This window comes from Oncorhynchus mykiss, chromosome 17 (genome assembly GCF_057628025.1).
Source record: "Oncorhynchus mykiss isolate SJ-2025 chromosome 17, ASM5762802v1, whole genome shotgun sequence".
NCBI classification, from domain to species: Eukaryota; Metazoa; Chordata; class Actinopteri; order Salmoniformes; family Salmonidae; genus Oncorhynchus; species Oncorhynchus mykiss.
Window position 1 is genome coordinate 29,145,397 of NC_143038.1, and position 72,089 is coordinate 29,217,485.

The 72,089-nt window shown below is 41.5% G+C and overlaps 2 protein-coding genes and 1 long non-coding RNA gene across 3 annotated transcripts; 1 reads left to right on the forward strand and 2 right to left on the reverse strand.

The window, feature by feature from the left end:
* Window positions 1-20,820: 20,820 nt before the first annotated feature.
* e3 (type II keratin E3) lies at window positions 20,821-26,295 on the forward strand (the record flags this gene model as incomplete). The annotated part of the gene is given in 9 exon segments (NM_001129986.1): window positions 20,821-21,355; window positions 23,169-23,377; window positions 23,513-23,573; window positions 23,704-23,799; window positions 23,973-24,137; window positions 24,272-24,397; window positions 24,597-24,817; window positions 24,940-24,995; window positions 25,158-26,295. Coding segments are annotated over 9 exon segments (1,548 nt in total). The 5' UTR covers window positions 20,821-20,935.
* A 1,910-nt stretch (window positions 26,296-28,205) lies between these two features.
* Window positions 28,206-42,835, reverse strand: si:dkey-195m11.11 (uncharacterized). The gene is made up of 8 exons (XM_021568583.3): window positions 41,584-42,835; window positions 40,096-40,146; window positions 37,618-37,920; window positions 34,279-34,599; window positions 33,473-33,793; window positions 32,901-33,025; window positions 29,741-29,921; window positions 28,206-29,532 (listed from the first exon to the last, which is right to left on the reverse strand). Exons 1-8 carry the CDS (start codon window positions 41,636-41,638, stop codon window positions 29,297-29,299), a joined length of 1,593 nt encoding a protein of 530 aa, XP_021424258.3. The 5' UTR covers window positions 41,639-42,835; the 3' UTR covers window positions 28,206-29,296.
* A 7,902-nt stretch (window positions 42,836-50,737) lies between these two features.
* LOC149975894 (uncharacterized) lies at window positions 50,738-51,178 on the reverse strand. Its single transcript, XR_016488139.1, has 2 exons — window positions 51,008-51,178; window positions 50,738-50,905 (listed from the first exon to the last, which is right to left on the reverse strand). It is a non-coding gene; the product is annotated as an uncharacterized LOC149975894 (long non-coding RNA).
* Between the last annotated feature and the right edge of the window lie 20,911 nt (window positions 51,179-72,089).

Genomic DNA, 72,089 nt, shown 5'->3' on the forward strand with positions numbered 1-72,089 from the left:
GAGCACCTTCTTCCACATGTTTGGTGTGTCTCCCAGGTGGCTTGTGGCAAACTTTAAACAACACTTTTTATGGATATCTTTAAGAAATGGCTTTCTTCTTGCCACTCTTCCATAAAGGCCAGATTTGTGCAATATACGGACTGATTGTTGTCCTATGGACAGAGTCTCCCACCTCAGCTGTAGATCTCTGCAGTTCATCCAGAGTGATCATGGGCCTCTTGGCTGCATCTCTGATCAGTCTTCTCCTTGTATGAGCTGAAAGTTTAGAGGGACGGCCAGGTCTTGGTAGATTTGCAGTGGTCTGATACTCCTTCCATTTCAATATTATCGCTTGCACAGTGCTCCTTGGGATGTTTAAAGCTTGGGAAATCTTTTTGTATCCAAATCCGGCTTTAAACTTCTTCACAACAGTATCTCGGACCTGCCTGGTGTGTTCCTTGTTCTTCATGATGCTCTCTGCGCTTTTAACGGACCTCTGAGACTATCACAGTGCAGGTGCATTTATACGGAGACTTGATTACACACAGGTGGATTGTATTTATCATCATTAGTCATTTAGGTCAACATTGGATCATTCAGAGATCCTCACTGAACTTCTGGAGAGAGTTTGCTGCCATGAAAGTAAAGGGGCTGAATAATTTTGCACGCCCAATTTTTCAGTTTTTGATTTGTTAAAAAAGTTTGAAATATCCAATAAATGTCGTTCCACTTCATGATTGTGTCCCACTTGTTGTTGATTCTTCACAAAAAAATACAGTTTTATATCTTTATGTTTGAAGCCTGAAATGTGGCAAAAGGTCGCAAAGTTCAAGGGGGCCGAATACTTTCGCAAGGCACTGTAACACCAAGTAAAGTTTAAAACTTAGGGAATGATTGTACCAAATACAATTACTGCCCAACCATTTCAAAACAGACTGCAACTCTTTGTTAAGGTTTTCAGTGAATTCATTAGCTGTGGTTGCTGATGCATATATGATGGAATCATCAGCATACATGGACACACATGCTTTGTTTAATGCCAGTAGCAGGTCATTGGTAAAAATATAAAAGAGTAGAGGGCCTAGAGAGCTGCCCTGTGGTACACCATACATGTTTGCCATTGGAGAAGCTTCCATTAAATAAAACCCTCTGATTTCTATTAGATAGATAGTTCTGAATCCACAATATGACAGATGTTGTTATAGTCAATGATTTCAAAGGCTGCACTGAAATCTAACAGTACAGCTCCCAAAATCTTATTATCAATTTCAGTCATTTGTGTCAGTGCAGTAGATGTTGAGTGCCCTTCTCTATAAGCATGCTAAAAATGTTTTGTTAATCTGTTTACAGAGAAATAGCTTTTTTTTTTTTATCAGGCACCATTTTTTCCAACAATTTGCTAAGAGCTGAAAGCTAGCTGATAGGTCTGCTGTTAGAACCAGTAAAGGCCGCTTTATCAATCTTGGGTAGCAGAATGACTTTGGTTTCCCTCCAGGCCTGAGGACAAAAACTTTCCTCTAGCCTCAGATAAAAGATGTGAGGGATAGTAATGGCTATAGAGTCAGCTACCATCCTAAGTAGCTTTCCATCTAAGTTATCAATGCCAGGAGGTTTGTCATTATTGATCGATATCAATTTTTTTCCACCTCTCCCACACCAACTTTACAAAATTTAAACTTACAATGCTTTTCTTTCATTATTTGTTTTTTATGCATGAGTACAATGGCTCACTGTTCAATGTTGGCATTTCCTGCATAAGTTTTCCCACTTAGTCAATTAAATAATCATTAAAATAATTGGCAACATCAAATGGTTTTCTGATGAATAAGCAATCTAATTCGATGAAAGATGGAGTTGAATTTGTTTTTCTTCCCATAATTTATTTTAAAGTACACACATTTTTTTATTTATCATTCTTTATATAATTGATCTTGGCTTCATAATACAGTTTCTTCTTATTTTTGTTGAGTTTAGTCACATAATTTCTCAATTTGCAGTAAGTCAGCCAGTCAGATGTGAAGCCAGACTTATTAGCCACTCCTTTTGCCCCATCTCTTTCAGCCATACAGATGTTAAATTCCTCATCAATCCATAAAGCCTTAACAGTTCTAATAGTCTGTTTCTTCACAGGTGCATGTTTATCAATAATTTCATAAATTCCTCAAGTGCAGTGTCTGGATGTTCCTTACTAATCACATCAGACGAACAAATATGTGTAACATCATCCACATAAGAGTCCCAGCTAAATCTTTTTTATGATCTATTATTTTATTTTATGCCCAGTTTTTTTGGAACTTTAGCTTTCCTGGATATAGCCACTATATTGTGATCACTGCATCCAATGGGTACAGATACAGCTTAGAACAAAGTTATATTATTTTTGTAAAAATGTGATCAATACATGTGGTGTTTGTAAACACCCTGGTAGGTTGATTAATAACCTGAATCAGACTACAGGCTCTGGTTGCAGTGAGAAGCTTCCTCTTGAGTGGACAGCTTGAGAAAAACCAGTCAATATGCAGGTCCCCAAGAAAGTAGACGTCTCTGGTTACATCATATACACTATCAAGCATTTCACACATATTATTTTGATACTGACTGTTAGCACACCCCAAAAGAAAAGGCTTTAAATGTGCCAAGTGAACTTGTAACCAAAACACTTCCATAACACTTGACATAAAATATTCTCTAGGGATTACAGGGATATGGCTCTGAATATATACAGCAACCCCTGCCCATAAGCATGTGTATCTTCTATAGATGTTATGTCCTTGTAATGCAACTGCTGTATCATCAAATTATTTACCAAAACAAGGCACAGCAATGGCTACTATATGAATGTTATCTGATGTTAGCAAGTTTTATTCTTTATTTATTCTTTATCCTGGGTAGTTTATTAGCCTATAGACATAATATGGAATAGAGCAAACAAAGCAAGAGAAAAAATATGCATCCAGCAGTCCATTTATCAGTTTATCAGGTGTGTGTAAGTGTGTGTGTGGGTGTGTCCTCCGAGTTTGAAGTTACAAACCCATAGGCTTGGCTCTCTCTTCCCTTCCAGGTTTCTGGGAGGGAGAGTGGTCAATGAGCCTGTCATAGCAGATGTAAGCAATGTCCCCACGCGCTTTGGCAGCTTTCATGGCTGGGATAAGTTCCTCTTCTGGCGCACAGGTTCAGGATAGTTCTCGTTGAGGAAGATATACGTTCCTCGCAAGTTCTTGGCTCTTCCCAGAACTATTACCTCTGCAATTCCGTCCACAACAATGTTGTTCTGCCTTGATTGTTCCACGAGACTTACAGATTGCTGTCATCTTCCCGTTATCATGTATAAATTCATCGAGCTGACCCAGGAAGAACTACAAACTGTTCTTCAGGTCCTGGACCTCTCTGGTCAGGTCGTCTATTCTTTTATTAGTTGACTCCACAGAACACTTGAAGCTGTTTTCTTGTTGTTGTTACAACTATTTGTAGAACTATTTTTGTTTGTTTAAAAGGTCCTTCACTTGTGATCGAGAGACCCAACTGTCCTCAACGGTAATTCCATCCATCCTTTTGGGTGCCCAGGGCCAGGATTGGGAAACACTGCACTAAATCTATATATAAATAACAGGGATGTAAGGAAGACGAGACTACTTTGCCTCACCTTTTACAATTTGATTGAGGATTCCAGTCGATAATATAGCCTTTAGCTGCACTATAGCTATACATTCCATGTAATTCCCTAGTTAACTGTTGTAGCATCTGCAGCTGTGGGTGGATTATATACATATTTATGTTAATCTTGACATTAATATAATCAAAATCAGGGTATTTGACAGAGAACCTTTTATGGAAAAAGTGTGAGAAAGATGCACTCATCAAGATGGCTGGTTTCAGTAATGGTTAGGTCATGTGAGGGATCTCTGAGAAGGGCTGAAATGAGAGAAGGTTCCAGGAGATGACTGGACTGAGGTTGGACTCGTTCAACCAAGCTGTCAAGGACTGAACTTGTTTTTCAAAAGACCCATTTAGCAACAACAACAAAAATATCCAGGATATGAAACAACACACACCAACACACTTCTCCGCTTGTGTAAATCAGTGCACTGCCATTCCATACACATGTTCCAAAATACTGAAAAATCTGTCCGAATGATTATTGATGTTTAGCTACATTTACAATGGTCTAACCATTTGTCCCTTTCAACTTGCATTGAGAGTACCTTGCAATATCTAAATAAAAATCATTGCTTGAACAATGGGAACACCAGCCTGCTACACCTGCAAAGACATTTGTAGACAATGACACAAACACATAGCCATACATATGCAGGTGTAAAAACACACTTCCAGAAGGCACTTGTGTATATGTATGCACCGCAACTACACACCTCGCCTGACCTTCTCACAGTGTCACATTAGGGATGAGTCACACGATAATACCACAGCGATAAGGTGTGTGAGCACACAAAGCATGCCTAATTTATTCCAACCACAAAGATAGCAGACATGATACCAGCATGGCATTGGTGGGCACTAATGTTCACATATGCACGAACACACACACACACACACACACACACACACACAGTTGTTTTTACATATTGTCACACCAAACCCTTCCATGGAACTGCACTTGCAATGGAATTTGTAGATCGCTTGCCAGAACCATTTTCAAGTTTCCACCTTCTGCTGCATATTGCCAAGCTTATACTCAGGATAGCCATAGATTGGAGTGTAGTTCAACAGCATTCCCTCTGTCTATCATAGCTTGTGCTATCATGGTGCTGAGTGAAACATTTGACTTGCAACGGGTGAAGTGCGAGGGTGTGTACCTTTACAGGTGGTGTCAGTATGACTCCCACAGTGCAGCCAGTTCACAAAACGCCCCCGCAGATACACACCCACAAACATAAGGGAAATGCCAAAGCAAACTCAGAGGGGTGTGTTGAAAGTGCGAGGGTTCAAACACTCTTTGTTGGCTTTGTTGGCTTTTAATACCCATTGTCAATGAATGGTGTGATTTATTTTCATTCAGATCAAGTACTTTGGTTGGAAGTTGACTTTATTGTACTATATTGTTGGTTAAGTTGAGGTTTGCAGGCTGAGGACAACCCACTGTACTCACAATGGGTCTGGCACTACCCCAAGATGTAGCCATTGTAATTAGTTTTTTCTAAATCAGTTTTGCTAAACAGGAAAGCAGTCTTATTTGGTAATACAAACAGGTGTGGCCTTTCCCTGTAATCCAGAGAACTCTAAATCGATGTGGCAATCTTGCCTTCTGATGATGCTGCTGATTATTATCATTTTTCTGATCCAATTGCCAATGAGTTAGGGGTTTGTTTCTGCACAGTGCAAGAGTAATTGGAGTGTTTTGGGCCACTGTATTTGTTCATCTTGGTCTTGGGGACACACAGGGTGTGTTCCAGTGAGGAACTAACACATTTGATTCCACTAATCAAACCCTTAATCAGTGATCATTATTGGATGTTGACAATGGTAATTGTAAAACGTGTGTAAGTTACACTGAGAATGAAAAGCTGCTAGCTACAGCATATTTGGTAACTTGCCCTGGCTCTTGGAAAGAATGAGCGGTTTTGTTATTAGCTTGGCCCTCCCAGACTGTCTCAGGGCAACTTAAGTGAAACACCTAATACATGTATGGCCTCACGCCTAAAGTAACAAACGGTATTAACACCTCCAAAGTGGCAAATGTGTTCTACTCTATCTAATGAATTTTGACTGAAGGCAGTACAGTAGGAATGCCAAATACTACGGTACTTCCACAAGTACCTTTTATGGTACAATTTGAAATTTACACTATATATACAAAAGTATGTGGACACCCCTTGCTGACAGGTATATAAAATCGACCACACAGCCATGCAATCTCCATAGACAAACATTGTAAGTAGAATGGACCATACTGAAGAACTCAGTGACATTCAACGTGGCACCGTCATAAGATGCCAACTTTCCAACAAGTCGGTTTGTCAAATTTCTGCCCTACTAAAGCTGCCCCGGTCAACTGTAAGTGGTGTTACTGTGAAGTGGAAACATCTAGCAGCAAAATCGGCTCAGCTGCGAAGTGATAGGCCACACAAACTCACAGAACGGGACCACCGAGTGTTGAAGCGTCCTTCAAATCTGTCCTTTTCTAGGGGGTTGCAACACTCACTACCGAGTTCCAAACTGCCTCTGGAAGCAACGTCAGCACAATAACTGTTCGTCGGGAGATTCGTGAAATGGGTTTCCATGGCTGAGCAGCCGCACACAAGCCTAAGATCATCATGTGCAAAGCCAAGCATCGGCTGGAGTGGTGTAAATCTCACCCCCAATGGACACTGGAGCTCTTGAACAACTTTCCGTTACAAATATTTATGGAAAAAGCAACCAATTATTCTGTAAGTTCCACCAGTTTAACCACTTCAGAACAAATACAATGCATGGTCAGTTCATTATACAATATGCCCATTCATTTGGGCATTGACCAACTTAAGTAGTATTTAAAAGGCACAATAACTGTACTTTACAATATTTTCTGGAGCCTAAATGATGTAGAGGTAATGTCCCGTGAGCATGGTGTTTGCAATGCCAGGGATGTAGGTCCAAGTCACACAACAAATACACGCACTCACTGCTGTAAGTCACTCTTAATAAGAGCCTATGCTAAATTACTAAAATGTGATGTTTGAACATTACTTAAAGTGAATGCTATCATCCCAGGGCTGTGCAACATTTGGAGTATGCATAGGCCTGCTTGTGTGCAACTTGTTACTGGTGAGAAGGGTGGGGTATGGGAGAAGGGGTGGGGCTCCCTAGTGGCGCAGTGGTCTAAGGCACTGCATCTCAGTGCTATAGGCATCACTATAGAACCTGGTTCAATTCTAGGCTGTATCACAATCAGGTGTGATAGGGTGGTGCAAAATTTGGACAGTGTTGTTAGGGTTTGGCCAGGGTATGCTGTCATTATAAATAAGAATTTGTTCTTAAACTGACTTGCCTAGTTAAATAAACAAATACCAGTAAGGATGTGCAATATTGGTGTTGCTACACATGTCAATGTTACAACATACCCGACCAGACTGATAGGAATGTCCACACTCAGCATTGGGCATTAAAGATGATCCCACCAAACTTAATTACAGTCAGGTACCTTCTTGACCATTTAAGAAATGGCTCTTGACTGTCACCATCTCGCTTCGAAACTTTCATTACGCACACCTGTCCCCTATTCCCACTGATTAGTATTTGTATATTCTGTATGTGCCCTTTGATTTCTATTGGGCTGTCGACTATTGTTTTAATGTCCGTTGGTGCCTGTGAGTACCTGTGCTGTGTGTTTTGGCTTTCGTGCAATTGTGGATTGCGCAGATGATTACGGGCATCGTCCCGTGTGTTAATCATTGTGTGTGTGTGTGTGTGTGTGTGTGTGTGTATTTATTCGAGGTCCTTTGTCTTTTGGTTGGGTTTCAACCCTGTGTTTTTGTTATGTGTTTGTTTGGTCTTCGTCCCTGTGCCTTTACGTGGCATGCCGTAAATTGGCCTGAATAAAAAACCCTATTACGCTTTCCTGCGTCTGTCTCCGGAATCATTTATGCCAACGTGAGAATACTGTCAATTATGTATTAGTGTGGTATCTCTTGTTTTGCATTGTATTACAGTACAGGTCAAAAGTTTGGACACACCTACTCGTTCAAGGGTTTTTCTTTAGATTTACTATTTTCTACATTGTAGAATAATAGTAAAGACGTCACAACTATGAAATAACACATATGGAATTATGTATTAACCAAAAAAGGGTTAAACAAATCAACATGTATTTGATATTTGAGATTCTCCAAGTAGCCACCCTTTTCCTTCTCCAAGTAGCCACAGCTTTGCACACTCTCGGCATTCTCTCAACCAGCTTCATGAGGTAGTCACCTGGAATGAATTTCAATTAACAGCTAATTTGTGGAATTTCTTTCCTTCTTAATGCGTTTGAGCCAATCAGTTGTGTTGTGACAAGGTAGGGGTGGCATACAGAAGATAGCCCTATTTGATAAGAGACCATGCCCATATAATGGCAAGAACAGCTCAAATAAGCAAAGAGAAACAACAGTCCATCATTACTTTAAGACATGACGGTCAGCCAATCCGGGAAAATTTCAAGTTCAAGTTTCTTCAAGTGCAGTTGCAAATATCAAATAAAATCAAAGTTTATTTGTCACATGCGCCGAATACAACAGGTGTAGACCATACAGTGAAATGCTTATTTACAGGCCCTAAGCATCTATGCAATTTTGAAGTAAAAAAATAAATATCAGGCACTATGATGAAACTAGCTCTCATGAGGACTGCCACAGGAAAGGAAGACCCAGAGTTACCTCTGCTGCAGAGGATAAGTTCAACAGAGTCACAAGCCTCAGAAATTGCAGCCCAAATAAATGCTTCACAGAGCACAAGTAACAAGACACATCTCAACTGTGTAAATCAGGCCGTCATGGTCGAATTGCTGCAAAGAAACCACTGCTAAAGGACACCAATAAGAAGAGACTTGCTTGGGCCAAGAAACATAAGCAATGGACATTAGACCGGTGGAAATCTGTCCTTTGGTCTGATGAGTCTAGATTTTAGATTTTTGGTTTCAACCGCCATGTCTTTGTGAGATGCAGAGTAGGTGAACGGATGATCTCTGCATGTGTGATTCCCACAGTGAAGCATGGAGGAGGTTGTTTGATGGTGTAGGGGTGCTTTGCTGGTGAGACGGTCTGTGAATTATTTAGAATTTAAGGCACACTTAACTAGCATGGCTACCACAGCATTCTGCAGCGATAAACCATCCCATCTGGTTTGCGCTTAGTGGGACTACCATTTGTTTTTCCAACAGGACAATGAACCAAAACACACCTCCAGCCTGTGTAAGGGCTATTTGACCAAGAGGGCTTCTAACCAACTGTGCTATTTTGTTTGTTTTTCACATTGTTTGTAACTTATTTTGTACATAATGTTGCTGCTATTGTCTCTTATGACCGAAAAGAGCTACTGGACATCAGAACAGTGACTACCCCTCCTTGAACTGGACAAAGAATTTTTATTTTACGAGTCGGACCAGAGGGATTTACTCCAGACACCAGAGAAGGCCCTCATCCCAGTCATTCGCAGGAGAAAGAAATGCAGGTATGGCGGAAGGAGGTCAGGGTGCCTTTTGAGGATACTGCGGCGAGCGGCTAATCTGCCTTTACCATCGGTATTATTGGACAAACATACAATCGTTGGATAATAAAGTGGACAAACTACAAGCACGTATATCCTAGCAACGGGACATATTTTATGTTTCACCGAGTCGGGGCTGAACGACGACCTGAATACCATACAGCCGGTGCGTGATACAGGATAGAACAGCAGCCTCTGGTAAGACAAGGGGTGGTGGTCTGTGTATATTTGTAAACAACAGCTGGTGCACGATATCTAAGAAAGTCTTCCTCAGGCGAGCAAAACCTTGAGACTATCTCATGACATGCTGTAGACCACACTATCTACCAAGAGAGTTTTCATCTATTATCTTCGTAGCCACCTATTTATCACCACAAACCGATGCTGTCACTAAGACCGCACTCAATGAGCTGTATACGGCCATAAGCAAACAGGAAAACGCTCATCCAGAAGGGGAGCTCCTAGTGGCCGGGGCCTTTAATGCAGGGAAACTTGAATCTGTTTTACCTCATTTCTACCATCGAGTTAGATGTGCAACCAGAGAAAAAAAACTTGTTCAAAGCTCGCCCTCCTTTTGGCAAATCTGATCATAATTATATCCTTTATTCCAGCTTACAAGCAAAAACTAAAGCAGGAAGCACCAGTGACTCGGTCAATAAAAAAGTGGTCAGATGAAGCAGCTACAGGACTGTTTTGCTAGCACAGAATGGAATATGTTCAGGGATTTTTCTGATGGCATTGAGGAGTACATCACATCAGTCACTGGCTTCATCAATAAGTACATCAATGACGTTGTTCCCACAGTGATAGTACATACATACCATAACCAGAAGCCATGGCAACTTCCGCACTGAGCTAAAGGGCAGAGCTGCCGCATTCAAGGAGCAGGACTCTAACCCGGAAGCTTATAAGAAATCCCTCTATGCCCTCTGACGAACCATCAAACAGGCAAAGCATCAATACAGGACTAAGATTGAATCGTACTACACCAGCTCCGACGCTCGTTGGATGTGGCAGGGCTTGCAATCTATTTCAGACTATAAAGGGAAGCAGATGAGCTAAATAACTTCTATGCTCGCTTCGTGGAAAGTAACACTGAAGCATGCATGAGAGCAATCGCTGTTCCGGATGACTGTGTGATCACACTCTCCGGAGCCGATGTGAGTAAGACCTTTAAACAGGTCAACATTCACAAGGCCACAGGGCCAGACGGATTACCAGGACTTGAGCTCCGGGCATGCGCTGACCAACTATCAAATGTCTTCACTGACATTTTCAACATCACCCTGTCTGAGTCTGTAATACCAACATGTTTCAAGCAGACCACCATAGTCCCTGTGCTCAAGAACACTAAGGTAAACTGCCTAAATGAGTACCGATCTGTAGTACTCATGTCTGTAGCCATGAAATGCTTTGAAAGGCTGGTCATAGCTCACATCAACACCATTATCCCAGAAACCCCAGACCCACTCCAGTTTGCATACCTCCCATACCTCTCTCTATTGCACTCCACACTTCTCTTTCACACCTGTACAAAAGGAACACCTATGTGAGAATGCTATTCATTGACTACAGCTCAGCGTTCAACACCATAGTGCCCTCTAAGCTCACCACTAAGCTAAGGACCCTAGGACTAAACACCTCCCTCTGCAACTGGATCCTGGACTTCCTGAAGGGCCGCCCCCAGGTGGTAAGGGTAGGTAACAACACATCTACCACACTGATCCTCAACACGGGGGACCTCAGGGATGTGTGATCAGTCCCCTTCTGTACTCCCTGTTCACTCATGACTGCATTACCAGCATGACTTCAACACCATCATTAAGTTTGCCGATGACAACAGAGGTAGGCCTGCTCACCGACAACGACGAGACAGTCTATAGGGAGGAGGTGAGAGACCTGGCTGTGTGGTGCCAGGCCAACAACCTCACCCTCAACGTGACCAAGAAATAGGAGATGATTGTGGACTACAGGAAAAGGAGGACCGAGCACGCCCCCATTCTCATCGACGGGGCTGTAGTGGAGCAGGTTGAGAGCTTCAAGTTCCTTGGTGTCCAGATCACCAACAAACTAACATGGTCCAAATACACCAAGACAGACGTGAGGAGGGCACGACAAAACCTATTCCCCATCAGGAGACTGAAAAGACTCGCAATGGGTCCTCAGCTCCTCAGAAAGTTATACTGCTGCAACATTGAGAGCATCCTGACTTGTTGCATCACTGCATTACTGCCAGATGCTGGAGGAAACAGGTAAAAAATGATCTACATCCACAGTAAAACGAGTCCTATATCGACATAACCTGAAAGGCCGCTCAGCAAGGAAGAAGCCACGGCTCCAAAATCGCCATAAGAAATGTCCTCTGGTCTAATGAAACATAATTAGAACTGTTTGGCCACAATGACCATCGTTATGTTTGGAGAAAAAGGGGTACGCTTGCAAGCCGAAGAACACCAACCCAACCGTGAGGCACGGGGGTGGCTGCATCATGTTGTGGGGGTGCTTTGCTACACAAGGGACTGTTGCACTACACAAAATAGATGGCATCATGAGACAGGGAAATTATGTGGATATATAGAAGCAACATCTCAAGACATCAGTCAGGAAGTTAAAGCTTGGTTGCAAATGGGTCTTCCAAATGGACAATGACCCCAAGCATACTTCCAAAGTTGTGGCAAAATGGCTTAAGGACAACAAAGTCAAGGTATTGGAGTGGCCATCACAAAGCCCTGACCTCAGTCCCATAAAACATTTGTGGGCAGAACAGAAAAAGCGTGTGCGAGCAAGGAGGCCTTACAAACCTGACACAGTTACACCAGCTCTGTCAGGAGGAATGGGCCAAAATTCACCCAACTTATTGTGGGAAGCATGTGGAAGGCTACCTGAAATGTTTGACCCAAGTTAAACAATTTAAAGGCAATGCTACCAAATTCTAATTGAGTGTATGTAAACTTCTGACCCACTGGAAATGTGATGAAATAAATAAATCATTCTCTCTACTATTATTCTGAAATGTCACATTCTTAAAATAAAGTGGTGATCCTAACTGACCTAAAACAGGGCATTTTTACTGGGATTAAATGTCAGGAATTGTGAAAAACTGAGTTTAAATGTATTTGACAAAGGTGTATGTAAACTTCAACTGTATAGCGTTTCGCAACAAAAACCCAATTTAATACACATCTAAAATCTATGAATAAAACATTTGAGAACAGTAATGTTTTTCACACGCAAGAAGGTACTCATGAGCAATAATTTCTGATGAAAAGAAATTGGTGTAAAACTTTTCACATACTTTATCAGTCCCACTGTTACGGTATTATTGCACCTAAAAACACAATAAGTTCACAGTAATGTTTTAACGTCCCAAAATATTCAATGAGTGATTCAAAATGATAAATTATTTAAAAAATGATAAATCATTCATATTAAGCCAGTCTGACAGTCTTGTCATGCAAATACGTTGTTTGTGATGTTTTGTGCATACTGTTTCAGGATTTGGTTACTGTTGTTTTACGTTGCAATCTATGACATCTCTTAAGTCTCTTTTACACCTCATCTGGGAACACCTCAACAGTGGCACTACCAAAAGCAAAATGAGTCTCTCACTGCTAGCCTTTTCCACACTCTGCTATGTAAAAACTGGCTGGGGGAAGCTGATCATGTTTGATATGCACCTTGTGATCTAGCTATTGGCACATATGCCAGGAGTGAACACATTCTGGTGTGAATGGAACAGGTATAGTACAAGTTTCTGCCTGTCTGTTTTTCTGAATGTCAGTAACCCCGCAATCATTTCCTGACCTTTTCTGAATGATGGTGTTTAGCCTCAATTATGGTGCCTAAGTACCTTTCTTGAGCAGATTTAAATGTCAATACTGTAGGTCAAAAATGGGGTGCAGTCCATTGACCAAATGGTACATTCCATGACATCTACTGTTTTGATGACAGTGTACAATGGATAATCTACCTATTTATTGTTATGTGTCCATTGTTTTTACTATGTGCTAAAAATGAATTGCCACTCGAGGATAATAAATAACCCACTCCACGTTGGCACATGGGCTACCCGATATGCTTGCTTGACAGTAACCTCTCTTACTGGTGGCTACACACCAGAGTGAGTGACGGGGAGAGAACAGTCTTCAAATCAGCTACCATCATTCCTCACCTCCGCAACACCCTGACCACACTTGTCTACAGACAGTATACTCATGCACGCCAGCCAAGGCATGTTCATTATATGAGTGAGTGAAAGGGAAAGTTACAGCAGGCAAATCGGCGTCTTGGAAGAGTTCAAAGTAATGTGATAGTAATACAGCAAATTCGGAAATGATTCAGACCCCTTTACTTTTTATACATTTTGATACGTTACAGCCTTATTCCAAACTGAATGAGGTAAAACATGTTACTCATCAATCTACACATAATACCACAAAAAAACAGGTTTTTAGCCATTTCTGCAAATGTCTTAAAATAAAAAACAAGAATACCTAATTTACACAAGTATTCAGACCCGTTGCTATGATACTCAAAATTGAGCTCAGATGCATCCTGTTTTCGTTGAACATCTTTGAGATGTTTCTACAACTTCATTGGATTCCACCTGTGGTTAATTCAAATGATTGGACATGATTTGGAAAGGCACACACATGTCTATATAAGGTCCCACAGTTGACAGTGCATGTCAGAGCAAAAACAAAGCAATGAGGTCGAAGGATTTGTACGCAGAGCTCCAAAGTTCCAGAGTTCCTCTGTGGAGATGGGAGAACCTTCCAGAAGGACAACCATATCTGTAGCACTCCACCAATCAGGTCTTTATGATAGGGTGGCTAGATGAAAGTCACTCCTCAGTAAAAGGCAGATTACAGCCCGATTGGTGTTTGCCAAAAGGAACTTAAAGGACTCAGACCATGAGGAACAAGATTCTCTGGTCTGATGAAACCAAGATTGAACTCTTTGGCCTGAATCCCAAGTGTCACGTCTGGAGGAAACCGGGCACCATCTCAACGGTAAAGCACAGTGGTGGCAGCATCATGCTGTGGATATGTTTTTCAGCGTCAGGGACTTGGAGACTAGTCAGGATCGAGGGAAAGATGAACAGAGAAAAGTATAGAGAGATTCTTGATGAAAACCTGCTCCAGAGCTCTCAGACTGCAGCGAAGGTTCACTTTCCAACAGGACAATGACCATAAGCACACAGCCAAGACAACGCAGGAATGGCTTCGGGACAAGTCTCTGAATGTCCTTGAGTGGCCCAGCCAGAGCCCGGACTTAGATTTTAGATTCTTCAAAGTAGCCACCTTGATGACAGCTTTGCATACTCTTGGCATTCTCTGAACTAGCTTAATGAGGAATGCTTTTCCAACAGTCTTGAAGGAGTTCCCACATTTTTTGAGCACTTGTTGGCTGCTTTCCCTCTGGGGACCAACTAATCCCAATACATCTCAATTGGGTTGTGTTGAGTGAGGTTGAGGGTTGAGGTCGGGTGATTGTGTCATCTGATGCAGCACCATCAAAATCAAATAAACCTATATTTGTCACATGCGCCGAAAAGCTTACAGTGAAATGTGTACTTACAACTCCTATATCAAGAAAAATACCCCAAAATAATAAATACAAGTAACAAATAATTAAAGAGCAGCAGTAAAATAAAAATGACGAGGCTGTATGCAGGGAGTACCGGTACAGAGCCAATGTGCGGTGGCACCAGTTAGTTGAGGTAATTCAGTTAATATGTACATTTGCACTTTTCGCACCAAAGTATGTTTATCTCTAGGAGACAGAACGCGTCTCCTTCCTGAGCGGTATGACAGCTGTGTGGTCCCATGGCGTTTATACTTGTGTACTATTGTTTGTGCAGATGAACGTGGTACCTTCAGACGTTTGGAAAGCTTCTAAAGCCATGACATAATTTTATGGAATTTTCCAAGCTGTTTAAAGGCACAGTCAACTTAGTTTATGTAAACTTCTGACCCACTGGAATTGTGATACAGTGAATTATAAGTTAAGTAATCTAAAATGTATTGTGTCATGCACAAAGTAGATGTCCTAACCGACTTTCCAAAACTATAGTTTGTTAACAATACATTTGTGGAGTGGTTGAAAGAGTTTTAATGACTCTAACCTAAGTGTATGTAAACTTCTGACTTCAACTGTATATCCATTTTTTAGCTTGATTGGAATATTTGTTTCCTGTATATTTGACTGTGATATGTAGTTGTCTCACCTAGCTATCTTAAGATGAACGCACTACCTGTAAGTCGCTGGATAAGAGCATCTGATAAATGACTAAAATGTCAAATGTAAGTATTTTACAAACAGATGTCAAATTACTGTAATTATTCATTTTAAAACATTTTATTTTTATCTTGATGTCACAAATGTGTCATTTGACTGGGTAAAATCTAGCAGTACTACTTATTTCTCTGAGAGTGAGGGGGATATAGAGCGTTTTTCAACAAAACATGATTATTTGTCTCTCTGAAATGAAACCATCAAGTGATAGATTTTAAACAAATACATTGTCTGTCATTGAACAACTCCATGCACCAATGCATTGTTGTTACATTGTCTAGATTGAAGGAACCTGCAAGCAAGCATTTCGTTGGATGGTATATACCATGCGTATTCCGTACATGGCTTTCCTAAGTTCTTTAAACAATAAAAGCTAAAATAGATATATAGCGTTTTGGATTTAAACCCTTCATGCTCTATTTATTATCTATCCTGATTGCCTAGTCATATTTACCCTGACCAACATGTGACTGGAGGTTGGTGGCACATTAATTGGGGAGAACAGGGTTGTGGTAATGACTGGGGCGGCATCAGTGGAATGGTATCAAACATATCAAACACATGGTGTCCAGGTGTTTGATGCCATTCCATTTGCTCCATTCTGGCCATTATCAGCAACTTTCGGTATATGTACATATTACCTCAATTACCTCGTACCCCTGCACATTGACTCAGTACTCAATACTCCTTGTATGTAGTCCCGTTATTGTTATTTTATTGTGCTACTATTTCCTTTGACATTTTTTGCTAATCTTTCGTATTTTTTTTACTCCGCATTGTTGGGAAAGGGCTCGTAAATAAACATTTCACATTAAAGTCTACACTTGTTGTATTTGGCGCATGTGACAAACATTTCATTTATTTATTTGATTTGACATAGCTTTTAGTTTGCCATTTAGCATTAGCATTTAAACAAAGAGTGCCGCTGGCAATCAATCATTCAGTACTGTCACACCAAAGAGCGACACCTGCAAAGGCAATAGTCATCGCAAAGATTGATAGTTGAAACTAGGATTTGTCATTTCTTAATTAGTGCCAAAGAATGAGCAAGCTAGTGAGAAGTGCAGAGTGAAGATGAGGTCAGTTGAGGAGGATAACATTTCAAAACGAAGGAGGGTAGAGAAAAGGAGATTATTGTAAAAATGAATGGATAAAAGAGTGCTTTTCTCCCTTAAGGGACTCAATCACTCATTCACTCTCACTGTTCCAAAGGGAGGTTTGTGTGTGCTCGTGTTTTTGGCAAGCATCCCTGTTTTCATTCCATCTTCTTTTTTGGCAGGCATCTTTTCTCTTTATTAAGCTCTCATGGTTTTCATAATAGATATTGTTTTCTTGTTGAATTTGACTTCTGTTTGGGAAGAGCCGAGAGCCGAGATTCACTACTGATAGGTCTATGTATCCAACACACCAAAGCAAACTAAAGCAAGTCAGGACACGGACACTACTTTTCTTTTCTCTTCCTATTGGTGCATGATGGCCTAAGACGCTTTGGTCTCCACAATAATTCATACACAATTCACACATATCTATTATAGGCCTACATGCAGGCACACATAGGGTATACCCATACAAACAGTAGACACACCCACCCATTGTAAAACACACACACAGACATTTACTCTTGTATATGGCTTTATTACAGTATAACACACTGCCCTTAGGCACAACACTTGAATTCCATTCTTAGATTTCCTGAAAGGCCAAGTCCATCTCTGTCTTGACCTGCCGAAACTCACCCTCACACCCTCTCCCCAATCCCAGACTCCAGAGCATAGCTCTGACTGACTGCAATTACAGGATCAACACAACAGACAGAAACCACACATAGATTTATGAGCATGACTTAATCTTTTTCTCTTTATTTTGCTCTTACCTCCCATATCTCTTACTCTCTTTCCTTTGTTCTTTCCACATCTTACTGTCTTTCTCGCTCTCTTGACCTCCTTTTTGCTTACTTTCTACACTTATTATCTCTGTGTCACTCAGGCTTTTATTATTTCCCTTTCTTTTTCTATTGCGCTCTCTTTTTACGAGCATTTCCCTCCTCTTACTGTATGTAGCCCTGGAGGTGAATACTTCTACCCGCGAGGCTTGTCAGACCGTTACGATATATATACATTGTGATATACAGTACATCCATTACAACACTCCTTCTTTTGTTTTCTCTATAGTATAGCTCTGATTCCTTCATACATTGAGAAATAAATGAGCGCGTGTGTGTGTGTGTGTGTGTGTGTGTGTAATGTACATTTATGTTTATACCATTGCATTGTTGAATAGTTGTTTCGGATTGTCTTGAAGGGCATTTGAGAGCATGCATTATTTAATTGATAATGCCAGAGAAACCCGTGTTTGGAGGATATCTTGGCAAGGTGTAGTTAGGGCGTTATATTTGCAAGGTCGAATTCAATGGCTATAGTTCATTCTTCCATGTTCTATGTTTGAGCTGCTTCTCAAATCAAATCAAATGTATTTATAAAGCCCTTCTTACATCAGCTGATATCTCAAAGTGCTGTACAGATCCCCAGCCTAAAACCCCAAACAGCAGCAATGCAGGTGTAGAAGCATGGTGGCTAGGACAAACTCCCTAGAAAGGCTAGAACCTAGGAAGAAACCTAGAGAGGAACCAGGCTATGAGGGGTGGCAGTTCTCTTCTGGCTGTACCGGGTAGAAATTATAACAGAACATGACCAAGATGTTCAAATGTTCATAGATGACCAGCAGTGTCAAATAATAATAATCACAGTGGTTGTCGAGGGGGCAACAGGTCAGCACCTCAGGAGTAATTGTCAGTTGGCTTTTCATAGCCGATCATTTCAGAGTATCTCTACCGCTCCTGCTGTCTCTAGAGAGTTGAAATCAGCAGGTCTGGGACAGGTAGCACGTCCGGTGAACAGGTCAGGGTTCCTTAGCCGCAGGCAGAACAGTTGAAACTGGAGCAGCAGCATGGCCAGGTGGACTGGGGACAGCAAGGAGTCATCAGGCCAGGTAGTCCCGAGGCATGGTCCTAGGGCTCAGGTCCTCCGAGAGAGAGAAAGAAAGAAAGAAAAAGAGAGAATTAGAGAGAGCATACTGAAATTCACACAGGACAAATCAAATCAAATTTATTTATATAGCCCTTCGTACATCAGCTGATATCTCAAAGTGCTGTACAGAAACCCAGCCAACCCAGACACCAGGGGGCGCCAACCCAGACACCAGATAAGATAGGAGAAATACTCCAGATATAACAGACTGACCCTAGCCCCTCGACACATAAACTACTGCAGCATAAATTGAAAACATTATTGGCATTGTTAAATTAGATTTTCATAATGGCAAGCTAGGGCTGATGGCTTGTTTAGTTACCACAGCAATGACTGTAGCTATCTTGTAAAATTGCTCATTACTTCACTGGATGTTGAACACATTTCAACCGGCAAATGAGCGCATTGCTAGTGACAAATGTGTTAAATTATAGCCATGGTATGAAAGGGATAATCAACTAGGGCCTCTATGCGTTCTCTAGAAAATAATGCAACTCCATGGAAGGTCAATTCCAATCCGCTAGCACATCATGGAACACATCTTCCACTTCCTACGTCATTCATTATTTTCCATGGAATGCATAGGCCCTCGTTGACTATCCCTTACGTAATGCATGAATGCATTTTGAATGGTGAAGTTGTATGAGATATGTACTGTACTGTATCGTTGTGATTCATTCATGCATACACTAGTTTGAATATTTCTATAAACCTATGTCATGCTGTCAGAGAGGCATGAATACATATGTGTTTAGGTGTGTGAAAGAGAGATTTACAACTCGAAATGGCGCGAGTCAGCGAGAGAAAGTGGAGGAGAGATTGATAGACAGATAAAGTGCGAGACCGCATACAACCGTGTTGGGACAGGTTGATGAGTCAGAGCTCACTCACACATTCACTCACGGTTAGTAAATGATGTCACTTTTACTATAAGAGGTCCTACAGGCCGTAAAGAGTCAGGAACGTGGCATACATCACTGGCCCTGTTGTACTGTTTCTATCATATGTCTACAATGCACTTGAAATGCAGTTTGGTTTGATTGAATATGTCTTGATTTCAAATTCAATCAATCAATCAACCTAAGGAACGGGTCAGGAGTCGCACAACACACCTTCTATGAGATATTACCCATGCATCAACATCTGTTGCCAAGAAGAGCCCTGCGCATATCTGGCCAACATTGCTATGAGACAAGGTTTGCAGACAGTTTCTCACACACATTCACGAGAATTCAAGAGGCAGAGCTAAAAATTCCTCTCCCTGAAAGTAGGTGTACAACATTACTGTATGTTGAAAATAAAGTGTACCGTTTCCAATTGCCATAGGAGTACAGTATACTGGAAATCACATCACTGGCATCAACTGTCATTAAAATCATCCACTGGGTGTTGTGCCAGTTGGCATAATCGAAGCGAGTAAGTGATTATACTACTGGAAGAGGTTGTAATATACGTAATTCATTCATGTGCAAGACTGTACTCCCCGGAGTGTGAACTTGGCTACGCTGTAGACATGTAGAAACTATAATATATGCATATGCCCTAAGCAAATCCTTCTGTGCCGCCCTTCACAAGCCTATTTTACTCCCCCTAAGGCTCTACATCAGTATACTCATAGTATAACAGTTTGTGTCAGAGACTAGGGCAGTTTTGTAAAGTGACTGAAAATAACAAGAACATGCACATAGGCTTTACATGTGGTTTGGGTCAATCAAATGAGCCACTCTGCTGCAGGTCCGATGAACACTGGATATGTGTGTCTGTGTGTGTGTATGCATATGGGTGTGTTTGTGGCTGTACAGTAGGTTTGCCTTTTCCGATAGGCTATTTTTATTTACGTTTTGTAGACACATAAACATGTCTGCCATACATATTAAAGGCAAACGGTAGTGACACGACAGTAAATTATCTCCAAGTAGCCACATTTTAGTGCATTTCTCCTCATTCACTTTCTCGGAGCTCTGTAAGATAGTGCACTTGTCTTCTCTTGAAGAGACCTCTCGTAACATGCAATTAATCCCAAAGGTTAAAAGACTCACCCTCCGTGTATACTCACCCCCCCCCCCCCCCCCCCCCACAACTCCCTCTCTCAACCCTTTCGCCAGAAACAGGGTGTGTCAGGGCTGATCTCCTCTCAATCCTTTTCTACCAGTCTGACAGGACAGGCCACTCCTGCCAGCCACAGCCTCAAGGGAACCAAGGGAGAGGAAGGAGGAGGGAAAGGGAGAGAAGTGCAGGTAAAAGTGGGTATGTTCCAGGTGAATGCTCCTCCCCTCGGCTCTAGAGTAGGATAAAACCGCTGTGGTGCCAGACAGATCATCACTTGAGGGACTTGACTCTCCTTTTGAAGCCTCCTTGTCCTCTGTCCTACTTCTTTCGCTCTCTACCCCTCTCAATTTTTAGAGAATTCCAGGCTTGTAAAGAAGAGTCAACACTCCCCTAAAGTTTCAACGATGAGCTTCAGCAGGACAAGCTACACCAGCGGCGGCGGCGGCGGCATGGGCGGCGGCACCACCAGCATTCGCAGGAGCTTCACCAGCCAGTCTATGATTGCCCCCGGCTCCACCAGGATGAGCAGCGGATCCGTCCGTCGTTCCGGCGCCGGATTCGGCGGTGGCATGGGCATGGGCGGGGGCAGCGGCGGTGGCTTCAGCTACATCAGCAGCAGCAGCGCAGGTGGCTACGGTGGCGGTCTCGGCGCTGGATTCGGTGGTGGTATGGGTGGCGGATACCCCATCACAGCTGTCACAACCAACCAGAGCCTGCTGGCCCCCCTGAACCTGGAGATCGACCCCAACATCCAGGTGGTCCGCACCCACGAGAAGGAGCAGATCAAGACCCTCAACAACCGCTTCGCGTCCTTCATCGATAAGGTCAGTTCCTGTTAACTCTATATGACTCCACCACGCCTGCACTTCAAACACTGAGCATTCACAACGACATTGATGGCATGCTATTTTGCTATATATTATGTAATGAGCCAGATAAGTACCAGTACACATTTCCATTGACTTTCTCATGCACTGAATTTATTCTTAAAGAAAGTGAGCTTCAAGCCTGTATTAAAGCAGAATTATATTATACTGCTTTGCTTGTGTAGACTGCTTTGCTTGTGTGTACTATTTGCGGGCATACATGTCAAACTCTAACCAAATAGATATTTGACATTGACTACAGGGACACTGTGCAATGATCAGAATCAATGGAGTAAACCAGAAAGGCAACAAATACAAGCCTTTGTTCTCACCTCACATATTAGCATCCTAATATAACAGGATTTCCTGGCTGTATATAGCTAAGAAAAGACGATCTCAATATGCAGGAATGTTTATTTTTCTGTAGACTAAGCCCTTATGTCACAACTCCCCTTGTGAGCTCAATAATCTTACACTCTGGTTCAAAGAAAGAGAGAGGTAGGACACCAGGGCAGCTATGAATCTTATCTCTAATGCTGAATCCGTCAATGAATTTCGACCTTTGGGATTCTCTTATAATCTGTGCAAAAGCTGTTTCTGACTGCCCCTGTGTTTAACTTTCACAAAAGTTATTAAAGGTCTCTACCCAGGAGTTGATAGCCCGTCCTGTGACTGTAGCGGTCTCTTTGGCTGCTATCTAAACAAGGGTGGAGACCCGTCTCTTACCCCATGACTCACCCGATCTCATACCTGTGGGGTGTGGTCGTGTGGACCTTTCTACAGAGTGCCCACAGTCCAAAGTCTATGCCTGTCACCGTTGTCATGGGAGATGAGCATGTCCAGTGCAGTTGCAGTACAGTAAATCAACTTTCCCTTTTGTCTTTTCCAATGAAAGATGAACTCCATGTTTCCACCAGTCTCTAGGTATTTCCACCTGCACACCCCCCTATATGCCTTACTTGAGGTAGAGAATAAAATACACCCCCTTAATGGGCAGAGTCAACTCTCACAAGCAAGGCAAAGAACAATGTAAACACCTCTGTAAAGCCTTCAAAGCTGCTTTTGTCTTCTGTGGTTTATTTGCCACACCTAGTTTTTTTTTATGGTTGGAATGAATGCGTGGCCTTCACAGTGAAACAGAGCGAAAAGGAGATGACTCATAACTATGAGAGATAGGTAAAACATTTTAAAGCCATACACACACTGTGAGTCTGTCCTAGGCAGAGAAAGTTTGGATATGCTTTGGCATGCCGATAAACTCTCTTTTACTTGCCTATCTTTTGTTCTGAGAGTGAACAATGAGAGCTACACATCTCAGGGCAGTTTATCGATGGGATCAGGTTTCGTCTTGCCTCCCAGGATGTAGGCTTCTCAGCCTGGGTGTATACATGTAGATTGCCATATGTCATCATCGGTTAAATTAACAAGGTCTTGGACACTGACCGGCTGTTCAAGCCCAACCCTGTGATGCTATTTACACAGCTATGCAGGTACTGGTGTGGCTTTTACTGCAAGTCTGCTACAAGGTTGACTTCAGCTAAGTTATGTTTTTGCCACACCATTGGAGCCCAATTCGTTCTACTCCCTTTTAAAAATTGACAGAACTGATTCATTATTTTCATCACCAAGTCTACTCAGGCTGACAATTGAATTTGAATTTAGAGGCTATAAAGCCTTATTCATGGGCCATCCATCACCCATCCTCATTCATTAATGAACACGCATCCATTTATTCACTCACTCACTGACCATGTCCCTTTTGTCCCTGCAGGTGCGTTTCCTGGAGCAGCAGAACAAGATGCTGGAGACCAAGTGGAGCCTCCTGCAGGACCAGACCACCACCCGCTCCAACATCGACGCCATGTTTGAGGCCTACATCTCCAACCTGCGCAGACAGCTTGATGGTCTGGGCAACGAGAAGATGAAGCTGGAGGGGGAGCTGAAGAACATGCAGGGCCTGGTTGAGGACTTCAAGAACAAGTAGGTGTCGATATGTCGGCGGTGCTTCAAAAGTAGCCGTATTAGTATAAGCAATAACTTATGTTTAACCTCAGTGTAAGAAGCCACCCAGAGTGATGACTTTGCATGAAATATTGCCCTTTGCTTTGTCATCAGGTATGAAGATGAAATCAACAAACGTGCCTCAGTGGAGAACGAGTTTGTCCTGCTGAAGAAGGTGTGCAGGATATAACATGATGTCTTGTCATAACTCATATCAGAGTTAGAACCCATTTCAATTCCATTCCATTAACTACTCTCTCTCTCTCTCTCTCTCTCTCACACACACATTCTCTCGCTCTCGCTAGGATGTTGATGGTGCCTACATGAACAAGGTGGAGCTGGAGGCCAAGGTTGACGCGCTTCAGGATGAGATCAACTTCCTCAGGGCCATCTACGAGGCGGTACGAACCATTCATTAACATTTTCAACATTCATTAACATTTTCAACAATCATTAACTTTTTCACATTTACCATGCAACACATAAGTCTTCCATATCTGAATCTTGGAGAGCTTCAACACTACATGATAGTCAGTGAATCAGATGTTGTCTCTATCCTCTCTTGGTTCTTCAGGAGCTAAATGAGCTGCAGGGCCAGATCAAGGACACCTCTGTTGTGGTGGAGATGGACAACAGCCGTAACCTGGACATGGACTCCATCGTGGCTGAAGTGCGCGCCCAGTACGAGGACATCGCCAACCGCAGCAGAGCTGAGGCCGAGACCTGGTACAAGCAGAAGGTAAGCAGAGTTTGAACATGAACAGAGTTTACCAGGACACTTTTGGCCAAAATAAGCTAAATTACTGTGAGCGCTTCCGCAATCTTCACCTCCCTCATTTACATTTTCTTACATTTCTTCCTCACTTTTCTCAGTATGAGGAGATGCAGAGCTCTGCTGGACAGTATGGTGAGGACCTCCGCTCAACCAAGGCTGAGATTGCTGAGATAAACCGCATGATTTCTCGTCTCCAGAATGAGATTGAGTCTGTCAAGGGACAGGTGAGGGTGCCAGCTAATTTCAGAACCTCTTTTATGAGGATTGTCCATAAATAGCTGATGTCCAAGCAAGATGGTTCATAGCACTAGCGTATTACCATTAGCTGCTAATCCATGCTTCTACAGTGGATACAGGCTAATGCTAATGAGCATTGCTAATAGCTCGAGGTTAATGCTAATGCACCATTCTCTTTTACCACAGCGGGCCAACCTTGAGGCTCAGATCGCTGAGGCAGAGGAGCGCGGTGAGATGGCGGTGAAGGACGCCAAGCTCCGCATCAAGGACCTGGAGGATGCCCTCCAGAGAGCCAAGCAGGACATGGCCCGCCAGGTGCGTGAGTACCAGGAGCTGATGAACGTCAAGCTGGCCCTGGACATTGAAATTGCCACCTACAGGAAGCTGCTGGAAGGAGAGGAAAGCAGGTGAGTTAAAGCTGGATAGTTGAGACATTAGCCTCTTAGCTTAGCATGTTATGAATGACAGTTAGCATATTTGATCAACTTTCCATCCAAACTTCAATAACATTGGACGTATCTATTTACAGAATATCCTCCGGTGGTACGTCTGCAACAATCCATGTGCAGCAGACCTCTGGCGGCAGTAAGTACCATTTGATTTCATTTCTAACTGTGTCCCCTAGTTCAGATCATTTTACGTTATGCTGAGGAATACACATGGACTTTGCCATGCATCATTGAAACCGAAATATCCTCTAGCTTTACAGCCGATTAAACTGATCCCACTCTATCTCTCTGTACCCAGACTACTCCGCCGGAAGCTCAGGTGGATTCGGCTATGGCGGCGGCAGCGGAAGCTACGGCGGCGGCGGCTTTGGCGGCAGCAGCAGCAGCTTTGGCGGCGGCAGCAGCTTTGGTGGCGGCAGCAGCTTTGGCAGCGGCGGAGGTGCCACCATCACCAAGTCTGTGACATCCACCAGCTCCAGCAGACGTTTCTAGAGACCTTCAACTCTGTACCAATCCACGGTGGTACGCAGTACTCTTAGACACAGCAATATCCCTGTTGAGTTAAAAGTGATGGGGGAATGCCTAGCGAACCTGATGATTTGCAATGAGATTGATGACATGTATTTACGTTTATTTTTCAATCCCTCCCAGGACAGAGAAATAAGAATAGGGACATTGAATTATACTGCCTTGACAGTGATTCGCTGGAAAACAATGAATGTATCAATGTGTTCATCCAGGATCAATAGCTGTTCTCCCCTCATTCACATGTACTCTTCACCATGTTTAACAAGGCCTACATTCCTATCTTTCTGCACTGACGAATAAGGATTAGGAAGAAAAAAAAAAGAGAAAAAAAAGAGTAAACTCTTGAGGGAAAAGTTTAAACCAGCTATAAAGAAAGCTTGCTCGGGATCCTCCTTGTATCTTTGTCAGCTTGTATGTTGCATCTAAATACATCAGTGGTTGTTGGGCATATTGTTCTAGCGTCACACTCATAGGCGGCAGTGCCATGGACATAATCAATCAACTATGGACACTTGCTGATTTGGCAGCTGAACAGAGAAAACACTCCCACCCTTGTGGGAATACCCTCATATTTCTTTAAGGTGATTTATGAATGATATGAAAGCGATTATGTCATGTGTTCTCGTAAACAAAAATAGGCCTTGTTACTAACACATGACCTGTCTCTTTCATAGTGTACTGAAGTAGCCATGCAGAAGAGCCTGTAGTCAATCTTCACTCGCATAACTCTAAAGGAAATACATTGTTGTCAGAGGTTTACATTTTAGAGAGGTTTCCTGTAAATAGTTTTCTTCTGTGCTTGGTTTAGCTTTTTATGACCACTGGAATGAAACGATGTTGTGACCAGATTTATTTGTCAAAGTTTTCTCAACAACCTACATAATTTGTGTCAATTGACTTTTTAACATGGAAAAAAGAGATCAATAATCACTGCCTGCTGTCTCTTACTTTTATTTTTTTTGTTGTTGTCTTTTTTCTGAATTGTGTGTGCTTCCCATGCATCTCTGGCACCATCTAGCGCATCCTTTGATCAAATGAAACTACAATGTTGAGCATTTTGGAATTTCAGAGTATTCAACCACATTAAACTGATAACTGATTATTCGTATGAATAAAATACTGATCATTTGCTGAATACAACAAGCACTCAAAAACCCAGTTAGTTGCCGGTCATTGTCTTATGAAGGGACACATCAAACACATAATTAAAGACAACATCCAAAGTTAAAACCCACTGTTTTATCTCACGTTCATTTCCTATACAACAATTGAGTTTGATTGAACTACACTGCTCAAAGAAATAAAGGGAACACCAAAATAACACATCCTAGATCTGAATGAATGAAATATTTTTATTAAATACTTTTTTCTTTACATAGTTGAATGTGCTGACAACAAAATCACACAAAAATTATCAATGGAAATCAAATTTATCAACCCATGGAGGTCTGGATTTGGAGTCACACTCAAAATTAAAGTGGAAAACCACACTACAGGCTGATCCAACTTTGATGTAATGTCCTTAAAACAAGTCAAAATGAGGCTCAGTAGTGTGTGTGGCCTCCACGTGCCTGTATGACCTCCCTACAATGCCTGGGCATGCTCCTGATGAGGTGGCAGATGGTCTCCTGAGGGATCTCCTCCCAGACCTGGACTAAAGCATCCGCCAACTCCTGGACAGTCTGTGGTGCAACGTGGCGTTGGTGGATGGAGCGAGACATGATGTCCCAGATGTGCTCAATTGGATTCAGGTCTGGGGAACGGGCGGGCCAGTCCATAGCATCAATGCCTTCCTCTTGCAGGAACTGCTGACACACTCCAGCCACATGAGGTCTAGCATTGTCTTGCATTAGGAGGAACCCAGGGCCAACCGCACCAGCATATGGTCTCACAAGGGGTCTGAGGATCTCATCTCGGTACCTAATGGCAGTCAAGCTACCTCTGGCGAGCACATGGAGGGCTGTGCGGCCCCCCAAAGAATGCCACCCCACACCATGATTGACCCACCGCCAAACCGGTCATGCTGGAGGATGTTGCAGGCAGTAGAACATTCTCCACGGCGTCTCCAGACTGTCACGTCTGTCACATGTGCTCAGTGTGAACCTGCTTTCATCTGTGAAGAGCATAGGGCGCCAGTGGTGAATTTGCCAATCTTGGTGTTCTCTGGTAAATGCCAAACGTCCTGCACGGTGTTGGGCTGTAAGCACAACCCCCACCTGTGGACGTCGGGCCCTCATTCCACCCTCATGGAGTCTGTTTCTGACCGTTTGAGCAGACACATGCACATTTGTGGCCTGCTGGAGGTCATTTTGCAGGGCTCTGGCAGTGCTCCTCCTTGCACAAAGGAGGAGATAGCGGTCCTGCTGCTGGGTTGTTGCCCTCCTATGGCATCCTCCACGTCTCCTGATGTACTGGCCTGTCTCCTGGTAGCGCCTCCATGTTCTGGACACTACACTGACAGACACAGCAAACCTTCTTGCCACAGCTCGCAATGATGTGCCATCCTGGATGAGCTGCACTACCTGAGCCACTTGTGTGGGTTGTAGACTCCGTCTCATGCTACCACTAGAGTGAAAGCACCGCCAGCATTCAAAAGTGACCAAAACATCAGCCAGGAAGCATAGGAACTGAGAAGTGGTCTGTAGTCACCAGCTGCAGAACCACTTCTTTATTGGGGGTGTCTTGCTAATTGCCTATAATTTCCCCTTGTTGTGTATTCTATTTGCACAACAGCATGTGAAATGTATTGTCAATCAGTGTTGCTTCCTAAGTGGACAGTTTGATTTCACAGAAGTGTGATTCACTTGGAGTTACATTGTGTTGTTTAAGTGTTCCCTTTATTTTTTTGAGCAGTGTATTTATGACTTCCTGTCCTCCTCAAGACAGTCTTATTAGATTGCATTACAGAAGCATAATCACAGACATACTGTAGTAGTGGTTCCTCATGTTACTAGAACAAAAAAAGACCATGATTTTCACAACATTTAATCCATAGAAGGACCTGTTGAAGGAAAGATTGTTGACATATATTTGACACAAAAGATCATTGGGAAATAATTAATTTAAGTTAGAATATTCTATGACACTTTGGCCTAACCCAGGCCTCCTTTAAGACTCCATGTTTCATCTGTAGGTGCTATAAAGCGATTGTTGGTGTGAAGCTTCTCCCCTTGCTCTGTAATATGAGTAGTATTTTGATTTCAATAACACATTTCTAACATAAATGTATAAATATTGAAAAATGTAAACGTGCATATTGAAAATATCACATTTTTGATTGAGCTAAGTATTCTATTTATTGTTGAACATAATATGCTCTACAGACATATCAACATTCAAGAGTGGGATCTCTGCTACTTTTAAAGCTATGATCCAATTTGTAAGCATCACCAACACAGTGAATGTGAAAATGTATAAAAAATGGTCGCCCTCTGTGTTGGTGCTTTGCAGGATGTCCAAGGAGGGCTGTGATTGGCTACATTGCCTACCAAGCCAATTTCTCTGTATAAAATGGGCCCTAACGTTACGACTAGCAGAGAACCCACTTTGGGACATTAATACGTTCGTGGAGTAATTTTTAGTGAAAATCCCCAAAATCATGGTATTTTTTAGTTTTAGTTTCGTGAGGAAACACCTATAGGGCAAATTACAAATGTCACCCTACTCCCCACTGGGCACAGACGTAAATTAAGCGTTTATTCCACGTTGGTTCAACATAATTTCACTGAAAGGACATGGAAATAACATTGTTTCAACCAGTGTGTGCCCAGTGGATCCCTTTACTGGCAACAACTTCTTCACCAGAGCCACATGACTGGTAGAAAGTAGGACACTACCTTATATAAAAGGTTTAGGGTGACGTTTCAGATAGGCCCATATGTTTTATTTAATTGTAAATACACAAAAAGTTTACTGCATAGGGATTGTATGGAGATTTTCGTGCGGTGCTTCCTGCATGTTTCTAGACACTCTCTCCATTCCAGGTGAGGCCTCTGGGTCAGCTGTGGACACCCCTTGAGAAGTGACAGCATTTGCTGTCTCCCCCTTCTGGACACGATAGACACACATATACACTAATATGGCTGCTCCAGATACGGTTGTGAGGAGAGCCGTGATGATGAGTCCAACATTTGGTTTGTACCATTCTGTTGAAAGTGAACGGAGAACACAAGAGTTACTGTGAAATCTGAGCATTGGGTATGGAGTGTAAGATAATTCAGACAATCGCTATACAAGCAGATTGCACTGTACCAATCGGTTACAGTACAGAGTAGGGGAGAGGCGGACATACTGTGAATACCTATACAAGAGATGGAGTTGCTTTTAGTTAAGCGAGAAAACATAGGTACTCACTGCTCACGAAGATCCTCACTGAGGACACACTCTGTTCAGACCCTCTAATTCTACAGGCATACTCTCCTGATAAGACAGGCGCATGAAGCATGGTCCTCATTTCTTCTCCTGAGGCGATTTGCACGTTGTCGATTGTGTTAATGTACGAATCTATGGAGACCCTCGTCAAGTCCATGAAAAGCTGAGAAAAATGACAAGAAGAAACATTACAAATTGAGTTGTTGTTGACGTTATACAGTATTTGCATACCACCAGTACTCTGCCCTACAAAGGCAAACATGCAGTAACTACACTTTTGGTCAAAATGTAGGTAAGACTGAAATCAGGCGTTATAGTATGTGTTTTATCGTGTGACAAAGTGTCCTGGTTCAATTACGTTCAGTTTCAGAGAACATGGAGTGTGAAATATGCAGTAACTGCAAAATCCAAGTTACTGCACTTTGGCTTTGTTCCATTATGTTTTGACAGCATTTACCAACTCTGCCATACACAGGCAAAGTGCAGTAACTATGCAAACAGTGAAACTGAGAAAAATGGCTATAACGTTTATTTGCTGTCCAGCCAATATGGTGTAGATAAGTAATAATGCACTTTTGTATTATCTTATTATAAAGGGATTTTTTTATGCACAGAAATCATGACAACTGATTTGACCTAGTATTCACAGTATGTCCGCCTATGTCAAATAAATGACCATACAAAGTCAAACAGCAAAACAATAAGAAAGTTGGATACACACATTTAGATTGTAGATATTGCACAAAGTAAAAAATATGTTTGAGGTATAATTATTCTGCGTGATGAAAATAGTCCTTACCTTTTGACAAAAAATGGTTGTGAGGGTTACTACAATACAACATTCAAAACATGAAAAGATAACTACATAAAACCATTAAATACAGTTGGAATGTGCACTGAACAAACATATAAATGCAACATGTAAAGTGTTGGTCCCATTGTTGAGCTGAAATAAAATATCCCCGAAATGTGCATAAATGTGTTACCATCCCTGTTAGTGAAACATTTTTCTTTGCCAAGATACTCCATCCACCTGACAGGTGTGGCCCATCAAAAAGTTGATTAAACACCATGATCATTAAATAGGTGCACCTTGTGCTGGGACAATAAAATGCCACTCTCTGATGTGCAGTCACACAATGCCACAGATGTATTCAAGTTGACGGAGCGTGCAATTGGCATGCTAACTGCAGGAATTTCCACCAGAGCTGTTGTCAGAGAATGCAATGTTCTCTACCATAAGCCGCGTTATGTAATTTTATAGGATTTTGCAGTACGTCCAACCGGTCTCACAACCACAGAACACATGTATGGAGTTGTGTGGGCGAGCTGTTTGCTGATGTCAAAGTTGTAAACAGAGTGCCCCATGGTTGCGGTGGGGTTATGGTATGGGCAGGCATAAGCTACGGACAACAAACACAATTGCAGTTTATCGATAGCAATTTGAATGCACAGAGATACCGTGATGAGATCCTGAGGCCTATTTTCGCCATCACCTCATGTTTCAGCTTGATAATGCACCTCCCCATGTCGCAAGGATCTGTACACAATTCCTGGAAGCTGAAAATGTCCCAGATAATTCATGGCCTGCATACTCGCCAGACTTGTCACCCATTGAGCATGTTTGGAATGGTCTGGATCGACTTGCACGACAGCGTGTTCCAGTTCCCGCCAATGTCCAGAAAACTTTGCACAACCATTGAAGATGAGTGGGACAACATTCCACAGGTCATAATCAACAGCCTGATCAACTCTATGAGAAGGAGATGTCGCGCCGCTTGAGACAAATGGTGGTCACAACCAGATACTGACTGGTTACTGGTCACACCAATGTCTCAAGGTATTTGTGACCAACAGATGAATATCTGCATTCCCAGTCATGTGAAATCCATACATTTGGGCCTAATGAATTCATTTCAATTGACCGATTTCCTTATATGAACTGAAACTCAGTAAAATCGTTGATATTGTTGCATGTTGTATTTATATTTTTGTTAAGTAAAGTTAGACCTCTCAAACGGTTTCCATCAAACAGAAAAATACAGTTAGATTGTAGATACTGCACTTTGCCTTTGCATTACCCATATAGTTGTTTATCGGTGGGTCCTCTGCGGGACTAACATAGGCTAATGCGATTAGCTTGAGGTTGTAAGTAACAAGAACATTTCATAGGACATAGACATATCTGATATTGGCAGAAAGTTTACATTCTTGTTAATCTAACGGCACTGTCCAATTTACAGTAGCTATTACAGTGAAAAAATAATTATTTTTTATTTTTTTACCTTTCTTTAACTAGTCAAGTCAGTTAAGAACAAATTCTTATTTTCAATGATGGCCTAGGAACAGTGGGTTAACTGCCTTGTTCAGGGGCAGAATTACAGATTTCTACCTTGTCAGCTCAGGGATTCAAATCTTGCAACCTTTCGGTTACTAGTCCAACGCTCTAACCACTAGGCTACCTGCCGCAATGCCATGCTATTGTTTGAGGAGAGTGCACAATTTTGAACATGCAAAGTAATTAATAAACCAATTAGGCACATTTGGGCAGTCTTGATACAATTTTTTTTTACAGAAATGCAATGGTTCATTGGATCAGTCCAAAACTTTGCGCATACAATGATGTCATCTAGTGGCCAAAATCTAAATTACAGCTGGGCTGGAATAATACATGATTGCCTTTCTCTTGCATTTCAAAGATGGTACCAAAAAAACCGTTTGGTTTTTTCTTTTTATTATCTTTTACCAGATCTATTGTGTTATATTCTCCTACATTCCTTTCACATTTCCACAAACTTCAAAGTGTTTCCTTTAAAATGGTACTAAGAATATGCATATCCTTGTTACAAGCAGTTAGATATGGGTATGTCATTTTAGGCGAAAATTGAAAAAAGGGTGTGATCCTGAAGAGGTTTTAAGGTCATAAATTAGCAGAGTGTAGTAATAGCATTTTATGGTTCAGAGGTCAGATCAGTGGGCATGGTTGATAAGAATTACTTCAATAATAAGATGATACATCACTGCATTATCACTTATCTACCTACAACTTATTTGGCTGGTTAGCAAAAAATAACTTTAAAACCCTTTTTCTCAGTTTCACTGTTAGCGTAGTTACTAGTATTATAGGGAGCTACAGTGTTACCTTTTCCGTACCAAACCAAGGGGCATTGAACATGCAGGACAATTCCAACGAGTGCTCATCACTGATGTCGACTCTCGATACCTCTCTGTAGCCTGTGACTGAGATCTTAGTAGTTGGCAGAGCATCTACAGGCAGAGGAAGAGAATTTGAAAAATAATCCTGACCAAAAAAAATATAATATAATATATATAATAAATATATATATAAATATAAATAAATAAATAAATATAATAAAATATAAAAATGAACAAATCTTCAAAAGACAAGTATCTGGTCAAAACAGTGTCACAAAACATTAGGTAACGCCTTTACAGAGTGTTTCCCAATCCTGGGGACCCAAAGGGGTGAATTTATTTTTCATAACCAACAATAAAACACCTGATTCAATTTATCAAAAGCTTGATGAGCAGTTTTTAAGTTATAAACAAACATGTGCAGACCTTTGGATCCCCAGGACCAGGATTGGGAAAAATCCTGTACTGACGGCAATTTAACAACCAACAACCTGTTAAAGAGTTGTACAGAATTAACACCAACCAACATAACTTGATGAAGAATGCACTCTCTCCCACCTGAGCAAACTATTTTCACCCCCTTCCTTGAGTTAGAAAGGGGCTGCACTGCATCAATCTGACACTCCCTGAGTCGTCCCTCGCCTCCTCTGCACAATATGGAACCGATGGAGAAGTCAACCTTATGGTTGTAGTCTTGCTTCGTCGAGACGGAAGATAGTGTCCCACAGCCCAGCTCTCGACAAACCACGATACCCATTGCCCAGTTCCAGCTTTCTATCTGTTGGCACACAGGGCCCCAGCTGCCTCTGACCTGCACCTCCAGTTGTCCCAGACACTTGGAGCCCTGATACTGGGGCACAAGACGGATAGGCGCCTCCTCTGTGAGAAGCGGGGTGGAGAGTCAGAGGACATATTACATATTCGACAAGTGACTTTTTAGTTAGTAATTTGAATCTGGTCATATACAGTATAACAAATAAAGAAGGAAAGTCACACAGTCATATACTGAATGCTCACATAAAATGTACTGGTAAACCGGCGTTTCGGCACGCATTGACTTCTTGAAGAGGGCACTGAGTGCTGAAACGTTTGTTTACCCAGTAAATTGTTGTGAACATACAGTACATGACCGTGTGACTTTCCTTCGTCATTAAATAGCTGGGAGAATATACAGGTGTCGACTTTCTTTCATATTTTTATCAAGTTTACTCTCCCTTAGTTAGCACCTCTAGAAATAGTTTTTGGTTGGGCGTCAGCTCATGTTTATTTAAAAAAAAATTGCCAACACATTACATTACAGTACAACACAGCATTATTGCTGTAGGCCTATCGACTATTAACTATTCCTGAGCTCATACACCAACCTGCAATAGCTGGGAGGGAACTGGAGGGAGGAGAGAGGTAAATATGCTGGTTGAAGTCCACAATCTCCAGTCTGCAGACAAACTCGAAGTTTTCTGTGCTGTCCACTAGCCACCTGGTCAGTGTGATGGAATCGTGGCTGTCAAGAAGGGCCGCTGACCCCTTAAACTTAAAGATCTCGTTTCCCACAGTAACAGGCAGCTGTCTGTAGTAAAGGGCCAGGGTTCTGTTGGGGAAGTGGGTGGTAGTTTGGCAGCTGATGGTGTAGTTTCCTCCGATGGGTATGAAGGCGGGCACCACCAAAATTGGCCCTGGAAGAGAGGCTATTCGAGTGTCGAAGACAGATGGAAAGATATAAGAGAGTCAGAGAGATAGGACAGTGAATGTCATACATTTATTGATTATAGTTCTCTTTAAGTCTTTCTCTCTTGGCTATTTCTTTCTTTGTAGATTTCAGTAATCATAATGATTCAGGGATCGATTCAAGCCTTATTGCGACGACTCGTAATTGCCACTTGATTGACAGCTGATCTCTCGTTAAACCATCAATACAAGGTAAATATCACCCGCACAGCTGATCTCAATTGCAACCATTATCCACTACCAATTTAACGCCCCATAAAGGCGCTTGCAGACAGGCAAATTGAACCGTCAGAAAATCTGCCTAACGTGTGTAGAGACCAGCGGTCCTGGTTGTTGTCAGCTCGAATGCTGTCATTAAAACATTGTTTGATTGGTTGATGAATTCTGCTCTTTGGTCAACCATGTGCGGCTTCAAGACTTCAGCTAATTTCATTTTTTGGCGCCACGAGCGCCGAGCCAACGGCGCCGCTCACGGGTGCGAGCAACATGAACTGCGCCGCTTGCAAAACTACTTGCATTTTGGCTGCCTGCCTTCCTACCCCCACTAAGTCTATGAGACCTTCACAAGTTACCGCGGCCCACCTGTAAGCGCCTTTATCAGGGATCGAGGTACGACCCAAGTGCAGAATGTGTGAAGTAACAATGTTTATTGTAACCGCAGGGGCAGGCAAACGACAGGTCAAGGCAGGCGGGGGTCGATAATCTAGAGCAGAGGCACAAGACGGCAGATACAAGACGACAGGCAGACTCAGGGTCAGGTCAGGCAGAGGTCAGTAATCCAGAGGCGGAGCAAAGGTACAGGATGGCAGGAAGGCTCAGAGGCAGGCAGTGGTCAGGCGGGAACAGGGTCAGGACTGGCAAATGTCAAAAACCAGGAGGACGAGAAAAGAGAGACTAGGGCCAACCAGGAGCTGAGACAAAATGCTGGTAGGCTTGAACAAACAAGATGAACTGGCAACAGACAGACAGAAAACACAGGTATAAATACACAGGGGATAATGGGGAAGATGGGCGACACCTAGAGGGGGGTGGAGACAAGCATAGAGACAGGTGAAACATATCGGGGCGTGACAGCCTTAACATGGATGTCTTTTTATCTTTCATCAGAGACACTGGATATAATGTCGAGAAGCTTGTGTCTCTGCCCTAACAATAGGGTTTGTTGTCCACAGAGTGAAACGGCGGGCTGTCAAGCCCTCGCCTATTCCTCTCTTTGCATTGGTGGATACTTCTCGTTATTTTAATACTTTTTTGAATACTCAATGGATGTTCACGTCAACCGCCTGTATTCAATGGAGCGTAAGATGCTATGCTAGCCTCATGAATATGCATAGACCGCCTCAAACGCCGATACAAAGTGCTTTTTTTCAAAGTTCCCGGGATGTCACGTGCATCACACTCACCGACCAGTTTATTACGCACACCACCCCGTTCACGATAATGGATCTCTCCTACAGAAAGTGAGACACGTGGCCGTGGCTGGCTATATAAAGCAGGCTGACAAGCGTCAAGGCATTCAGTTACAGTTAGAAAGGGAAAAACAAGTGACCTAAGGTTCTTTGAGCAAGAATCGTGCAAGCTAACGGGCGGGCAACAAAAAGACAAATAATGGTGCAGTGCAACAGTGGCGTGCATAGGGCCTCCCGGGTGGCGCAGTGGTTAAGGGCGCTGTACTGCAGCGCCAGCTGTGCCATCAGAGTCCCTGGGTTCGCGCCCAGGCTCTGTCGTAACCGGCCGCGACCGGGAGGTCCGTGGGGCGACGCACAATTGGCCTAGCGTCGTCCGGGTTAGGGAGGGATTGGTCGGTAGGGATCTCCTTGTCTCATCGCCGGGTGCAGTGCTCGCTAGCCAAGGTTGCCAGGTGCACGGTGTAGCCTCCGACACATTGGTGCGGGTTGGCCTAGCGTCGTGTATCGGAGGACGCATGACATTCAACCTTCGTCTCTCCCGAGCCCGTACGGGAGTTGTAGCAATGAGACAAGGTAGTAGCTACTACAACAATTGGATACCACACAATTGGGGAGAAAAAGGGGTAAAATAAAAAATAAAAAACAGTGGCGTGCATAACGGCATCTCGGAACACACAACTCGTCGATCTTTGACGCTAATGGGCTATTGCAGCAGACGACCACACCGAGTTCCACAACTATCAGCTATAAAAAAGAAGGGGCTCCAGTGGGCACATGATCACCAACACGGGACATTTGAGGAGTGGAAAGAGTTCAGTTTACTTGAGTGGCCTGCGCAGTCCCCAGAGCCTCTTTGAGATGAGACGGAATGGGATGTTTGTAGCATGAATGTGCTGCCGTCCAATCTGCAGCAACTGCGTGATGCCATTATGTTAGCATGGAACAACATCCCCGTGGAACATTTCCCGACACCTTGTAGAATGCCCCCCAAAATTCAGGCAGTTCTGGAGGCAAAGGGGGGTCCGACCCAGTACTAAATGGTTGTACCTAATACTGTCCGGTGAGTGCATTACAAAACTTCTACGAGATCAAATAAGCCTCACATATCAAAATAGCAATACATTTTCGTCTTGACTAAATTCGACAGTCTCTCATTGTCCCCCATACAAAAACTCCTCACTAGCTTAATAATGAGTGATCTGCTTAACATGTACCAAACCGCGCCAAACCGCGCTTCTTAATACCCGCCCGCTTAACCCCGAAGCCAGCTGCACTAATGTGTTGGAGGAAACACCATTCAACTGACGACCGCGAGGCTCGCAAACAAATAATGCACAACTAATCCTGAAACTAAAATACTGTAGCAACCTTAGTTCAACACCTAGCGTTTGTCTCTTGGGGAGACTAAAAGAGGTATAGTTCAACCACAATCTGAGAGGAAGTTGTGTATCTCTTTACTGGAAGTTTATTTACATTTTTTTAAGTGAAGAGGGGCACCCGTTAAACATGACATTTGTATGCCCTCATGATAATCTGTAATAAGAGAGTTAGACATTATGACACACTTACAGATGGTAAGGTTGGCTGGATTGCTTTTTCCCGACACATCTCCAGTATTGCTGGCATTGTACCAGCATACGTAGATCCCCTCATTGGCTGCAATGGCTTTCGTGGTAAACCTGACATCATCTCTGTTTTGTATAGTGAGGGAATGTACTGCAGAGAGGGATTGGTTGTCCCAGCTAAAAGAGACAGTTATTGGCAATCTGACGTTTGTCGGAAGTGTGCAGATCAGCTCCACGTCTGAGAAAAGTTGGATGTTGCGGCCAAAACGGGGGCGGTAGAAAGAGAGCGAGGGGGCTAGAAGAGGGCCTGTGGAAGAGTGAGAAAAGTGTGCAATCACTACAAAGGTACAGCAACACACACACCACAGGAGGCTGCTGATGGGAGGGTAGCTCATAATAATGGCTAGAATGCAGTGAATGCAACGGTATCAAACATATGGAAACCTTGTGTTTGTCGTGTTCGATTCCATTTATTCTGTTCCAGCCATGACTAAGATCCCATCCTCCCCAATTAAAGTCCAAAGAACCGCCTATCACACACACACACACCTTGTTTTTCAATACATCATATTGCCTGTGGGTTACACAGTGCCATGAAAATGTACTCGGTTGCAGGATTTTCACATTTCATAGTGTTAGATGGATCCAGCCTTGCAAAACGTTTATGAAACCAGGAAAACACCCCTTTACACTGATGCTTGCTACATAGGTGACCACACTACAGCTTTCCAGTTAATCACAACGCATGACTTGTGAAGAGGATGTTGCTTTACAGAAGCATATTCTGATACAATGCAAAGTATACAACATTATTAAGGGAAACTGTTACAAGCTGTTTTCCTGTGTTATAGTTGCAGCCATGGGTGTAATCATTACTCCAAACAGTTGCAATTCATGTTGCAACTAAAACTAGCGTTTCTACAACCCCAGTTGTTTATTTAAAAAAAAAAAATAATGTTCGGTATTTCCATCATTATCCACTAGGTTTGCTGCAAATTCAAAATCCTAGGAAATGTTATTTAATTGACACAATCAATATTATTTATAATATTATTATCATTGCATTGTTGGAAAGAGGTCTCAAGGTTAAACATTTCACTGTACTGTTTTACACTTGCGCTTATGGCGAAAAGAAAGTTGTGTGAACTTAACTGAGTGTGTCTCCCATAGACACCAATAGATGGGATTCGGTGAAAATGCGTGTCGATAGAGCCGGAAGCCGTGCATTGTTATGATTCTGAATGGTCAGATAGCTAGCAACATTGACAAGAAGCTGCCATGTGGGGAATCGTAGGTGTCTCGTTTCATCTAGTTTTGTCTTGTTCATGATACCATGACTTGTTTTGACTTATTTCATGTCAATGCTAATATGGCTATAATTCACTAGCTAGCTAACCAACATCTGTAACAATATATTTGAGTGTGCTCATTGTGCAATAGTTGCCCACCCGTCGGTTTTGTTGCTACACAACCAACCAGTCTGCAATAGCAGTTGGGTCTGGTCTACTTAGTATATGGACTTTTATTCAACCAGGAAAAAAGCTGAGTGTGGTGTCTCGCTTCTTCTTCCGTCTCTGATTAAGATTCATAGAACTACGCCTCCCCTGGCTTAATAAGGCGTGGGGATACATAGGTTCGGTTTGAACATCTGTGCTCGCATACTCCCTAAAGACCTACACTTGAAAACGAGAAAAAAGTGTAAATATTATTATTTGTCCCTCTTGAGCCATAACACTTCCTCAAAATAGTCAGAATTAAATCAAGAAATCGGTCATTCATTTTGCCAAGGAGGTCTTAGTCGCACAATTTTACATCTAACTAAGATGTTTGGTGGAGCATTTCTAAAATGAAAATATTTACATGAAAATTAGTCGTCTCTCGTTGAATGAAAACAAATAAAACACTTCATTTAAGAATCCCGTCCGTAGTTCCACTCCTACTGTTGACCAATCACCAACAGAGGGGAGTAAACTTTGGCTATCTAAATTCAACTTGCCTCAAGAAAGCCGAGAAAACCCAGCCGAAGACCAAAACGTCACAAAAATGTGTCATAATATATGCGCAAACTATTTCGACTGGGAAGTATATGGTAAGCTTTAGGCGATTCCCCCACCAAACACTCACACACAACCAGACATTTATTTATTTTAGACCGCTTGTGTCAGGTAAATATAATTTTATACATGCAGCAAACCTAGTGAATAATGCTTGTAAAAACTTAACCCATAAAAATCAACCAAAACAACTGGCCCTACTTATAGTGCACTGTATGTCTGATTACTGTATCAGCTACATTATGAACATAATGACATGTTCTTCAGTGATATTCTACTAACTATACATAATGTATAATACTGTACATAATGCGCCTTATTCTCTCTCACATCGGGAACATAGATTAATTTACATACAACTGTGTATGGAGAGAAACAACCAGTTTTAACAAGCATATTTGGAAATATGCAAGAGAGAGCATGCTTACCCTGAGTCCAAGCCACCCTGGCTGACTGCCCAAGCCACAAGATGGTGAGCACTGGGTGAGAAGGAGAGGAAAGTGACATTTTGGTGTTGGGTAACTGCTTCAACTTCCCTCCCCACAACTTACTGATAGTGAATATTCTTTAAACCATACACTGAACTCTAACATATATTCTGACCACACCGATCTGTTGAATAGAAAAACAAATGATAAAAAAAACAGCGAGGTCCAAAAGGATTTGGACCGTGACACATTTGTTGTTTTGGCTCTGTACTCAAGCACTTTGGATTTGAAATGATACAAAGTGCAGACTGTCAGCTTTAATTTGATGATATTTTCATTCATATCGAGTGAACTGTTCAGAAATTACACCACTTTTTTGTGTAAAGCCCCCCCCCCCCCCCCCCCGCAAAAAAAACCCCAACTATTTGGACAATTCACTTAAATATGTCTATTAAAGTAATCAAAAGTTTACTACTTGGTCCCTCTATTCCTAGCGCACAATGACTACATCAAGCTAGTGACTACAAACTTACAGAGGCACAAAGATCATACCCCAAGACATTACCAATAACAAGGAATGATAGCATTGTTTGGGGATGTATGATATTTATGCCTTCAAATTTCTCACTCATCATTATTCACGATTAATTCAGGATTATCTGTAATCATGGTAGCAGCCATATTATTGTAGAGGTGTTCAGAAACATATCCTATTCTTATTTACAATAAAAGTTATTACAAAATTACACAATACAATATTTACCATTAATTTCTGTTGGGCACAAAATAATCAGAAACACAGCCAAAACAAGTTTGTAGAAATCTTAGGAAGTCTCAAGGTTTTGCTCAACCGAGGTAGCGTATCTAATGTTAAACTGTAGACCACACTATTTACCAAGAGTTTTCATCTCTAATCTTCATAGCTGTCTATTTACCACCACAAACCAAATACTTTGGTTCACTAAAATGAGGGGGTATGTAGAAAAATACCTGTAATTTCGAAACGGTTCACCAGATATGGATGAAAATACCCTCAAATTAAAGCTGAGTCTGCACAGAGCCAAAACAACAACACTTGTTACTGTCCAAATACTTTTAGACTTCACTGTATATAAAACAGGTCATTATTTAAAGATATTAAAAATAAAAATGCTTTGTAAATTAAGTGCCGACAAAGAATAATGGGGTGCCAACAAAGTTAGTTTGCTCTGTTTATGTTCATGCTGTAAGACAGTACATGTACAATGTATGTATACTTATATACTGTAGGATAAATAAGTATTTGTACATATGAATGCACTGAAAGCTGTCATTTTTATATTCAATCAAACCCTTTACAAATGAATGAAAGTTTACAAAATTATAAATGTTAACATTTAAACAGTCCTCAGCATTGTGGTTAATTGTTTAAAAAAGAAATGTCCATCCATATAAATGTCCATATTGAACAAATACTCTTTAGATGTATTGCCATACATAAAAATGTACCTGTTACGCTGAACATCGCCATGGTGAATGAAACTGACGAGAATAACTGGTCCATAAATTCCAGAAAATAGATTTGAGCAATAGCAAATGGGGAAGATGTCAACTTCCCACACAAACTGTCAGTACTTTACATAATACTAGAAACAACACTTTACATAATACTAGAAACGTTGTTATTCACAGAGTTCGAGCTGTTGGAGGAATTGAATACCAGATTAATTCAGCACATATTTAATTTTGAAACCAGTGTAACATTTTTACACTTGTTTGTCCAGTCATTGATCATTGTAACTAGAATGGTTTCGGATATTGTTATATTAGTTTGACTTTCTTGTCAAGAAATATTCACATCTGATGATGTAATTTAACAAAATGTTGGCACAATTATATACGTTTTTTTCATGGATATGATGATTTTTTTTACAAATGGATCATTCAATTTACAACACAATAACCCCTGGATAAGGCTTCTTCACTCTGTTAGAGATGAGGCAATGTGGATTATGCCATTGCTCATTGTTTTCCACAAGAGGGCAGTGTTGTTCTGTTTTTCTTTGAAAGCTTCATCCTCTGCTTTGATATGATATCACAACATCTCACATTCGGACTAAAATACCACAACTTGCATCTGGCCTACGAAGTACTTGTGCAACACTAAGTAAGGAATCAAAAAAGCAATACACTGAACTGTCTGAACAAAACAATACCCTCATTGCAATTTGTAACAAAGTTGAGATGTAGACTGTAAAATTCTTTGTTTTTGTAATGCAACATTAGTGTTGATTAAAGTAGCCACAACTGTGGTCCTATAAATCTTCTCATCCTAGCCAGGAGTGAAAATATAAAACAGATATAGCAATATCTGTCTCGCTACACAGTACCAGTCAAAAGTTCGGACACACCTACTCATTCAAGGGTTTTTCTTTATTTTTTTACTATTTTCTACATTGTAGAATAATAGTGACATCAAAACTATGAAATAACACATATGGAATCACGTATTAAACAAATTAAAATATATTTTATATTTGAGATTCTTCAAAGTAGCCACCGTTTACCTTGACAGCTTTGCACACGCTTGGCATTCTCTCAACCAGCTTAATGAGGTAGTCACCTGGAATGCATTTCAATTAACAGGTGTACCTTGTTAAAAATGAATTCCTGGAATGTATTTCCTTCTTAATGCGTTTGAGCCAATCAGTTGTGTTGTGTCAAGGTAGGGGAGGTATACAGAAGATAGCCTTATTTGATAAAAAAAAAAAAACAAGTCTTTACCTGGAATGCTTTTCCAACAATCTTGAAGGAGTTCCCTTGAGAGAATGCTCAGGAACATATATCCATGTGCCATCTCTTCATAGGTTTTTAGGAGCATATACCCACGTGGGTGAATGAAAGATAAACTTAGGTCCATACTCTGGTAGGTTGCAGTAATGCTGTAAAGTTGGTTGCCAACGACCATATGAAGTCCAAAGAAGAAAAAGAAGCCTTAAGGAAGGAGAAGAAATGACGAGAAACGAATTCGGTTTACAGTTTTATATGTGGATTAATTGTCGGAGTTGAGGACCTTGTGCATTTCAGGAAAAATAACAACCCAATGTTTACATACCAGGACAACTTAGCTAGTAACAGCAAGCTAGCAAGATAAATTGCCATACATTTTTTATCCTTTTTGATCTGTCCCCAAATTAATATAATTGGTTCAGAGTTTGTTTTGATATTTCAACCTGCGCGTCCTGATCGCTTCTGGTGTGGGCGAACAAAATCAACGTGCGTGTGTTCGGTTTGGTCAGCATGTAAGGAATTGTTGAGACCAAGAGAGATGAGGTTTCTCTGAGGAAATTCAAAGGCATATTTCACAGATTTAGGTCTATTTTTCTAGACAATAAAGGGCTGTGTGTATGAAAGTTGAATTTGGTTAGTTAAGTGATGTTATTTTGATATAGTGTCTTTCTCAAACCCAAGAACACAAGCCAGAGTGGACCACATTCCATAAAAACACAATATGCAGTTGAATATCCCAAACTATTAAAGACAACAAAGAAAGCCAGAACAGAAAAGACATGATTATTCTGATGGAACCACAAGACAACAAATGGGTACGGGGAGAAGATACAATTCCTAGAGTAGGCCTACCTGCCTTACATGCATTCGAGGGAACTATCCCAGTGGGCACAAACTGGTTGAATCAATGTTGTTTCAACGTAATTTTACAACGTATTGTGATGTGGAATCAACGTGGAAAATACATTTGATTTGAAAAAAGTCATCAACCAGTACTGTTTTCATCTCATTTCAACCAGCGTTGTAAACATTGCAATTAGGGTAAAACTTCAACTTAAATAGATTGGTTTAACCTGACTAACAGGTTGTTACATCAATTGAATTTCAACGTAATCATCAGAACTTTGTATGTGTTGAAATTGCATTGAAAATTCCACATAGAAACGTAATGCATCTTTATGATCCTATATTCACTATATATTGGGTGGTTGAAATAAATGTTATATTTGATTAGACATGTTTTATTTGACCTTGTTTCAATGTCGATAGTAAAATGGTATATTTGAATCAACATCATTGTTTCAACATCAATGATTCCTGCCTGAACAGTGACTTCTACTGGTATATGATTGGCAATGCACTTCATTGAGAACAAGTGTACCATCCAGATGCCTATCTCTATGTACCCTGCTTGGCTTTGGAAACAAGCTGTGTCCTTTTCAGCTAACATATCATGTTGACACAATTACACATTGATCAGCTTCCATACTCATTTGAGTAAACTACCTAAATAACAAAGCATTTGCTGACCAGCTGGCAAGTGTCTTCACAGAAATGTTCAATCTATCCCCGTCTTTAATTCCAACATGTTTCAAGCTGACCACCATTGTCCCTGTTCCCAAAAGCTCCAAGGTAACCTGCCTAAATGGCTGTTACCCTGTAGCACTTACATCTGTAATCATAAAGTGCTTTGAAAGGCTGGTCATGACACACATCAACACCCTAGACCCAGTCCAATTCGCATAACCGCTCCAACAGATCCACAGATCCACGCAATCTCAACTGCAATTCACACTGCCCTTTCCCACCTGGACAAGAGGGGAAATACAGTAACTATTTGAGAATGCTGTTCATAGACTACAGCTCAGTGTTCAACACTATAGTCCCCTCCAAGCTCTTCATCAAGTTAGGAACCCTGGGAATGAACTCCTCCCACGGCAACTGGAGCCTGGACTTCCTGACGGGCCAGCCCCAGGAGGTGAGGGTAGGCAACAACACTTCCGCCACGCTGACCCTCAACACGGGGGTCTCTCAGAGGTGTGTGCTTAGTCCCCTCCTGTACTCCCTGGTCACCCACAACTGCACGGCCACCAATGACTCCAACACTATCATCAAGTTTGCTGTGGACAGGATGATGGTTGGACTGATCACCAACGACAATGAGTCAGCCTACAGGGAGGAGGTCAGAGACTTCGCAGTGTGGTGCCAGGATGATAACCTCTCCCTCAATGTCAGTAAGAGCAAGGGGCTGATCGTGGACTATAGGAGAAAGTGGGGAGAGCACACCCCCATCCACATTGACGGGATTGTTGTGGAGTGGGTTGAGAGCTTCAAGTTCCTTGGCGTCCACATCACTAAAGACCTAACATGTTCCACACACATCCGCACAGTCGTGAAGAGGGCACGGCAGTGACTCTTCCCCCTTGGGAGGCTTACAAGATTCTTAAGAAGTTCTACAGCTGCACCATCGAGAGCATCTTGACTGGCTGCATCACCGCTTGTATGGCAAATGCACTACCCTTGACTGACAAGCACTACAGAGGGTGGTGCGGACAGCCTAGTACATCACTTGGGCCGAGTTCCCTGCCATCCAATACCTCTATATTAGGCGGTGTCAGAGGAAGGCCTGAAACATTGCCAAAGACTCCATCCACCCAAGCCATAGACTGTTCAGTCTGCTACTGTCCGGCAAACGGTACCGTAACATCGGCTCTCGAACCGGCAGGCTCCGAGAGAGCTTCTACCCCCAAGCTATAAGACTGTTAAATAGCCAGACTGCTAAATAGTAAATTAATGGTACCCAAACTATCTGCACTGACCGTACGCATGCTCACTAGACTATATACAGTATATATACACGCTACATTAACACTCACACACAAAAGCCACACACATTTACATACATTAAATACGCACACACACATGCATACCGACACAACACAAACACACTTGCACGCACACACACACACACACACACACACACACACACACATACACATTTACACTCATCATTTGCTGCTGCTCAGTTTTTTGTTTCACTCTTATTATCTATCTGGATGCCAAGTCACTTTACACTACCTTCATGTACCTTGAACCTTTGCACGGGTACTCCCTGTATATACAGTAGCGCCTTGTGTATTTCATTTTGTTCCTCATGTTACTATTTTAGTTGTATTTTTCAACTCTGCGTTGTTGGGAAGGGCTCGTAAGCAAGCATTTCACAGAAAAGTCTACACCAGTTGTACTCAACGCATGTGAAAAAAAAAAATTTGATACAACGAAATAGTTGAAAGTAACTTCTCTAACATTTCTTACACATGCTGTATGTGAAAGTACATTTGGAGTGAGGTTGGGTTTATATAATCTACATTGACATCTGATTTGCCCAACAAAAGACACCACTATTTCAACATGTTGCTAGGTATACTATCCTTCATAGTTGATTAGATCTTTGGATGTTTTAAGTAGTTATGGACTGTGCTGTTGGAAGGTGAACCTTCACTCCAGTCTGAGGACCTGAGCGCTCTGGAGCAGGTTTTCATCAAGGATCTCTCTGTACTTTGCTCCGTTCATCTTTCCCTTGATCCTGACTAGTCACCCAGTCCCTGCCGCTGAAAAACATCCCCAAATCATGATGCTGCCACCACCATGCTTCACCTTAGGGCTGGTGCCAGATTTCCTTCAGACGTGACAAATGGCATTAAGGCTAAAGTGTTTAATCTTGGTTTCATCAGACCAGAGAATATTGTCTTTCATGGTTAGTCCTTTAGGTACCTTTTGGCAAACTCCAAGTGGGCTGTCATGTGCTTTTTACTGAGGAGTGGCTTCTGTCTGGCCACTCTAATATAAAGGCTTGATTGGTGGAGTGCTGCAGAGATGGTTGTCACAATGGAAGCCACTGTGTTTTTGGGGACCTTCAATCCTGCAGAATTGGATGGGGATTTTTTTGCTACCCTTCTCCAGATCTGTGCCTCGACACAATCGTGTCTCGGAGCTCTACGGACAATTCCTTCAACCTAATGGCTTGGTTTTTGCTCTGACATGCACTGTCAACTGTGGGACCTTATATAGACAGGTGTGTTTCTTTCCAAATCATGTCCAATCAATTAAATTTACCACAGGTGGACTCCAATCAAGTTGTAGAAATATTTGTAGGATGATCAATGGAAACAGGATGCACCTGAGCTCAATATAGAATCTCATAGCAAAGGGTCTGAACAGTTACAGTGGGGCAAAAAAATATTTAGTCAGCCACCAATTGTGCAAGTTCTCCCACTTGCACAATTGGCCTGTAATTTTCATCATAGGTACACTTCAACTATGACAGACAAAATGAGGGGGAAAAAATCCAGAAAATCACATTGTAGGATTTTTTATGAATTTATTTGCAAATTATGGTGGAAAATAAGTATTTGGTCACCTACAAACAAGCAAGATTTCACAGACCTGTAACTTCTTTTTAAAGAGGCTCCTCTGTCCTCCACTCGTTACTTGTATTAATGGCACCTGTTTGAACATGTTATCAGTATAAAAGACAACCTAAAACAGTCACACTCCAAACTCCACTATGGCCAAGACCAAAGAGCTGTCAAAGGACACCAGAAACAAAATTGTAGACCTGCACCAGGCTGGGAAGACTGAATCTGCAATAGGTAAGCAGCTTGGTTTGAAGAAATCAACTGTGGGAGCAATTATTAGGAAATGGAAGACATACAAGACCACTGATAATCTCCCTCGATCTGGGGCTCCACGCAAGATCTCACCCCGTGGCGTCAAAATGATCACAAGAACGGTGAGCAAAAATCCCAGAACCACACGGGGGGACCTAGTGAATGACCTGCAGAGAGTTGGGACCAAAGTAACAAAGCCTACCATCAGTAACACACTACGCCGCCAGGGACTCAAATCCTGCAGTGCCAGACGTGTCCCCCTGCTTAAGCCAGTACATGTCCAGGCCCGTCTGAAGTTTGCTAGAGAGCATTTGGATGATCCAGAAGAAGATTGGGAGAATGTCATATGGTCAGATGAAACCAAAATATAACTTTTTGGTAAAAACTCAACTCGTCGTGTTTGGAGGACAAAGAATGCTGAGTTGCATCCAAAGAACACCATACCTACTATGAAGCATGGGGGTGGAAACATCATACTTTGGGGCTGTTTTTCTGCAAAGGGACCAGGACGACTGATCCGTGTAAAGGAAAGAATGAATGGAGCCATGTATCGTGAGATTTTGAGTGAAAACCTCCTTCCATCAGCAAGGGCATTGAAGATGAAACATGGCTGGGTCTTTCAGCATGACAATGATCCCAAACACACCGCCCGGGAAACGAAGGAGTGGCTTCGTAAGAAGCATTTCAAGGTCCCGGAGTGGCCTAGCCAGTCTCCAGATCTCAACCCCATAGAAAATCTTTGGAGGGAGTTGAAAGTCCGTGTTGCCCAGCAACAGCCCCAAAACATCACTGCTCTAGAGGAGATTTTTATGGAGGAATGGGCCAAAATACCAGCAACAGTGTGTGAAAACCTTGTGAAGACTTACAGAAAACGTTTGACCTCTGTCATTGCCAACAAAGGGTATATAACAAAGTATTGAAATAAACTGTTGTTATTGACCAAATACTTATTTTCCACCATAATTTGCAAATAAATTCATTAAAAATCCTACAATGTGATTTTCTGGATTTTTTTTTCTCATTTTGTCTGTCATAGTTTAATTGTACCTATGATGAAAATGTCAGGCCTCTCATCTTTTTAAGTGGGAGAACTTGCACAATTGGTGGCTGACTAAATGCTTTTTTGCCCCACTGTATGTAAATAAGGTATTTCTGTTTTTAATTTTTAATAAATGTGCCCCCTTTGTCATTATGGGGTATTGTGTGTAGATTAATGAGGAAAACATTTCATTTAATACATTTAGAATAAGGCTGAAAAACGAAAACAAAATGTGGAAGACATTTAACAAGATTGTGGACTACAGGAAAAAGAGGACTGAGCACGCCCCCATTCTCATCGACGGGGTTGTGGAGCAGGCTTAGAGCTTCAAGTTTCTTGGTGTCCACATCACCAACCAACTAACATGGTCCAAGCACACCAAGACAGTCATGAAGAGGGCAGGACAAAACCTATTCCCCCTCAGGTGACTGAAAATATTTGGCAAGGGTCCTCAGATCCTCAAAAGGTTCAACAGCTGCACCATCGAGAGCATCCTGACTGGTTGCATCACTGCCTGGTATTGCAAATGCTCAGCCTCCGACCGTAAGGCACTACAGAGGGTAGTCCGAACAGCCCAGTACATCACTGGGGCTAAGCTTCCTGCCATCCAGGACCTCTATACCAGGCGGTGTCAGAGGAAAGCCCTAAAAATGGTCAAAGACTCCAGCCATCCTAGTCATAGATTGTTCTCTTTGCTACTGCACTGCAAATGGTACCGGAGCGCCAAGTCTAGGTCCAAGAAGCTTCTAAACAGCTTCTTCCCCCAAGCCATAAGACTCCTGAACACATTATCAAATGGCTACCCAGACTATTTGCATTGCTCCCCCCCCCCCTTTACACCGCTGCTACTCTCTGTTATCATTTATGCATAGTCACTTTAATAACTCTACCTACATGAACATATTACCTCAACTAACCGGTTCTCCCGCACATTGACTCTGTACCGGTACCCCGCTGTATATAGTCTCACTATTGTTATTTTACTGCTGCTCTTTAATTACTTGTTACTTTTATTTGTTATTCTTATCCATATTTTTTTAACTGCATTGTTGGTTAGGGGCTCGTAAGTAGGCATTTCTCTGTAAGGTCAAATAAAATTTTATTAGTCACATGTGCCAAATACAACAGGTGTTGTATTTGGCACGTGACTAATAAAATTTGATTTGACTGACGAGATATGACGGCTTATTACACAGAGATGAGAAAAAAATCGAGAGAAAGGGACGTTTATTTTGGATACATTCTAGGACTGTCTTCACATTAATCATATACATTGTGCACAAACCACCTCTCATTTTGGAATAAGACATATTGAATGTATGTGTTGAATGCCGTCGTTCGTCATATATCTCTGTCGAAACCAAACCTTGAAAGATTTTTTTGGGGCCTTTCCGCAGCCCGCTTGTACATGCTCTGATTGTCCACCAGAGGTTACAATGTCTTTCTTCTTAGTTGTTCGGTCTCCAATGAGCTTTGTTCAGAACTTGTTCTTAGCTCAAGTGAATAGTCAGAGTTTGAGTCAGAGTCAGAGCCTGTTCATGTTCGAGTATAGTCGGGTGTGTTTATCTTCTTCACCTCGTGTTGTTTCAACAATTTCCCAAGTGTAGCTAACGCTACATGTTTCCTGGTCTGGTAGTTGAGGTAATTTTCTCATCTAGTGTTGAGGTTGAGCGTTTCAGAGTTTCTGTCACTCTGGCGCTTTTTATGTCTCTAATTTTGGGTTGCTCAGGGGGTGATTTAGGTGGGCATTTTATGGTATTTTTCTATGTATTTGTATTTCTTTGTTTTGGCCGGGTATGGTTCTCAATCAGGGACAGCTGTCGATCGTTGTCTCTGATTGAGAACCATACTTAGGTAGCTTTCCCCCACAGGGTTTTTGTGGGTAGTTGTTTTCTGTTTTGTGTCTTTCTGCACCAGATAGAACTGTTTCGGTTTCGTTCGTTCTCTTTGTTTTTTTTGTTAATCAGTGTTCAGTTCAAATAATAAAGATGAACACGTACCACGCTGCACCTTAGTCCTCCACTCTTTCCAACAGCCGTTACAGTTTCTAACCATTTCAACATGTGGTCCACGGTCTCATGTCTTCTGGTATGATATGTTAATTCTTACCCAGTGTCAGGTTTCTTCAAAATCGAACCCAGAAGCAGACCAGGACAAGGAGAGTAGGAAGAAGGTGAGTATTTATTTACAAGTGAAAGTGAATGGTTAGATATATCCAGGTGGCGTAGCGGGCAGCGGTGGTGAGTTGATGGGAGTAAATAGGTGGATCCAATGGGGAAGCGGAATCCTCCGACGACCAGGCGGGAATGGGGTAAATGATCCGGGTGAGTAACTGAAGACAAAACAAACGGAGGTAAGTTTAAGGCAAGCAATACGTAACAAACAACAAAACAAATTCTATCCAACTTGAGGCTGATACTCTGGCACAACATACTGTTCATGGCTAACGATCCGGCAGGGAATGGATGTCAGGTCCGGGCTTATGAAGAGGAGAGATGATGATCAGGACCAGGTGTGCAGATAGCTGATGGGATACAGGTGCGGGTAATCAGAAACCCCAACTGGCTACATTGCCCGGCAACCAGACAGGGTGCGTTCCAGGACGCCGGAAAAAAACACTCCATGACAGAACATAGGCAAAAAACAGACTCAGGAAACAGGATTCGTGACACCCAGTCCTTTTAAAAAGAGAGGTTCCAAAGGTTCACGCTGACAAGCTCTCTGATTTCATTCGGGGTGTGGCTACTTAATGGACAACGTATCATCAAAACTATGATCTTGTTATATATATATCTATATTAACAAAAATATTATCTTCATCCTTGATATATCCTACACAACGTAAAGGATGTAAACCTGACATACAGAGTGTGAAAGCTCTTCAAGTTACAATATTTTCGGTAAACATTTTTATACAATTTTTGTTATGACATCACGAAATAGACATTAATGTTCCATACACCATCTCTCATCATTCCCCACATCCGGATGTTTGGAAATATTGTTCCAGTGTTGGACGTTAGAGTTTTTGGGTGGTAAAATGTCTCTGTAACAAAGGCACATTCCGATCACCACTCCTGAAGACCAAAAAGAGTTCCCTGCTGCATACAATTTACGATTGGCTTGGCTTTCTGTGGGTGAGAGGGGTCTGGTGGACATTGATCCATTGTAACATGATCTTTGGATCCTCAGAGTCATGCAGCTTATATGCACTTAACATTTTCTAATTTATTTTATTCCATGCTGTTGTTACAAATACATTTGTGTTGACTTTGATTAGGGCGTGGGAATCTAAGAGCATCTGCTAGGCTATATTAACAAACGAGGATTGCATAGCTCACCACATGATCCTCAAACCAAAGACTGGCCAAACTTGTGATTCTAAAAGTGTGACAAAATCCATGGATAGTAGACTACAATTTTGTCTTTTATTTCTTGAAAAGGAAGAAATAGGCTCCAACACAAACTCTCTTGTTGTTAGTAGCCTAAAGTCAAATTAAAATGAAGGCCTTGAATTCCCTTACTTTCAGCACCTACGCGCTGTCCATCTCCGCGGCAGACGCTTCATAGTAATGTAAATTACTCAAATATGGCTAATTTTGAGTACAATACCTCTGACAAAACGCTTCATTATGGGCCACGAAACATTGTTTTTTTTTATTAAAATCAATTAAATCAGTAGCAGGCTTACCTCCGGTCCTCCTTCTCATCTTCAGTCTCCCTCTCAAACTGAATAGGAGGATATCAGTAGGCCTAGTCCGCGTGCACAGATATTGTATTTCTTGGACAAATTTTTAACAATTCCGGAAGAAGCTTTTGACTCGTCTCCTGAAGAGCCACCATACATCAGCAGTCATTGGTTAGGCAGCACAAAGGGTTAACATTAGCAAGAGCAGGGCAGGCCCAGGGCTCATGATTGGGAACACCTATCCATTGCAATGTGACATTTCACATGAGCAGTATGAACAATATGACATTTCATCTACTTTAAATTACATTACCCTCCCCTGGTCTAAATTAAATATACTAAACCCTCCCCCTGACTGAAATTGAAAATGCATGACTTTCCCCCATTTTCCTCCGGGTAACAATTGTGTACATTTTGACCTCTCCCTTTCAATTAGCCCTATAATTAGGATGCCAAATTCATGATCCAACATTCTGAGGCTTGACTTACCCTTCATGGTCAATGCTAAGGTTAATCATTGACACAAACCTGTCTTCCTCATATGTATTGAACTTAGTAGGAAATCAGCCAAATATATAGACATGAACAAAATGCATAAGTGATTTGTGTTTTCCTTCAACTTTCGGAAGAGGCAACGGTGCAGGAATGCCCCTGTGTGTGTGTTTAGTTGTCTATCACTTTGTGTATCCATTAGCAATGACGCTAATGACATTCTCTTCTGGCAGATGGAAACGCTTTCCCAAAAACCTTCTTAATTAAATGTTACCGACAAAGTAGTCTATGCTCACCAATGGATTATTTGCAACAATCCGTTGATGATTTGTTTAGCAAACTCTGCAATCACGCTTGCTATAGAAACGGTGCTAACTAAGAAAATCTCTTACTGGTGCATTCTTAAATGAAAAGGTGCCATCTACATCCAAAAAAGAAAATGTATTTTTCCCAGACCTCAAAAGTCGTCTTCTGATGTGGTTTAAGCATTGTTGTGGACTTAGAACATCCAATGTTGTTTTTTTTCTATTAATATAGTGTGATTTAGAAAGTGAAACCTGGGGGGGGGGGGGGGGGGGGGGAATCTGAAACCTGGAATTTAGGAAATACTCAATGGAATTAGGCGAAAAATCTAAGATTTTATAGGGCCCTACTGATGTTATATATTGAGTATGATTAAAATAGTGTTTTTATAGCCTAATAAACATTTGTAGTATATTTTACTTGCAATCTCTCTTATTCTGGACAACTTCTAATCTACATTGCTATACTGTAAAGGCCTTCAAAAACATGAAACAGTGGATCAAATTATGTAGGCTTACGCACTTCAAGCCCAGCTTGTTCGGGAAATGAAGAGAGAAGACAGACAGTATGATTACCTGGCCACTGCCCTTTGCAGTCCTTTTAACGGGTTGTGTGATTTAATCACCGATACCATTGAGTGACTTTGCTCTTGTGCCATAAAATGTGTGGCTAGGACGCAATCTAAAAAGGAGAAGAGAAAGCTTGCCTATGAAGTCATTAACATTCACAGTGATGTACTCTCACTGTGGAAATTATGGGGCCCTGTCATTGCTCACGGCCTTCCTCCCGCCTGCCCTTCTTAAAATACAATTCCTGCTCCTCATTTTTACAGGCCTGGTATAATGTGGTATTAAAATGCAAAGGCTTCTATTGAGTTAACTTATTTCAGACGTCTGTTTAATTTAATTAAATGTCAAGTGAAATGACAATTAGGTCTGGCACAATTACCGCGTAATCGTGTACCGGTTATGGATGAAGAGCATTTTTTTGTGGAACTAAAAGACGGGACGGCCAGTCATTTTCGTGTAGTCGAGTCTGTTTCTGCGGTAACATAGACTTTAACAATGTGATGAAACTTTGTTGCTCCTTGCTGAAACAAGCAAGGTGCTGTATCAAATGAGTCTTCGGCTGCCTAGCCAATGCCCCTTTCCCTGCTGCACACATTGAAATAGTATGAATAGAACTGGCTTGGAACCTCTAACCCTGGCAATTTGACTGGTAAACGTATGGGTACACTTGCAATGGCTGCCTGGTATTGTGATGCAATAATTCGGGTGATTGTGGTCAAATAGCCCTTACACAGCCTGGAGGTGTGTTGGGTCATTGTCCCGTTGAAAAACAAATGATAGTCCCACTAAGCGCAAACCAGATGGAATGGGTTATCGCTGCAGAATGCTGTGGTAGCCATGCTGGTTAAATGTGCCTTGAATCCTAAATAAATTACAGAAAGTGTCACCATCAAAGCACCCCCACACCATCAAACCTCCTCCATGCTTCACGGTGGGAACCACACATGTAGAGTTCATCTGTTCACCTACTCTGCGTTTCACAAAGACACAGCGGTTGGAATCAAAAATCTTACATTTGGACTCATCAGACCATAGGACAGATTTCCACCGGTCCAATGTCCATTGTTCGTGTTTCTCGGCCCAAACAAGTCTCTTCTTATTATTGGTGTCCTTTAGTAGTGGTTTCTTTGCAGCAATTCAACCATAAAGGCCTGATTCACGTCTCCTTTCAACAGTTGATGTTGAGATGTGTCTGTTACTTGAACTCTGACGGATTTATTTGGGCTGCAATTTCAGAGGCTGGTAACTCTAATTGACTTATCCTCTGCAGCAGAGGTAACTCTGGGTCTTTCTTTCCTGTGGCGGTCCTCATGAGAGCCAGCGTCATCATAGCGCGTGATGATTTTTGCAACTACACTTGAAGAAACTTTCAAAGTTTCTCCAAGTCGATATTTTCTTCAAGTCTACATTTTCTGGATTGACTGATCTTAATGCCTTAAAGTAATGATGGATTTGGTCTTATACCAAATAGGACTATCTTCTGTATATCACCCCTACCTGGTCTCAACACAGCTGATTGGCACAAACACATTAAGAAGGAAAGAAATTCCTCAAATGAACTTTTAATAAGGCACACCTGTTAATTGAAATGCATTCCAGGTGACTATGTCATGAAGCTGGTTGAAAGAATGCCAAGAGTGTGCAAAGCAGACATCAATGCAAAGGGTGGTTACTTTGAAGAATCTCAAACATAAAACATATTTTGATTTGTTGAACACTTTTTTGGTTACTACATGATTCCATATGTGTTATTTCATAGTTTTGTTGTCAACACTATTATTCTACAATGTAGAAAATAGTAAAAAGAAAGAAACCCTTGACTGAGTAGGTGTGTCCAAATGTTTGACTGGTACTGTATGTCTACTGAAAGTGTTAAATCAGGTTTCCTGGATATTACAAAAGGTGTCCAGCAGGTGTCAATTCTGGGTTCTGTACTTTTTACTGTTTACATTAACAACATTGACTTGCCTGTAAAGAAATGTACCTGCATTTGTATGTTGATGTTGTGTATGTCACGCCCTGATCTGTTTCACCTGTCCTTGTGCTTGTCTCCACCCTACTCCAGGTATCACCCGTCTTCCCCATTATCCCCTGGGTACTTAAACCTGTGTTCTCTTTGTCTGTTGCCAATTTGTCTTGTTTGTCAAATCAACCAGTGTTTTGTCTCAGCTCCTGCTTTCCCCCAGTCTTTCATTTCTCGCTCTCCTGGTTTTGATCTTTGCCTGTCCTGACTCTTAGCCCGCCTGCCTGATCACTCTGCCTGCCCCTGACCCTGCCTGCCGTCCTGTGCCTTTGTCCCTACTCTGGATTACCAACCTCTGCCTGACCTGAACCTGAGCCTGCCTGCCGTCCTGTGCCTTTGTCCCTACTCTGGATTACCAACCTCTGCCTGACCTGAACCTGCCTGCCGTCCTGTGCCTTTGTCCCTACTGTGGATTACCAACCTCTGCCTGACCTGAACCTGAGCCTGCCTGCCATGCTGTGCCTTTGCCACTACTCTGGATTAACCCCTGCATGCCTTGACCTGTCGTTTGCCTGCCCCTGTTGCTGTAATAACCATTGTTACTGGCTATTGTTCCCACAGTTGACCAGGCTCTATCTGAACTACAGTCTACCTACATTGTACTACAGAAAAACTTTATTGACCTGAAATTAGTACTGAATGCAGGTAAAAATGAGTCTGTTCTCTAGAGAGCATAAAAGTCTGATTTAAGCATATGTACTTTGGTGTCCATATTCAACGTGTCTGTCCTTACACATATCTGGATAGACAAAAAGTTTTAATTAAATAAGCATATTGATGAGTTAGCGAAGAAGCTGAGAATAAAAATGGGCTTCTTCTTTAGAAATAGGTTCTGCCTGTTCCTACCGGTCCTAGACTATGGCGACATCATCTATATGAACACAGCTGCCACGTCATTAAAACCGTTAGATGCATTTGATCATATTACGGGCGACAATGTTAGTTATCATCACCGCATTCTCTACCAGAAAGTTCCTTGGCCCTCTTTGATGTCACATACTGTAGGTTGATACATTACTATGTTTTCATATATAAAGCACTTTTACAAAAAGTCCCACTGTACCTAACATTTCGACTAAACCCTCGACGTATGAGTTACCACACTTGGTCTCAGGGATGACTCTGGAAATTCCTTTGGTCTCTACTGAATGAGGTAAATCAGCTTTTACTTTTCTTGCAACCTGTTTGTGGACCAATCTTCAAATTGTAATTACATTTCATGTTCTGGTGCCTCTAGGGTAATTCAGAAAGCGGATTGAGGACCTTATTCCTGTGTTTTTTTTATGACCGTGCTTTTCTTTCTGCTTTAATTTTGTATTTATATTTTGATGTGTGTTTTCCGTAATTTATGTAGCTTGGGGCTCATCTGTAAGATATCTTGGTCTCAGTATGACTCCCTGATCAAATAAAGGTTCAATAAAATGGGCGCCAAGATCGCGTTAAATAAATAATAATATTGCTTGTTTATGAATAACATTACTACTGGGCTGTCTGGCACCTCGCCAACATTACAGGCACATTTAGTCTTTGCCACTCCCTGGTGAGTGAACAATAAAACTGAGTAGGTCTCGTCAACAACACTTCACACTCACGAAGCAGCATTCTAACCAGTGGCTCTACTAAAACCAGGGTATAAAGAGACACTACTTCAAGTCTTAGGCAGGGTGATATTACCACAAGATGCTCGCTCTGGCGTTCGGCTTACCAGCCAGAGATACTAAATCTAGTACTCAGCACTCTGACCTTCCAAGCAGCAACCTCAGAGGACAGGCAGAGTCCAGTTGTGTGATTCATGTCATGAAAGGATGACTTCACAACAATGGTCTGGATGTATCAGTGTATCTATACTGAACAAAATTATAAACACAACAGGTAGTGTTGGTCCAATGTTTCATGAGCTGAAATAAAAGATCCCAGAAATGTTCTGTACGCACAAAAAGCGTATTTTTCTCAAATGTTGTGTAGACATTTGTTTACATCCCTGTTAGTAAGCATTTCTAATTTGCCAAGATAATCCATCCACTTGACAGGTGTGGCATATTAAGAAGCTGATTAAACAGCATGACCAATACACAGGTGCACCTTGTTCTGGGGACAATAAAAGGCCTCTCTAAAATGTGCAGTTTTGTCACACAACACCATGCCACAGATGTCTCAAGTTTTGAGAGAGCTGTTGCCAGAGAATTTAATGTTCATGTCTAATCCACCTCCAACATCGTTTTAGAGAATTTTGCAGTACGTCCAAACGTCCTCAACCACAGACCATGTGTAACCAAGCCAGCCCAGGACCTCCACCTACGGGATTGTCTTGATTCTTGTCTGAAGTGGGGGGTGCTGAGGAGTATTTCTGTCTGTAATTAAAAAAAACTTTTGTGGGGACAAACTTTCTAATTGGCTGGGCCTGGCTCCCCAGTGGATGTGAAATCCATAAATTAGGGCCTAATGAATTTATTTCAATTGACTGATTTCCTTCTATGAACTGTAACTCAGTAAAATCTTTGCAATTGTTGCATGTTTCATTTATATTTTTGTTCAGTATATTTTTCGTCGGCATAATTAGAAAAATAGGAAATAACAAGCTTTCAGTTCAATGTGTCTCAATTTCCTTCGCAAAAGGTACCATACTTGCATAGTTCTAGAAACCTTAAACAACAAGCTTTCAGTTCAAGGTATCTGCATGTGTCAGTTAGTAAAGCAGGCTAACCCTCCCTGCCTGACCAGTGAGAATTTTTATGCTTACTTGTTTTAACCAATGACAATAACAGCATTGCTAAGATGCTAACATGCTAAGCTGCACAGCTAGCAAATGCTAAAACCAACATGGAGAGCTAGCAGCTCATGCTCAACACAAAATGTGAACATTCCATTGTAGAAAGATAACATTCTTAACAAACAGAATTTCGACTCAAAGTTTCAATTAAGTTCACAGGAAACATATTTGACTACGTTTTACTAGACAGCAATATTTACACACTTTCAATTAACAAATTTGAAAGGCAGAAAGTCACCTACCTCTACCAATGCGAGCAGAATGACAGAAAAAGTAGCCTTCAACTGATGAGGCAACAGGTTCATGGAGATAGAGTGAACCATTCCATAGTTTTAACTTATTTTATAAATTGTCTTTTATTTTCTTATACCAACTCTGTTAAACTCAGATTACAGATACATATTTACATTGTGTTGATTAATTATTAATTCAATTTCACACACAATTTTTTTGCATTTTGTGTGGTCTAATTCGTGTGAAAAGACACATTTTTGTGCGACTTAATATAATATTAAGTCGCACAAAATATATTTTGGGGGCGGGCAAACTTCAGAACAATATTTCGAAAGTTAGAGCAATGCATGATGGGCAGTGGTGTTCTACACTGCCCTTATTTTGTGTCACACATTTACTTACATAATTTTTAACAAAATCCTTCATAAAGCATTTCATATTTCGTTGTGCCTACACTATCGTTGACAGAATTGTCCATTACAATATCAAATTGATCAGAAATATAGTGTAGACATGGTTAATGTTGTAAATGTTCTATTGCAGCTGGAAAAGGCAGATATTTTTAATGGAATATCTACATAGGCGTACAGAGGCCCATCGTCACCAACCATCACTCCTGTGTTCCAATGGCACATTGTGCTAGCTAATCCAAGTTTATCATTTTAAAAGGCTAATTGATCATCAGAAAACCTTTTTGCAATTATGTTACCACAGCTGAAAACTGTTGTCCTGATTAAAGAAGCAATAACACTGGCCTTCTTTAGACTAGTTGAATATCTGTAGTGTAAGAAGTTGTGGGTTCGATTACAGGTTCCAAATTGCCAGAAACAAATAACTTTCTTCTGAAACTCGTCAGTCTATCCGTGTTCTGAGAAATGAAGGCTATTCCATGCGAGAGATTGCCAAGGAACTGAAGATCTCATACAACGCTGTGTACTACTTCCTTCACAGAACAGCGCAAACTGGCTCTAACCAGAATAGAAAGAGTGGGAGGCCCCAGTGCACAACTGAGCAAGAGGAAAAGTACATTAGAGTGTCTAGTTAGAGAAACAAACGCCTCACAAGTCCTCAACTGGCAGCTTCATTAAATAGTACCCGCAAAACACCAGTCTCAGCAAAACACCAGTTAACAACTAGACATTGTTAATGTTGTAAATGACTATTGTAGCTGGAAACGGCAGATTTTTTATGGAATATCTACAGAGGCCCATTATCAGCAACCAGCAAACACCAGTCTCAAGGTCAAGAGTGAAAAGGCGACTCCGGGATGCTGGCCTTCTAGGCAGAGTTGCAAAGAAAAAGCCATATCTCAGACTGGCCAATAAAATTAAAAGATTAAGATGGGAAAAAGAACACAGACACTGGACAGAGGAACTCAAGTCAGCATCCTGAAGTTTTCACCCCAGAAATGTACTTTGCTATGAATGAAGTTGTACAAAAATTTGGGTATTTTCCAATTAAGCCACACAAAAACATGCAAAATCTGCTAAAATACTTTTTTGTACATATCTGCACAAACTGAGTGAGATTGTGTCAAAATAATACACATATATAGTCATGGTAAAACAATAACGCAATACCACAGCAGACAATTAATTCGGAACCAAAATCCATTCGAAATACCTAATTGGCCTAGTTCACTCTGCTGATTTACATTATTTTTTTTTATTTACCTTTATAAAACTAGGCAAGTAAGTTAAGAACAAATTCTTATTTATAATGACTGACTACCCTGGCCAAAACCTTGCCTAAGCCGGGCGATGCTGGACCAATTGTGTACCGCTGGTTGTGATACCTCTAGCACTGTGATGCAGTACATTAGACCGCTGCGCCACTTTGGAGCCCTTCCACTGAATCAAGTGGAAGTATTCATACACCTGGTATTTGAAAATAAAATCTCTCTTATTCATTACCTTGCTGTAAATGTTAACAAAATGGCTGCCCACCAATAGTCATTATCTTTCTATGAGGATTAGGCTATTATAAAGATTATTGCCTTGTACACCTTGTATATACAAATGTTCACCTTCATGTTTAGGTAATTCTCTGTTCACAAAAAAAAAAAAAATCACAGTGTAACGGTCGTCGGTGGAAGAAGGTGAGGACCAAAGCGCAGCGTGGTACGTTTTCATGTTAGTTATTTAAACTGAACAACATCAAACAAAGACACAACCGAAACCACTCCGTCAGGTGCAACCCACACTAAACAGAAAGTATAATCACCCACAACTCAAGGGTGAAAACAGGCTGCCTAAGTATGGTTCTCAATCAGGGACAACGATTGACAGCTGCCTCTGATTGAGAACCATACCAGGCCAAACATAAAAACACCACATAGAAAAAGGAACATAGACAACCCACCCAACTCACACCCTGACCATACTAAAACAAAGACATAACAAAAGAACTAAGGTCAGAACGTGACACACAGTAAATATGCACTAGTGGTCTTGAACAGAAGCCAGTTACATCATTCTCAAACGTTCACACAATCTTTTTGAATTTTTCTCCAACTATATTGTTCCAAAACAATATCAAGCTCCAAAGGTAGCTTTGTAGTTCAATAAAAATATAAAAGGTCTATTTGCATTTGTCTTTTATTTAAGAGTAGCCTATTGGGACCATGGTCAGTGAATTTAAATTAACTCAATAAAACTTCCTAACCTCTCCCTAACCTGCTCTATCCTATGGTCCGAAAGTCTGAAGTTAGGCATTTTCTATAGAGCTTGTGTCTCCCATAAATGTTCTTTGTACTTACCCATTAGAGACTGTGTCCTGTGGTCTCACTGTGACTTGGAAGGCCACCACTGGAAATTGACTTTTTATTACACTCATACATCACAGGCCCATAGTTTAGAGTCAAGACAACAAAGGCGATTTCCCCCTTTGCTTTCCTCCAATGGTGAAGGAGGGAAAATAACAATTGATTGAAAGATGGCCATTGCCAAAAGTGCCGTTGCTGTTTTAGGCCAGTCCTATTCATGTTAGATGTCGGCTACGGTAGAACATGTAAACAAGAGTCTTCCTTCATCTGAAGGTACCCTTGGACAATACTGTTATGCATTTAGATTATTTCATGATAACATATTTGTTTGTGATAATATGTAACTTTCAAAATTAAACAACACAAATGAATTTGAAAACCTGTTTGTACCCTAAAGCTCCATCTCGCTACACTACCACCTAAGCTAATCAAAGGAAAATGTGTGTGGGGGAATTACTAGCACAATCTTCATTGTGTCTCATAGGAAGGTTACTGTGGGCCTTGCTGCTTTAAATGACAGGCTTCAGAGTGCCATGGCAACCGAGCACTTTGCGGCCAAGCATCAGTCCATGTTGAACTAACATAACGTTCATGATTTAATTTCTACCCGAGTTCATGGAATTTGGTCTACCTTTGTGCATTCTCTCATCCGTCTTTGTAATGGTATTCTATTTCAATCTCAAGCAGGCCCCGTGTGGGCTCTTTGTTTTATTTTTACTAAAGTCTTTCAAATGAACTATTTGTTGTTCCGGCGAGTCCTTGGTAGCTTTTAATAAAATAGCATTGAACATGTAGAGGAAAGAATGTCTCGTTTTGCTGTAGGGCAACCCAATTAAATCAAATCAATGTTTATTGGTCACGTACACAGTTTTGCACGTCATCGCATGTGCAGGGAAATACTTGTTTATAGCTCCAATGCAGCAATATCTAGCAATACATTAACAATGCACACATAATCCCAAAGTTTTTTTTTTTTAAAGAACAAGAAATGAAGACATATTAGATTGAGCAATATCAGAACAAGCAATGTCAGAGCCCAGAATACAGAATACATGGGCAGTATATGAATAGAAAAGATGAGTACAGCAGAAGCTATATTGGATGATCCATGACTAGAATACAGTATATACAGTGCTGTCGGAAAGTAATCAGACCCCTTGACTTGTTCCACATTTTGTTACTTTACAGCCTTATTCTAAAATTGATGAGGACTTGTCTTTATTTATTCATTCTACAAACAATACTCCATAATGACAAAAACAGGTTTTTATACATTGTTGCAAATGTATTCAAATTAAAACACGGACCTTATTTACATAAATATTCAGGCCCTTTGCTATGAGACTTGAAATTGAGCTCAGCTACATCTTGCTTTCATTGATCATCCTTGATGTTTCTACAACTTCATTGGAATCCACCTGTGGTAAATTCAATTAATTGGACATGATTCTGAAAGGCTTGCAGTTGACAGTGCATGTCAGAGCAAAAACCAAGCCACGAGGTCGAAGGAATTGTCCGTAGAGCTCCGAAACAGGATTGTGTCAAGGCACAGATCTGGAGAAGGGTACCAAAACATTTCTGCAGCATTGAAGGTCCCATAGTAGTCTCCATCAATCTAAAACGGAAGAATTTGGAACCACCAAGACTCTTCCTAGAGCTGGCCGCCTGGCCAAACTGAGCAATCGGGGGAGAAGGGCCGTGGTCAATCTGACAGAGCTCCAGAGTTCCTCTGTGGAGATGGGAGCACCTTCCAGAAGGACAACCATCTCTGCAGCACTACACCAATCAGGCCATGAGAAACAAGATTCTCTGATCTTATGAAACTAAGATTGAACTCTTTGACCTGAATGCCAAGCGTCACATCTGGAGGAAACCTGGCACCATTCCTACGGGGAAGCATGTTGGTGGCAGCCTCAGGCTGTGGGGAGGTTTTTCAGCGGCAGGGACTGAGAGACTAGTCAGGATCGAGGGAAAGATGAACTGAGCAAAGTACAGAGAGATCTTTGATGAAAATCTGCTCCAGAGTGCTCAGGACCTCAGACTGGGGTGAAGGTTCACCTTCCAACAGGACAACAACCCTAAGCACACAGCCAAGAAAAAGCAGGAGAGGCTTTGGGACAAGTCTCTGAAGGTCCTTGAGTGGCCCAGCCAGAGCCCGTACTTAAACCCGTTCTAACATCTCTGGAGAGACCTGAAAATAGCTGTGCAGCAACGCTCCTCATCCAACCTGACAGAGCTTGAGAGGATCTGCAGAGAATGGGAGAAACTATCAATTTTAGAATGAGGATGTAATGTAACAAAATGTGGGTCTGAATACTTTCCAAATGCACTCACTGTACATAGGAAGTGGGTAAAACAATATGTAAACATTGTTAAAGTAACCATTGTTCAATGACTATGTACATAGGGCAGCAGTGTCTAAAGTGCAGGGTAGAGTACTAGCCGGCTAGTGACTGTGTTTAAAGTTCAAGGCAGGGTACTATGCGGAGGCCGGCTGGTGATGACTGTTTAACATTCTGATGGCCTGGAGATAGAAGCTGTTTATCAGTCTTTCAGTCCTAGGTTTGATGCCCCTGTACTCTCTCTGTCTTCTACAAGGCTGTGGGGTGAACAGGCCGTGACTTTGGTGGCTGAGGTCCTTTATGATCTTCTTGGCCTTCCTGTGACACCGGGTGCTGTAGATGTCCTGGAGGTTAGGCAGTGTGCCACCGATGATGCGTTGGGCTTACCGCACCACCCTCTGGAGAGCCCTACGGTTACGGTTGCCGTCCGTACCAGGTGGTGATACAGCCAGACAGAATGCTCTCGATGCTGCATCTATGGAAGTTTGTGATGGTCTTAGAGCCAAGCTAAATTTCTTTAGCTTCCAGATGTATTTCTCCTTTAAAAGGCAGAGTGCTTGCTTGATTGATTGAAAGCTGCCCTGCTTTTTCTTTTCTTCTCTGCAAGTTGGCCCCATGTTTTTTGCTTGAGTGTTGCTGTGCTGAGGCTTGTGTTGTGACTCGTCTACAGTAGCCAAGCAGAGCTCATTTGGAGGTGGCTACTCTAACGTCAATGCAAAATGACCCGTGTTTTCATTCCCCTTACAGTAGTGTGAGGAAGAGCTAGCGTAATGAGCTATTGATTCCGTTGGGTTGTGAGAAAATCCTTTGTAGTGATTGAAAAAACTGACCTTACACTTAAACTGAGCCACCACTCCCGATCAATAGACATTACACCTTCCACAAACCCTGACACACAAATCGATCGCGGGGTATTATCAGGCCGTTGGCGAACACAGGAGATGCATGGGGAATAGGGAGGGACCACATCACTTAGTGCCTGTGTTAGATGGTAATGAGGATGCCTCAATTTAGGTTGGATGGAGAGGGGGAGGTAGTGTCACCTCTCTTCAAAGCCAGTTGATGGAAGGTTTGGGTGACACTAACCACATTTCCAGTTTTTATGCAAGTAAAGTCATTCCACATGCAAATAATTACGACAGCTGTGATGGAAACAGGACGTTTCGGTACAATTTTATAAATGCCGACAGATAATTTGTTCGTTCGACTTGGTGGGATCTTTATGTGTCTGTAAAATTAGTTATGCGAGAAATGGCGGTGGAAACGCCTTTATGTGCAAATGTTGGTGTGTGGTCCTCCCACTGTGACTCGGGAAACCATACATTTTAAATGAGGCTACAGATGAAATAAGTTATGGTGAACTTCACAGGGGGGTGAAAGTAATGCTTGATGCTCCTTTCCAATAAATGTTGAGGGTCTTATTCTGGTGAAATGATGATCGATGCTTGATTGGCATTTTGACAAATAAAAACATTCACATTCCCCTTCCTAATCTCATCCTGTAGACTAGCCTTCCCACAGAGCCCAACCACACTGTATCTGTGAGCTATTGGCTACAGCATGTGTCTAGACCAGAGCAGGCACATTTGTTAACGCAACATCAGCAGAGTTAAAAATGAGACGGAAACACATTCAACATTTGATTTTCATTCGGTACATGAAAACCTAAACATAAAGGTACATTTTGAATGCACTTTGTCATCACACGCTGATTTCTTTCTGCAACAAGTCAGTTTGGTGGAAACACCACTGGTGGGACAATGCACATATATTTCTTTATGCGGATTTTAGAATATTTGCATGAAAATCTGGCACCAATTGGATGGAAACCCAATTCCTGCCATAGATATTATGCTATGTTGATCTTTACTGACCATGACAAGCATCCAACTTGTAACGTCTGAATTTAGACTGAACTGTTGACTATTATGTTTGTCATAACAGGGTTACATGTATTTCAGTTCACATTGGGTTATGTCTTGGGACTTGTGACATATTTTCTAAATTCAGCAGCGGTGCGGATGGGGATTAGTTCAGTTAAATGTTTCATTATTAGGCCCTGAATTAATCTTGACTGGCCCTACTTGGGAAACAATAAATGGCACATTATATATACGGCAAAATGTGACATAGATGACCTCGTATAATAGAAATAAGTAAAAGCAATACAATCGACACTTGATTAGTTTACCATCCCTATGAATGTGCTGGTCCTTTCCCAAACAGGCATTTTCCTAGACACCTATGGAATCCCTAAACTGAGAGTATGACAGATGAATCTCCCCACCAGTTTAGGCCCTCAAAGACAGGCCTGATAAAAACAAGGGATGGCACACTTACAGGGTTATCACAGGCCTGTTGCCTTATCATGACAGGTGACAGAGTGGGGACGATCACCTGGATGTCTGCTCTCATTCTCCTACGTACGTTTTCAGGAAGTTAAGGAAGTTTTATCCAGGTGTTACTTTGTTGTTTTAGGTTCATTAGGTTGGTTCTAGGGATGTTAACGGTTAACTGTTAATCGATCAAACCTATTGGTTTATAGATTCATTTGCATAATTTTGTGGAATTAAATTGTCCTGTGTATTTCGTTAGATCATGTATCTTATTTATCAAACGTGCATAGCATTGAGAGCCTAGTTTGAGCGGAATAATTTCCCCTGTCTGACAGAAAACGCTGCAGGTCCTTGAACAACACTCCTTGAGCTTTGGGCCAGTAACCAAACAGTTTCCGGTTTGAATACCCGAGCCTACAAGCAGAAAAATCTGCCGAGGAAGGCACATAACCACACTTTGTGTAACATTTTTCTTCTGTTGAAGGAGAGGAGGACCAAAATGCAGCGTGGTTAGTGTTCAACATGTTTAATAAGGACAATAAACATGAACACTACAAAATACAAAACAACACATGTGAAAAACCAAAACAGTCCTATCTGGTACAAAGACAGAAGACAACCACCCACAAAACCCAACACAAAACAGGCTACCTAAATATGGTTCCCAATCAGAGACAATGACTAACACCTACCTCCGATTGAGAACCATATCAGGCCAAACATAGAAATATACCAACTAGACATACAACATACAACTCAGCTCACGTCCTGACCAACACTAAAACAAAGAAAACACAAAAGAACTATAGTCAGTACGTGACAATATTTTCCAGGAATCATTCTACTATGACTGACCCTGTTATATGCCCAATCATTGCGCAACAATTATAAATGCAATTGCATGTTGAAAACAGAGTTTTGATGGCCACAATTAAATAGAGGAGAATCCATGCTTTCTATTGCTACAACTTCTATTTCTCACCTCCTAATTGAAGTGCGTCCTCCATTCGAATGCATACAGTAGGCAACTGTAGGCAGGCTATCAGCACATCGCCCATCACTTTGCAATATGAGCTGGAAGCAGTGTGCATTTTGAGAACATATACTTAATAATTTGAAACATGAACGTTTTACTTCATATTATGAGGCATGTCTTACCTTGCTTCAAAGTAGCCTAGCCAAATCCGACCATTGAAACATTGAGGAAATTATTTTATAGGCTGTGGCTGTGAATACGGAGTTTTCCCCCCAACTCCGCCCCTCTGGAAAATTATTTCTCAAAGCTAAGGATCTTCACACACACATGATAGAACGGTCGGTGAACGTCTCCGGAATCGCTGAGCCGGAGGAGTGGTATTAATCCTGCTGTGTTAATTCATACATATACAGTGCCTTGCGAAAGTATTCGGCCCCCTTGAACTTTGCGACCTTTTGCCACATTTCAGGCTTCAAACATAAAGATATAAAACTGTATTTTTTTGTGAAGAATCAACAACAAGTGGGACACAATCATGAAGTGGAACGACATTTATTGGATATTTCAAACTTTTTTAACAAATCAAAAACTGAAAAATTGGGCGTTCAAAATTATTCAGCCCCTTTACTTTCAGTGCAGCAAACTCTCTCCAGAAGTTCAGTGAGGATCTCTGAATGATCCAATGTTGACCTAAATGACTAATGATGACAAATACAATCCACCTGTGTGTAATCAAGTCTCCGTATAAATGCACCTGCACTGTGATAGTCTCAGAGGTCCGTTAAAAGCGCAGAGAGCATCATGAAGAACAAGAAACACACCAGGCAGGTCCGAGATACTGTTGTGAAGAAGTTTAAAGCTCGATTTGGATACAAAAAGATTTCCCAAGCTTTAAACATCCCAAGGAGCACTGTGCAAGCGATAATATTGAAATGGAAGGAGTATCAGACCACTGCAAATCTACCAAGACCTGGCCGTCCCTCTAAACTTTCAGCTCATACAAGGAGAAGACTGATCAGAGATGCAGCCAAGAGGCCCATGATCACTCTGGATGAACTGCAGAGATCTACAGCTGAGGTGGGAGACTCTGTCCATAGGACAACAATCAGTCGTATATTGCACAAATCTGGCCTTTATGGAAGAGTGGCAAGAAGAAAGCCATTTCTTAAAGATATCCATAAAAAGTGTTGTTTAAAGTTTGCCACAAGCCACCTGGGAGACACACCAAACATGTGGAAGAAGGTGCTCTGGTCAGATGAAACCAAAATTGAACTTTTTGGCAACAATGCAAAACGTTATGTTTGGCGTAAAAGCAACACAGCTGAACACACCATCCCCACTGTCAAACATGGTGGTGGCAGCATCATGGTTTGGGCCTGCTTTTCTTCAGCAGGGACAGGGAAGATGGTTAAAATTGATGGGAAGGATGGAGCCAAATACAGGACCATTCTGGAAGAAAACCTGATGGAGTCTGCAAAAGACCTGAGACTGGGACGGAGATTTGTCTTCCAACAAGACAATGATCCAAAACATAAAGCAAAATCTACAATGGAATGGTTCAAAAATAAACATATCCAGGTGTTAGAATGGTCAAGTCAAAGTCCAGACCTGAATCCAATCGAGAATCTGTGGAAAGAACTGAAAACTGCTGTTCACAAATGCTCTCCATCCAACCTCACTGAGCTCGAGCTGTTTTGCAAGGAGGAATGGGAAAAAATGTCAGTCTCTCGATGTGCAAAACTGATAGAGACATACCCCAAGCGACTTACAGCTGTAATCGCAGCAAAAGGTGGCGCTACAAAGTATTAACTTAAGGGGGTTGAATAATTTTGCACGCCCAATTTTTCAGTTTTTGATTTGTTCAAAAAGTTTGAAATATCCAATAAATGTCGTTCCACTTCATGATTGTGTTCCATTTGTTGTTGATTCTTCACAAAAAAATACAGTTTTATATCTTTATGTTTGAAGCCTGAAATGTGGCAAAAGGTCGCAAAGTTCAAGGGGGCCGAATACTTTCGCAAGGCACTGTACCTCAGTGGCAGTATTCCTTGTGACCAGCAGGTCAAACAAATGACTAAAATGAAGTGACCAGAAAAAATACAATTTGTTTTCACAAATTGGGGTCATGACTCTCGAGTTGTTCAAAAACATTAAATAACAGTTTTGACTGCCTCAAATCAAATCACATTTTATATGTCACATGCTTCCTAAACAACAGGTGTAGACTAACAGTGAAATGCTTATTTACGGGCCATTAACAACAATGCAGCGTTTTGCTTGTGTTTTATATGCTTGCCTAAATAGCTGCATGTAACTCAGCAGGTAAGAAGAACATTACATCGCAAGACTGCCTTTTTGTGTCGAGCTTATGTTTGCAATACTGTTACAACAGACAACGTTTGTGCGGACGTGTCAATCATGTCGTTTGTGTGCATCTAAATAGCTGCATGTAGACTTTGCCTCCGGGCCACTCCCACAGACGTTAGCTTCTTTCTCCACAATTGGTCTGGATCTGAGGACCTCCCCAACTATTTATAGAACGCAAACACATTCTAACAGTTCTGATTGGTCCCAGAAACCGATGGGTTGGGCCAGAGCCAGAGGACACGTGAGTAAAGCGACATTTTGAAAATTCGTCATTGACTTTGATACTCTGATTTGTTAGAGGTAATCCAATAGCTAATGACTTTGTTTAGTACCACACCCCTCATTTTTGGCGTCACCACAAACACCACAAATATGGCAGTCTCAGCTTAAAGTATGTAACAAACAACGAGCAGCAGAAGAATTTAGTTTGAGTAATCAAGCAAATGTAGCCTAACTCCCCTCCTGAAAAAATAACATGAAATCGCGCTTACAAATTGCCAACTGAGGAATGCAATAGGTAAAGGAGTGGGCATTGGGAGGCAGCTACGTTTAAAAAAAATCCTGCACATGCGCAGATATCAAATCAAAGTTTATTGGTCGCGTACACACTTTTGCAGATGTTATCGTAGGTGCAGTGAAATGCTACTGTTTCTAGCTACAACAAATCTATGTATCTTTAGCTACGGCAAATCGGGTTCTAGAAAATCCAGAACAGCAGCCACTCTGTATTTTATCAAGACTTCCTTGTATGCCATTGAAACCAGCATTTCTTTCCTGTGCTATTTGATTTCATATCAATTTTCTTTCATTGTCCAGAAGCCAAAGGCACAATCCTAGTTATATTAGCAACTTGTCCTTGTTGTTGCATCTTTAAATGATCCTTTAAAAAAAAGTTTATAACAAAAATTAGAATCTCTGTCACACATGGAACCGCTCGCATCAGGTGCGCTGTTTAGAACAGTGTTTTTCCACAAACGCTGTTTTACATTGGCAGTTGCATGTTCAACAAAATAGCCCCTTTGGCTGTTAGAAAATATTCTTGCTATTGTTTCATGTTTCAAATGTCTGTTCCTTGTATGGATGCCTAGCATTTTATGTTGGTCATGTCTTTTTACTCTTTGGAAACAAAATTAGAGTTTGTTAATGAGGTCCCTAGAGTCGGCAGCAAAATTGACTGAAATTTGCATCCCTAGTTAGTTGTGAAAAACACAGCTTCTTAAATGCATCTGTTACGCATGTTAAATGACCTAAAACATAGTTTTAGGAGGAAATAACATACATATTCAAAATTAATTTTATATATACTTGTAGATTGTATATTATATTTCTGGTTCTTTCTGACCTTTTACCTCATTTGATGATTTTCCATTTAACTAAGTTAAATCACGGATGTTTATTAAAGTTGAATAAAGAGCAGGGATAATAGCAAGAGCAGTGATTAGGTGTTTAATTTTTTATCATCTTATTCAACTGTTAACATGCACCTGCAACAAAGATAACTCAGATGTGTGAGTGCCTTTTTTTAATATTCAATGCAAAGGTGGACATGAAATGTCAAACATGAACAGTGCCAAAGAGGTTAAAATGTATTTTTGCTGCATGGTCAACTGATAATGTCATATGCAATTTGTATTGAAATCCACCATAATGTTTATATAAAAGCTTATTGTTGAGTTCTGGTCATCTTTCTTAGGTCCAAGTGGACAACTCTTGAAGCTACTGTACTATATCTTTCTGCGTAGAGCTGGGCACACCAGATTTGTCACTTTGTGTATAATCAATCCACATCCACAACCATAGTTAAAATAATAGCCTTGTCGACCAGTACTCCTGTGCAGCAGTTGTACTGTATCTCTTCCCCTCTCAGACTTTGACCCTTAAAATAGAGTGATTTATGGAGATGAAACATTGTGAACAGAAAGTATTTTTATTTGATTGATTTAACCCTTATTTTACCGGGCAACTTGCCGAGAACAGGTTCTCATTTACAGCTACGACCTGGGGAATAAGGACGGGGGAGAGGAGGGGGGATGATTAGTTGACCATGATGGTATGAGGGCCAGATTGGGAATTTAGCCAGGACACCAGGGTTAACACCCCTACTCTTACAATAAGTGCCATGGGATCTTTAGTGACCACAGAGAGTCAGGACACCCGTATAACGTACCGTTCCAAAGACGGCACCCTATACAAGGCAATCATTGCCCTGGGGCATTTTAACCAGAGGAAAGGGTGCCTCCTACTGGCCCTCCAACACCACTTCCAGCAGCACCTGGTCTCAATAACAACTTTGAAACATTGTGATCAGAAAATAACAATAATTTGAGGATTTTTGTCATAATGGAATAAAATTCAAACATAAGAGAAGGTAGCCCCTTAACTGACACACTATGCCAGCATTTTGAATGAGAAAATAGCTTGACAAATCAATTTATGACTATGTGTTTTTACAATTTCTTTAATGCTAGGATACATTTACCATTGGTGACAGTCGTTGTACCTCAAGTCAACAAATAAAATGCTCTCGTCCCTCACCTTCTCTTTGTAAGGGACCCCTCTGAGAAAATGTTCTTCCTACCGTACTTTAAGGAAACAGAAAGAGAGGCAAAGATGGCCTTTAACAGCTCAAGTCACGTGCAGTGACTGAACAAC

Excerpts from the sequence above, each read along its gene's own strand:
- si:dkey-195m11.11 (XM_021568583.3), bottom strand. The coding sequence starts at position 41,638 with ATGGACCAGTTATTCTCGTCAGTTTCATTCACCATGGCGATGTTCAGC. Across the intron at positions 37,921-40,095 it reads CAGGGTGGCTTGGACTCAGG|GCCCTCTTCTAGCCCCCTCG; the intron begins GTAAGCATGCTC and ends ACTCTTCCACAG. Across the intron at positions 33,026-33,472 it reads GGTGAAAATAGTTTGCTCAG|ATGCTCTGCCAACTACTAAG; the intron begins GTGGGAGAGAGT and ends CTCTGCCTGTAG.